General features: G+C 45.5%; 1 protein-coding gene across 1 annotated transcript; it reads left to right on the top strand.

Moving 5' to 3' along the window:
* Positions 1–16,581: 16,581 nt before the first annotated feature.
* Positions 16,582–40,599, top strand: CYRIA (CYFIP related Rac1 interactor A; the record flags this gene model as incomplete). The annotated part of the gene is made up of 10 exons (XM_084235635.1): positions 16,582–16,651; positions 30,552–30,673; positions 31,929–32,034; positions 32,170–32,306; positions 33,046–33,123; positions 33,277–33,393; positions 33,492–33,571; positions 35,242–35,368; positions 39,096–39,166; positions 40,436–40,599. 10 exons carry the CDS (start codon positions 16,582–16,584, stop codon positions 40,497–40,499), a joined length of 972 nt encoding a protein of 323 aa, XP_084091761.1. The 3' UTR covers positions 40,500–40,599.
* Positions 40,600–72,089: the final 31,490 nt, after the last annotated feature.

The raw sequence follows: 72,089 nt of genomic DNA, 5'->3' as shown, positions 1-72,089 counted from the left end.
AATGTCATGGCTGGATTTGTGGCCAACTGGTCATGCCCAGTGCTTTCCAAAGGACCTTGAGCAGAGCTTGGGTCCTGGGTTCCGTCAGCGGTGGTCCTGCAGCCCGGGCGTGAACACGCACTCTCCCCGAGGAGTAACAGCTTGGTGACTGTTCAGAGGTTGAAACGGATAGCTCTGCTTTATTCTTTTTACAGACTTGGCTTTTGTGCTAAGTTCCTGTCCTGCTGGGGCTGGCAGTTTTAATGTGAGGTGATCGCGCCTCTTAGTGGACAAAATTCTTAACTGCAGGCTTTTGCATTTGCTGAAAGAAAAGCTCTCAGAGGTTTAGCAGAAACACGTCCTTTTGTAACTTTCTTTAAAAAAAAAATTGTGTTTATTAATTTATTTTTTCGAAGTAATGTTATAGTCGAATATAGGCTTCAGGTGTGCATGAACATCAAACTGTGCCCACATTATGCTCGTGGGCTTTGCCCCCAGCTACCCACCCCTGTCCCCTTTCCACTTTTCTGGTAAACACTAATTGATTTTCTAGTCCAAAAGTTTATTTTTGTTTTATTTTGTTTGTCCATTTGTTTGGCTTCTTAAATAACTCTTTAAACTACTGACCTACTTTATTGTGAGAATTAAATGAGCTAATTAGTGTGCAGCACTTAAAATAGCGCTGAGCACTGGGCAGCTGGTGCTAGTTGTCTGGTGAGCAGGATTTCACTTCCATACACTTCCCTGAAGTCCTGAGGATTTGGGTCTCAGGGCCCTCTGTGTCAGCTCTGACAGGACCTCGCCACCGGCCCACCTGCTGGACAAAGGCCGTGAGTAGCACGTTTGAAAGTGCACTCAGGTCTCAGCCCTGTGCCTTCTCCTTGGGCAGGAGTTTTGGTTTAAAGATGGGTCCACAGGTGTGAATCCATAATGGGGAGGCATTGTATGAATTGCATGTCTTTGACAGGTATGTGTACTGGATGTACAGGCTATTTATTCACACATATAGATCGACATATACATGTATGCTGTGTATTTATATATACTCTACATACAGAATATAAAGAGATATAGAAAGATACATAGATCCACATATCAATCTATCTTACATAGGAAGGGAGAGGTGAGTTCTAACCTGTGAGTGAATGGCAGGGTGAAGTGGGATATGGCTTTGGTGGATCCACTAAATTAAACTTCATACAAAGTGAAACAGAGGTACGAAGGTCACCCAGCAGAGCCTTTAGAGTTTTGCCAATTTAATAGAATCTTAGGGCATACTTGTCATTTCTAGAAATTTTGAAAGTGTTTATTACTTATTCTAATTAAGTGTGTCCATGCCACCACTTGGGACACTGTGAATGGACTTCTCCAGTCTTAGGGTCTGTGTTCACGCTGTGTCATCATCTCAGAGAATGGTTCGAAAGCAAATGGACTTAGTTTCATTGTTTGCAAAACTACCCCAACCTGGTGGCTTCATGTTGCAATTTAACTATGACCATCCTTGCGATGAGACCTGATTTAGCAACTAGGGCTGGGGCAGTGGCGGGTCCTCAGTTGCACCTTGAATTCCAAAGGAAGGGTCTGAATTAGAGAATGTCACATTAGCACTTTGAATACACATGATAGATTAAGCCTGGCCGACCAAGCATTGCCTAAACTAGGTATTTGGGGGCCCACTTAACTGAATATCTGAAAATTATTTGTAATTAGAATATCTGTGCATTTCATGATGTTGACACTTCAAAATGGTAACAAGAGCTTGAGAACGATTTATTTTTATTACTCCAAGCCTTTCACCTGATCTCTGAATCACTGCTTTTCCACATCAGTAATCTCTAAACACTCCTGATTGCAGCAGTACCCAATTTTGATATAACATGAGGCACTTGAAAATGCTAGGACTCTGCCATCAACCTCTTTCCAAATAACTTGAAATCCAAAGGAATTCAAGGAACAAGACCAGGGAAATTCTGGGCTTCCGTTTCTTCAACGGAAGTCACACCCCATTTCTAATTAACGCGTCTCATGGTTTGGCCTTAGGATGCCTCCATACACATTTGGAATTTATTTGCATTGCAGTAACACAGTATCATGACATATAAGTTTCAGGTGCGCTTTGCTGAGAATCAACACGTGCATATACTACGTTACGTTTTCTGTTAAACATCCAGTTCTGTGTTCTTATTGTTCAAAATGCTGGGGCTGTAGAACAGGGAGGAGTGTCTCCAGATCATCCAGCCAGACCTGGGGGACAGGGTGGGGGTGGGGGGGTCACAGATGATAAGAATGAGCAGAGGAACGGCTCAGAGCAGAGGAACGGCTTTCCCCGAGTCCACAGCCAACAAGTGGCAGAACTGAGACTGGGACACAGAGACCTGAAGGCCTCGTGCCCTCGGTGGCATCACACTCCCTGTGTCACCCCGTCCTTGGGCCCAGGGCCAGCAGTGACCATCTGGCCCCCCTGGGGTGCCACACTCCCTCTCCGCTCGGGAATGGCCCTGCCCCTGCTTTCTGGCTTCAGAATTCCTGTGTCATCGGCCATCCCTAATTATCCTGACCTTCTCTTCCTCTCCTCCCCCCAGCACACTTTCTAGTCTGCCATTTCATGCTGTCCCTCATGATGGCTGTTTTCACTGATGAAGCCGCTACCCACTCCTACTTCTCCCTGTACTTTTTTTTTTATGGAAGCACTGGGCACAGTCAGAAGTGCGGGAGGGTGAGAGGACTCACCAGAGCCAGAGCAGGGAACAGAACAGACAGACCGACGAAATACACTGCTGAGGGGAACAGCGGGCAGCAGGAGAGGTCCGTGAGCCATGTGGGACCCTCGCCGGCGGCCGGGGATCGAACCAGCGCTGCAGAGGCCGCAGGCAGCCCCACAGCCCAGCGCTCAACCGCTGCGCCACTGGGGAGGCCCCTGTACTTTTTTTTTTTTTTTTTAAGATTTATTTATGTATTTACACAAGAACCAGGATACAGGCTAGATGCGTGGGAGGGTGAGAGGATTCACCAGAGACAGAGCGGGGAACAGAACAGACAGACTGACGAAATACATTACAGAGGGGAGCAGTGAGGAGACAGGAGAGGTCTGCTGCACCATGGGGGTAGCTCCCTGGCCGGGGATCAAACTCAGGTCTTCATGGTGGTAGTGCTGAGACTTAACCCCTAGGCCACCAAGGAGGCCTCTTCTCCCCTGTTCTTATTCAAATAAGAGAGTGTGTGCAGCATGCCAGATGACCTAAGAGCTTCTCTGCCCAGGGAATGCAGAAGAAGAAACTTGTGTTTGTTGAAAGAAGCTCTAGGGGCCAAGGGAGTTGCATTCCTGAACAAATGACTTCATGTATCCCAGGTGTATGTGGCCCTCCTACTGTGTCGGCCTTGGTATAATATTTGGGGGTATATATGTTAATATAATCAGGGTTAAAAAGAAAAACAGACAGTGACTGGGAGGTGGGACAAAGGGCCATTTTGGATATGGTAGTTCGATCAGGTTCTGCTAAAAAGTAAATTCTAAATAAAGATCTAAAGAAAAACGTTGCAGTATTGGGCTTCTGGAAAATATTCTAGGCAGAAGGACCAACAGATGCAAATGTCCTGTGGTAGAAATATATATGATAAGTTCCAGAAAGAAAAAGGAGGCCAGGGCAGTGGCCAGTGAAGGAAGGGGAGCTGGGGAAGATGAACTACCTCAGACAATGTGACTCTGTAATGAAGATATTCTGTTTCATTCTAAGTGAAACAGGAGGTCTCTGAGGGGATTTAAATAAAGAGGAGCTATAAAACGACCTTTCAGGCCTAACTCTCACTGTAGCATAGAGAATTGGCTGAGTGGTTATTGGTGGGTAAGAAGAGAACTGGATGATCTGTTTAAGGAGCTAAGTGTGATACTCTGGGCAAGAGGTGATGTTGGCTGGGCGCTTGGTCTAGTGCCCTGGTGATGGAGGGTGTGAGAAGTGATTGAATTTAAGATAAACCCTAAAAGTGGAGCTGAGATTTGTTATCTCAGTGACGGAGTATGAGAAGAAGAAAGATGTCAAGCTTAGCACCAGTGTTTTTGAGCTGAGCATCTGAAAGCATCAATTGCCATTTGCTGAGATCAGGAAGACTTGGGGAGGAACAGCTTTTGTAGGGAGAGCCCAGGCTTTACCCTTGGATGCATTAAGTGTGAGATCTCTGTAGTCGTCAAGTGGCCTATAGGACATAGGCGTCTGAAGTTGTACCGAAGGATCAAGGAGATGGTTATAAATTGGAAATTCACCGGCAAACGTCCTCTAAAATGATAGTAATAGAGATGATTTCCACGACCATGTATGCATTTGACTCCTTATTTCTAAAATCCATCCTTGAAGAGGTTGCTGTAACCCTGTCTTCCTCATCATGAAGCTGAGACTCGGGAAGGCCGAGTGAGTGTTATAAATGCATTGATTAAGACTCATCACCAGTGTGGAGTGGTAGATACAGTTGCCGAGGTGAGAAACCGTGTATCTACAACCTGTCCATTCTTGTGAAGAATGACTGTCACCTCAAAAACAAAAAGACTCCCAGTTAATAATCGGCTGACCTGGCCTTCAAAACCAAGTTCATGTTCTTGAACCCCAGGAACCAGCTCCCAGCTGAGTTGAAGAAGTGGCCTTGCTTTCATCTTCGAGAAATGCAGCTTAGCTGGGGATTTCTTCCAGCTCACCCCTCATCTTCAAGGTGAACCAGTTCATGGGGACTTCAGATGCCAGGTGAAGGGCTGATGGTGCCACGGTGCCAAGACACACCGTGCAGTGCAGAGCAGGGGCGAGCAATGAGCAACACCGAGCTAGGGCCATGAGGCTCCGGAGGATAAGGTGACCTTTCTACTCTGCCTGCTGCCTGCAGCTTAGCCAAATTGCCAAGAGGCTCTTATTGATTTTCTCCCTTACCCCCACAGGTCAGAGCACAGTTCCCACCCCACTGGAGATGGTGAGAGAAGAGGGTGCAGGTGTTCCCTCCACAGTGGCAACCCTGCCCTGTGTCTAATCTCCTTCAACCTTGCTGCAGGCTCCACCTCGAAAAGGAAGAGCTGGAGGGTGGGATGCCCTGTGCAGGGTCCTGGAGCTCATCTGTATTACAGTTGAGATCGAGTTAGCCTTTCCAGACCACAGTGCTCGTGCCTTGTGCACTGCACCCCTGAAGAAGGAAAAGGAAAGAAAAGGTGGGGGGTCCTCAGAGCACCTGGGGTGCTCTATCATCCCAGTATGCCAGGACTGCAGTTCCAGAGCTGGCCAGCAGAGGGGACCGCGCACCCAGGTTTCCCAGCCTGCTGCCTGAAGCCATGTTGAATGAGCAAATGTCTGCAGCAGACTGTGAGATCTGCATGTCTCCCAGGCAGGAAATCCGCGAGGAGCACTGCAGGGTTGTGCAAACAGCCGTACAATGTCCGCTTGTGTGTGTGCACTCGGCTTCGCCTGCATCGTCCACAATGCCCTGTTTTTTTTTGGATAATGGGGCTCTGTGGACCCTGAGGCCTTGTCATGCAAAGGGAGTGACCTGTGTTTGTCATAAATGGGCTCTTATATGATTAATAGCCATGCACGTGAGCCCACAGCAGCTGCTCAGCGCCCGGCTTCCCCTCTTCACCGAGGCGGTGGTCTGGGTCTGCTTTCTTTCCTGGGCTGCCGAGCAGCGGTGCAGAATGGACTGCTGAAAGGAAAATGACTTGTTTGCCTTGCGGTTGCAGTTTTTTACGTGCAAGACAGGAGGCGCAGAAAACTTGTATTTGCTGTCATCAGAGGGAGACCGATTGCATGGCAGGTAATGTACTTGACCTGCGTTATCTTAAACATTCAAAAACGACACACCAAAGGAAGGATGATTTCCCTGCTACAGCTCAGGAGAACCACTTGCCCACGGTCTGAAGGCCTCCACAGCCTGAGCTGACCCCCTTCCTTTCCAGGGTGTCCGTGGTCCACACACTGGAAACATCCTCCTCATCCTGCCTGTCTGTTCCTGCACTGAAATTGGTGCATCATTAAGTTAACGAGGGGCCTCCAGCCTCAGCTTCTATGTGTTTATTGGCCCTCCTGGAATCCTATGCAAAACTCTGGATCTGGCACGTGTACATTTGTCTTAGAAGGCTGCTTTTCAGCAGATTCGCAAAGTCATCTAGGCCAATAAAGCAAGCATAGTACACCCCAAATATCTCTATTTTGAGAAATGCTTTTTCCCTCCCACCTGCCCTCCTCCCCAGGGACTGGTCCCCCCCCACCCAGGGACTGGTTGAGGTGACACCCTGCTATTCTGTGCAAGGCCTATTCATTTCACACTTGACATCCACAGCAGCGGACATGGATGAGGTGCTGCATGTGGCATCCGCAAGGTATGCAGGTGACGGGGAGGATGTAGAGGAGGCTGATGTGGGCAATGTGCTGAAAATGGTGCCCTTCTTAGGAAGGAAGGTTGTTAATTCAGTCTGGGGGTCGCGTAGGTTTCTGGGAGAAAATGCTGTTTGATTTGGCTCTCGGAAGAGAGATGGGACCTCTGCAGATAGAGGGGAGGGAAGGGCTTGCCAGCCAGGGGGGGCAGGTTTTAAGATCTGGAAGAGCATGTGGGAGACTGTACCGGCATGAGACGTCTTACTTTATGTTAGTTTGGCTTGCAGTGGAGTGTGCCAACCTCCCTTGGCCTCTAAGTCTTCTGGTTAGTATGTGATTTGACTTTTGTTGGTCTTTTATAATCTTTGACATCTCATGCCCCTTCCCCCAAATAAATCTGCCTTGGGAAGAAACTCCCTTAATGTTTTGACATGTGTATCTCGGAGCTTCCTTGGATACACAGGTGGGTCCCAGTTTAAGAAAACTTGGCACCTGGAAACCTGGGCTTATGATCAAGTGTATCTCCCTCTGGGGTCGGGGAGACCCCACGGAGCTTTTGCTTCCAAAAGAGCTCCTCCTGGAACCTCTCCTCCCCGGACCTTGACCTGCTGGGTCGTATCTCACCACCTGACAGCAAGCTATGAGGCAAAGAAATTTCAAAGACAGGTGTGTGATGTAGCTGCTTAGAATATGAGAGCCTGGCAGAGACGGGGAGGTCTCCTCCATACCCCGTAAAGTTCTATCGTAAGATAGCACAAGTGGGAGGGATCTCACTCAAGCCTCCATTCTACATGTGCTATTTTGTGCTCTGAGACCCATGGTTGAGGAATTAGTTGGGGGAGAGCGAGATGCAGGCAGAGTGGAGGGGGTGAACGGCGATGAAAATTGGAGACTCTCACCTGGGAGGCGGAGAGAAACTGGCATCTGCTCATTCTAAACCACAATAGCCCAAGCTTCTGGTAACTTCTCTGTGTTCCCTTCACTTTCTAGACTGGAATTGAGGCAGCCAGAGAAAGGGAATAAAGGACTTTCCCCACACTGCTCAGAAAGGCATATCCAGGATGGCTGGCTCAGAGAGCGTCTCCTTCCCTTCGATGTCAAGCAGAACTGACCTGGGCGCTGAGAGATCTGTCCTCCTTGGTGGAGGGCAACCTGATTAAGCATGCCTCATTGCCATCTTGTTACTTTCACCAGTAGTAGCAGTAAATGCATTAATGACTCCCCAAGTGTCGGCCAGTCCGTAGGACCCCCCCTTTGGCTTAATCGGTCTTCTTGGTACTTAAATAACTTTTGACACCCCGTACCCCTACCTCTTGACTGCCATATTCACTAGCATTGGAAATCGGGGCCAGACTGGCTGCCATTCCCTAGAAAAGAATCCAATTGTGCTCTCATTTCTTGGAGACTTTTTGCTGCTCTGATATTGATGTTTGGGGAGGAAACTAGCTCCGATGAGCTAATAGTCTATTTTAGAAAACTGAACTCAGATATTGAAAGGACTATTTTAAACCTGCACTTGATCGCTCCGTTCCATCAGGGTCTCTCGGCGTTTTTGTGAGAATTCCCATGGATTGCCTCAGAGTTGGACTCTGGCTGCTTGTATTCCGTGGGGGTTGCCAGGCCCTTTGGAGGGACACCACGGTATTAATGATCGATGAGAATATTCAAGGCGTTTTCCCATTTGAGTGCCATTACTTGTAGTGTTAAAGCGTTTTGAAAACACATTTTAGCCATTAACTCATTTTTATTGTCAGATGAAAGTGCTTAATAGACTCACTCCACTTCAGTTTTCCTCCTTGATCTTGGAATGAAATCATCTGCTGGACTTGGGGACGTTCAGCAACAGAGCAGAAACCTCATGACTTCATCGCAGAAGTGGCAGGTGGGGAAGGGGCGTCCAGCCCAGCCCAGCTACCCGCACCCCTCACCTGGGCTGGCAACCTGGTCAGGCTTCCAGGATTGATAACCAGAGCCCGTTCATTCCCTGAGTGTGTCTTGCCCAAGGAAAACAGGTTTTTATATCATTTAAGAAATAGACCTGGACATTACTTGAGAAGTGTACTTTAGGGCACCTGTTTTGTGATATAGTCTGATGGTTACAGGTTTTGCTTGTAGTTGAAAATAAGCCAGTCATGTCAATATCACACAGGGAGCTCCAGGAGGAAGGGTCTTTGAATTGCATGAATAGCAGACCTATCAGGCTGTGACTTTTCCTCCGGGAAGCCTTCCTGGATGCCGCTGATAGTTCCCAGGACACAAGCCAGAGGGGTTGCTGTCTTGGGGGGTGGGGGTGGAGCGTCTGTAAGGCTCTGGTGTCACTGGCAGCAGCTGTCATCTGACTACTGCCATGATCTCTCCCACTCTGACCCTTTGACCCTTGCTGAACAGGTGGAAAGGAAGATGGTCTTAATAGCCCCCCTGAAGTCATAGTCGGCCCCTCCAAACATTCCTAAGGATGCCCTGGACTGCTTTCCTCTCCATTCCACTGGGGAAACATCAGGCCCTGTTGTTGTCAGGAGTCTGACTGGAGTCAGACTGTGGTGAACCTGGCCAGGCAGGTAGCAAGATGGAGCAGGCACCCTGGCTGAGGGCAGACACAGGACCCCAGAACTCTGCCCCACGTCCGGACTGGCCGCTGACCAGCTTAGCAGCTCCTGAAACTTTGAGTTTTATAAACTAATTAAATTTCCAAATAAACTTGGGGATTTACGTTGAAACTATCATCGTTTTGTAAGATAAAAACACTAACATAAAAAAGTATTTCCATAACTGTACTTTTTTTAAAAAAAGATTTATTTATTTATGGATACAAGAGCTGGGGTACAGGCCAGAGGTGTGGGGGGTGAGAGGATTCACCAGAGACAGAGTGGGGAGCAGAACAGGCAGATCTACTGAAATACAGTGCTGAGGGGAGCAGCGGGGAGAGGAGAGGTCTGCTGCACCATGTGGGTAGCTCCCTGGCCAGCTGGGGGATTGAACTTGTGCAGCAGAGACTGTGGATAGCTTGACAGTGCTGAGACTTAACTCTTTGCCCCACCAGGGAGGCCCCATGATCTTCCTTTATGAGTGACCTGGGGAACGCATGTCGTTGCTCTCCATGCCGGCAGGCATAGGACACGGTAATCAAAGTATGTTAGGGGGCAGTGAGGAGCAGAGCTCCTTAAAGGAAGTGTGTTTTGTTTTGTTGGAGGTGGGTTAAAGGGTAAAGAGGACTCAGGAGATTCCTCCCCAAGGCCCCGATTCCCAAACTCATACCTGGAAGGGCATGCTGGGGTGGGGAGGGGGCGCGGGGGTGGTCAGTGCCAGGAGCAGTGCTTAGAGCTCCAGTGGAATTGGATTCCAGACCCTATTCTGCACTGGTGGGCCTGAGCAAGTCTCTAATCTCAAAAATGGTTTCTTTATCTCTAAAATTGGGATCATCACAGTTCTTACGGTTCTTATGGTTCATCACAGTTCTTATGGTTGTGCTGAAAATTAAAAATGAACATCTCGCATCGCTGTGACCTGCAGAGCATTTAAAAATGTAAGCTGTGGCTGGATTCTGAAACAGGAGCAACAAGCACAAGAGAGGGTGGGATGCGGGAGAGCACAGGGCGTGGAGGGGAGCAGGGAGGAGGAGAGGGGGCAGAGGAGCTGAGCTGGCGACGCCTGGCTTTGTGTGCCCAGCGCACACATGATTGCATTTTATCCACCAGGCACTGGGGAGCCACAGACGCACAGGAGACAAGGGAATGACATCATCAGGGGAGTGTGAATGGCAGGGCAGCCAGGCTGCAGCCAAGGAAATGGGCTTGGACGCCATCTGCAGGGTGCAGGCCAGCCCTGTTGCTGGTGGAATAAGGATCCTCAAGGTGGGGACAATGTCAGGAACCCCCAGTGTGGAGGCCCTTGACCCGGAGCTGTGAGCACGCTGCGGTGATGTTCTGGGGAGACCTCCTGACCTGGAACAGGAGCCCACTGGTGGCAGAGGACAGGCGGCTTGTACTTTAAAAAACGGACAGAGCGTGCTTGAGACAGAGACCTCCATTCTGGTCCTCTTCTTCGGCCCTAATGGATTGCTAAGTGCTTTTTTGTAAAATAGGCACTTTGCAGAGACGATGATCCTTGTGTAGAATGTGTTCTGATGACAGTTGGGAACCCAGAGCAGGAAGTCCCGGTGGTGCCAGGTCCCTCATCTCCACACTAGGGCATGTCCGCCCTTGGCCTCCCCGAGCCTGTTCTTTTTGGGGCTACTTTGGTAGAGTCTTCTTCAATCGTGTGTCTGTTTTCCTTGGACTTTTGCTATATGTGTGGCAAGAGCCAAAGACACTTGTCTTTAAAATTGCCATTTTTGTTGATTTCTTGAGCGTTTACAGAATGACCTTGCTCTTCTATTTTCAAAAACATTTTAAACAAAGGCTTGGGGTTTTCGTGTTGAAAACCCCTGTAGTTATCTGAAGCGTCTGACCTCTGATTATCACAAAGTGACATGGATGTTGTCCTTTTAAACATTTAGTTTTATTTCACAAGCATTTATATGCATTTTTCAGTCAGCTTTTATATTGAATTCTGATAAATCTGAGTGCCCTAATCCCTAAAATATGTATCTTCCTCCTAGAAATGTTTTGAATGAAATAAGAGAATGTATCTAGAATACAGGGTTTGGCACATGGAAAGATATCTTGCTGTGCTAGCTATTAATACCTTTAAATATTAATACCTTTAAATATTAATACCTTTTAATATTTATATGAATATAGTTAAAGCAGTTTGCATAAAGAATTATGGATCTTTGGAAACCAAGCCTGAAAGATAAAGAAAAATGCAACATATATGTTCTTGGGGAGGTTACATTTCTTTGTTCCTTGAATATCTTTTTTTTTTAAGTTCTTCTTCATTTTTTTTAACTTCTTTTAAGATTTATTTTATTCATTTATGCACATAAGAACTGGGGTATAGGCCAGAGGTGCAGGGGGAGTGAGAGGATTCACTGGAGACAGAGTGGGGAGCATAACAGGCGAATCGCCTGAAATCCACTGCTGAGGGGAGCAGCGGGAGAGACAGGAAAAGTCTGCTGTGCCATGTGGGTAGCTCCCTGGCTGGGATTGAACTCGTGCTGCAGTGGCTGGCAATAGTTTGATAGTGCTGACACTTAACCCCTGCACCACTAGGGAGGCCAGATTCCTTAAATATCTTAAACCATAAAATGAGTAATAATGTTGAATATAGCTAATATTTGCACATCTTACAGGAAACACAGTGCTTTCACACTCACTTCACACAGTCCTTGCAGAGGATATTATGATGTGCTTGTAGCCCAGATGAGGAACCCCAGACTCAGCTAAAGTGATTTCTTCCAGAATGTTGGGAGAGTTTGGTGGCACAGCGTTTAACCCTCTTCCCTGTGCTCTCACGCGTTCACTCTTACCCTTGAGACATGGCCACATTTTGCTCTCTCTCCTCTGTGCTCCTCAGATTACACCTTAATCTTTATCAGTAAATTCCAGCTTGTAACACAAGAGCAAACGGCCAGCAGATGGCCCAAGCCACCACGCCTGGGCTCCATGGCCCAGATGCCCATCCACCTCCACGCTGGTGGATACGAGGCAGTCCCAGAAAATTCACTGTGGAGGAAGACAGGCGCCTCCAAGATCACATGAATAAAGAGGACCAGCTTCAAGTGTCGTCTTCTGAAGCAGGAAACATCTCAACTAAGAGAATCAGAGAGTGTTTGCAGGGCCCTTTCCTCCCTGGGGACTTCCTGAGGATACCAACTGCTGGACACTGTCCTGTCTGTCCATCTGGCAGCTGAGACCTTGAACCACCTGCAACGCCCCTACCAGACCCTCCTCAAAGGAGTGATCCAGGTCTCGCCGCACTCACACCGTGGCTGTGTCACGAAGATGCCAACGGAGTCCATGTGCACGTGTGTGCATGTGCACGTGTGAGTGTGTGCCTATGTGGTTCGAGCAAGTCTAATCTTGACAATACAGACCACAAGCTGATTTTCAGAGCAAACATGCTCCACATGTTACTGCTTGAGTGTGTTTATACCTGGAGTTCCTCGTATCTTCCTCCTGTGTGACTTGTGTGTCTAGTATCTTAGCGCTTTTGCACACACGTTTCTTTACTTTTCTCCTTCCAGTTGGCTCCTCTCCCTCCTTTATTACTGGGAGACCTTTCTTCTCCCTTGACCTTACTTAAGCACCTTCTTTACCTGTAGAAATTGCCAAGAATCATGGCAGGGCCACCGCCAAACCTTAATGACCTCCTTAAGATTTTCCCAGGGGCTTCTGGGCTCCTGCTGGGCACCACGAGACGGGGGAAAGTGGAAAACATCCCTGGCCTCCCTTGGGACGCGTGCTTTAGGCTGTGGCCATGGAACACGAATGAAACCTGGACGCCAGCGCCCCAGGTGGCCCAGTGCAGGCCTCGGCGGCCCGCGGCTTCCAGAGGCCCAGCGGGCTGTGAGGCAGGCTGTGCCCACGTCTCAGACACTCAGTACTGGCTCGGCTGGACTTTCTCCATCTCTCCTCCCTCCACCTGTCCTCTCTGAGGCCGGAAGGGCTTTGTCTTTTGGTCTGAGCTCTCTCGTGGTCAAGATGACCCTTTCTTCTCTCTTTTGCATCTAAAACAGCAGCCCTTCTCCAGTGTACCCTGCTTGCTTTTATTTTCTGAACTCCAAATCTTGGCAGAGACCGCTTTCTCTCCTCTGCTTTGGTTGTCAAGTTTAAATTGATACGTCATCTGCAGCCCGTGGGAAAACCCACGTCCTAGATGCTCACTCGGGCCTCCCCCTTCATCTGACTCTCCTGCTGTCACCCTTCCTTCCTGCACTGCTGTTATGTCAGTATTTCCACTTGCTGATGGTGGAGAAAACTTATTCTACATCCTTTTATTGGACAGGAGAGAATATTAGAAACAGTCTTCATGTTAATTACCTGAGTCATCTCCCTATCAGCGAGGGGCCTTCCCAAATGGAATCCTGGGTGCTTTCAAAAACAACCCTGGTGTGTGAGATGGTAATGCGCTCTGCAGACCTGAAGGCAGTCATCAGGCCTGTGAATTTTTTTTTTAAAGATTTATTTATTCATGCATACAAGAACTGGGGTATCGGCCAGAGGCGCGAGAGGGTGAGAGGATTCATCAGAGACAGAGCGGGGAGCAGAACAGGTGGGTTTACCGAAGTACACTGCTGAGGGGAGCAGCGGGTGAGACAGGAGTGGTCTGCCGCACCATGTGGGTTGCTCCCTGGCCGGAGATTGAACTCATGCTACAGAGGCTGCAGATTGCTTCATAGTGCTGTGCTTAACCTGTTGTGCCACCAGGGAGGCCCAGGTCTGTGAATTCTTTTTTTTTTTTTTTAAGATTTATTTATTTGTGCATACAAGAGCTGGGGTACAGGCCAGAGATGGGGCGTGAGAGGAGTCACAGAGACAGAGTGGGGAACATAACAGGCAGACTGACTGAATCACTGCTGAGGGAAGCAGTGGGTGAGGTAGGAGAGGTCTGCTCATGCTGCAGAGGCTTCGGATTGCTTCATAGTGCGGTGCTGAACCCCTTGCGCCACCAGGAAGGCCCTGTGAATTCTTTTTGATCTTGCATGGAAGCCATCGAGCATCAAATATTTTCACCATAAATCGTTCTGCCCTTTTTTAAGGGGCTTGTGTGGAATCACAAGGCTTCCAGGTCCCATGGGACTAGACCTAACCCTGAAAACTACATAATGCCCAAGTATGGTTTCAGACAGTCTTTGTCTGGGATGGAAGCACCTAGAACACCAGCTCATTGGCCTTGGGGGTTGTTAGAGTCATGTTTCCAAAAATTTGACCAGATCAATCAACGAGCTTAAATAACCTCTTGAACAGATAGAATTCGACTACTGGCTCAGTATTTGCTATATTTCCACGTTTGTTCCAGTCTGTTACTAATTTTAAGGACTTGACATATTTCCCACCCAGGCTGTCTGACAGTGAAATCATGCATGAGGCAGGGGTTTAGGAGAAAGCTAAATCCATCCAGGTCTCTTGTGACACGTTAATAGCATGAAAGGAGAGAAATCACAAATACTTGACTTCTATGAAGGCATTTTCTATGAAAGTTTGGGCTCCTTCTAAACAGTGGATTCATCTTCCTGCAAGAAACGCCTGCAGATCTGAACTGGAACTGTTCATTAACCAGAAGCAGATTCTTTCTACTCTTGGTGGGTCTAAGAGCTTTGCCCAGGGGCAGTCTTGGGCTTGAAGTCCCAAGCTTTAATTTGGTAGCACCTCCATCATATTAGGCTCTGCTCAAAAATATATTAAAAAGAAATATGTATAAAGGCAAGAGAAGAATGGCAGAAGAACAGGGAAGAGTCTTTTGAAGAGAGAAGTGTGAGTTTGCCTCCCATTGTGTGTGTGTGTGTGTGTGTGTGTGTGCTTAAATACTTGTGTGTACACAGGTATAACCCAACAATCATTTCCTCAAGACAGGAGAGTTTTGAGAAGTACCTAGTCCAATCTCTGCCCACACATAACTCATTTTTTCAATATTTTTAAGGTCGGATATGGCACATTTCCATTGAAACACCACCAGTGACAGGGAGCTCACTATTTCACAACCCCCATCATTCAATATTCAGACAACCGTTTTCCTGACATTGAACGAAGACCTTCTTTGTTATTTCCTCATTAATCCTTGTTTTCTTCCTGCTAGCTGCATGCCAACTATCTGTTCCACAGGATAACCCTAAATAAGTATTTGAAGCCTGTCCTGGTAGTCACAGGGACGGTTTGGTTAATTACCTTCCTCGCCATGGATAGTGCTGTGCTAATCATCCTCCTTGTTTGTACCATTATTCTTCATGACTTGAAGAAATAGATGTTTTTTGAAAAATCATTTTACATACAAAGGAACTGAGGTTTAGGAGGTGGAAAAGCATGCCCTGGATGAGGGAGCTAACAAGAAACCTCTAGAACACTTGGGCTCCCTAAATGGTATCCTCTGTAGTCGCCTTGGGAACCGTAGCTCCATGACACCTGCAAGAGTGTGTGCTTCTCAAGACGGGATTATGGAGAGCAGGCGACGCCATCTCTGCTGCCCAGGGACTGCTTGTTGCTTCCATAGACAGAGTCATCCTTTGAGTGTTACCTTCTTTCTCTCACCATGTCGTTCTCATAGTGGCTTGTTTTTAAAAAGCCCTGTCTCAGCATAAACATGGTGGGAAGGCCACACAAAGAAAACTGCAGTCCTGCAGCTCCCTCTAACTGATCCACTGATTTTTCAAATGCATCCTTTGCATGCTGAGGCATCTGAGTCCCGAGCTAGAAGGAGGCCTTCCCAAGAGCGTCACTCCATCGCGGCTCCGTGAAGTTGCAACCCGTGAATGATGCATGAGTGGCGCCCTGAAGACTGTTCAGTGTCTAGACTAGAGATTTTGCTTTAAGTCATACCTGTGTTTTCCCTATTATTTTTAGGTTGTGTTTGCAGATATGTAACAAATTTGTATTTCTCTGCATATTTGATTCACCTTTGCAAATAGGCTGTAATTTCTTTGAGGAAACTTTCTGGAGACAAGACCTTTTCATTTTGACACTTCCTGGAGTACTCAATCTCATCTTCATTGCAATCTCAAATTACAGGAGCTGCTGATTGACTAGGAGTTAGACCTCCGGGAAGTGTCACCATCTGTGCTGTCCAAGAAGGGCCTCTGGGACTGGGAATCTGGGTTCTCTTAACTCTTTTCCTCTTCATCACGCCCTCGCTCCTGTGCCTTTCATTGACATGGTGTGTTCTCATGTCGATGGAAAGGAACTAAAGCAAAGCTGAAATATTAATTGTAAGGGTTTACCCCTAAACCCTTCTCGTGGAACAGAAAAGGATATGCATTGTAGGAATATACCTAAATCCTGCCTCCTATAACTAAAATACCTGATTCTTCCAATAGAACATTCTTTGGCTAATTTCCTTTACAGGGAATGAGATACAAGAGGCAAGTGAACTCTCCAGAGGGAGCTTACAACACCTTTCTCATTGTCATATTATGTATGGTTTAGGCCAGAAGTGCCCAATGTAGAGACCCAGCTCCACGCCGAGGCGTGCCTACTGGTTCAGGGACATTGTTGCTAAGTTATTGCTCACCTCTGGCTACGGAAATGCTCTCTGGCTGGTCCTCAGAGGTGCCAACAGGGAGCCTGGTGGTGTTTGCTCCAGTTAGTCACTGCGCCAGCCCCTTAGGATGTCTATTTATTTACACTGCTAATGGCATGTGGTTTGTGTCGCCCCTCCTAGGTTTGCTGGCATGGGAAACCTGCTCAAAGTCCTAACCAGAGAAATTGAAAACTATCCACACTTTTTCCTGGATTTTGAAAGTAAGTTCCAAAAATGAAAAGATAATTGTGGAAGTTTTTCACTTTGTTATAACTTGTTGATGGGGAAATTAATAGCATAAAGATTTTATAGGATACTAAAACTAAATCCAAATGTTACCATGCATTTCTTTCTGAATCTTTCAACAATCATGATTCCTTCTTTCTTTTCCTATTTTTAAAGAAATGCAATATGTATATGTATTGATCTTTGTTGTTATTGTTAAAATGAATTTTTATAATAATGTCAAAGAATGTTTCAAAGTAAGTTTTCTATTATCCTGTAACCTTATTTACTGTAAACGTGCATTTTTTTAAGATTTATTTTATTTATTTATGCATACAAGAGCTGGGGTGCAGGCCAGAGATATGGAAGGGTAAGAGGATTCACCCGATACAGAGTGGGGAGCATAACAGGCTGATCTACTGAAATACACTGCTGAGGGGCGCAGTGGGGAGACAGGAAAGGTCTGCTGCGCCATGTGGGTCAGCTCCCTGGCTGGGGATTGAAGTCGTGCTGCAGTGGCTGCCCCTAGCTTCATAATGCTGAGACTTAACCCCCTGTGCCACCAGGGAGGCCCTACTACTGCATTTTTAATTGGTCCCTTCCACTTCTTGTCACATACATCATCCCGCTCAGCATATACGAAGGCCCAAACACAATTAAGTACCCTGCTCTCTCACCTCTGCAGGGACATGTAACCACCAGGGAATTGCATGTCTGCTCTTCATTGGAAAACCCCAACTCCACATGCACCTCCCTGCTGTCCACAAATGTCTGCCAGGCAGGCATGGTGGCCTTGTTGCCTGTGTGGCTGTTCTTGGATTCTTGACTTTCTGTGCTTCCACAAAGAACAGTGTTGAGTTCTTTGCAAAGTCTAATTTTAAAAGCCTGTAAGGTGGTGAAAGTAAAATGTGCAGGGATATAAAGCAGTGGTTTTCAGGCGTCTGCAGCACCAGATGGCCGAGGCTGTAGCTTAGGGGGCCCCTTGCCCCCCAACACTGAGGTAGAGTGGTCGCTCCCCCTTTCTCTTAGAGCCTGAATATTTTTGTCTGCTTGTCTTGCACTTTGGATACTCTTTAAAGAAAGGTTAGGACAGCTAAAGAGAACATTGAAAAATCTTGAATTCTTCTGATGACTTATGATTGTATTGGTCTCAGAGAATGCACCTGTGTGTATGTAAATACAATAGGTCCGTATGTAGAATATAATTTCCTTAAGAGGAGTAGTGTGGACAGGACCCTCTTGTCTAGTTGCTTATGACTAAGACTAGAACAATAATGTTTATTGAAGATAGTATGAAAATCCTATGGATTTCCCCACCCATCTCAAGGAAAAGATTAAAGTTTCTTTACTGAAACTGAGAAGGTAGATACCTGGACTGAAGTCACCCAGGGAGTGGTAGGGAGCTGAGGTGGGAAGACAGGTCTTTGTGGCTTTTCTCCTACTTGCTTCCTGGAAGTGCTCCTCACGCCTAGCTTTCTAGATGCGCCCTCACCTGAGAGGGACATATGAGATGTCTGCAAAATAAGAAATCTCATAGAAAAAAATAATTTGTTTCTTGATTCTGAAAATCACATTTCCTAAAGTTGGTTTTCCGGAAAGAATGATGATAGACTAGAAGGCTGTGGTTATGATTTCCCCTTGAGTCTGTAGCTTCATGCTCAAGACCGAAACGGTATATTGAGTGTGGTTATGAGCATCTGTGTAAGCCAGACAACACCAGGGAGACAGCACTAACAAGAGCAATCACTATTAACAATTCGGCCTAGTGCGGAGGGCAGGAAAAGCACACAGCTCAAGACCAAGTAAAACAAGACTCTTTAGAGGGGTATGGCACAGATTAAATACTGAGAGACAGTGTGCATCTAATTTCTGGGAATGGAAGGCTATAGAAGGAATGGAAATCTTTTAGTAAGAGGTGGCATTTGCAATGAGTATGAAAAAATGAGTGGTCTTTTTACACATATAGGTGAGGAGATGATTTCTCCAACAGGTGGAAATTGAGAGGTAGGATTAGGAAGGGCATGTTTGAAAAATGGAAAGTGGTACAACTTAGAGAGTGTGCTGAATACTGTTAGAAAGGGAATGGTGCTAAAATGGAAGGCTGACTTGTGTTAGACCACAGCAGGTGCAGAAGCTCAGGACTGGAGGTCCATTATCAGGGCTCATCTCCAAAGAGAAGATGAAATTCCAGAGGGGAAGCTAGAAAGCAAGAAAGAGCTGAGCAGTTGGGAACTTGAGGTGTGCTTATGCTTACAGAAAAATGAGTAGTTAGAGGATCCAGGAGGGAAAATACCTTGCAGAGGGAAGAGGACATCTAACTGAATGAGATTCCTCATGGCAGGGCCTGGGCTCGGCTCGGGTTTGTAAACCATCCCTTAGCCTTGTGTGGGGCATGATGTACTGGGCACTGGACAAGCCTTGGTAAAAGACACTGGCCATGTAAAGGAGCAGAATAGAACAGACTAGATCCAGACATTCGGCATAGTGGAGACTTTCAAGAAGGAGCAAATGCAAATGGATTGAAATCCTTCAGGATGGTCATGTGTAAGACTTGAAAAGGGGATGACAGATGGGGCGGCTCCTGGGAGTCACTGGGTGAATGGATTCAAGAACTATTGTTGTGAGTATCAAGGCTGGGTTGCAAAGAGTTAAGGAGTAAACAGTGGCGGGAGGAAGGCAGGCTGAACAGCATGTATCAAGAGCTTAAATGAATTTGGCACCTCTACTTGGAGGATTGAATATTCTTTTTGAAGTTGGTGATGGCATATAATTGAACTGGGTCAACTAGATATAATTAAGTTGGGTCAAAATATAATACAAAATTAAACACATCTGTCCGTAGGTTTTCTCGTTGCACAGATCGGATTTAAATTCTCATGTGACCTTTGCAGTGAGGTCGACACTTCATGCTCACATTTCTGCATAACTACTTAACATCTCTTTCACTGTTATTTTTTCATACCACTACTCTTTTTGATTTCTCTCTCTCCACCCCTTGTCATGTCTCCATTTCCTCTTTAAAGGCTGGGAGACACAGGGGAAGAAAGAGCAACCAAATCTTGAGCTTTGATTTTGGGGACAGTGTACGGAAGATGTAAGTCAGAGGGTCTGCTGGTGAGGGTTCAGTCAGACGCACACATGGCACCCAGGTGGCAGCAGACATCAGCCTCCCAAGGAAGTCATTCCAGAAATGATACTGAGAAACATCCAGTGAATTTTCCTTTTAGATAGTGGCCTGTGCTCACCCCCAAATTCCAATTCAGTAGTCTAATTCTCAAAATCGACTTCTGCAGCCAAGTAAGGTTGGAGCTTTACCCATGTTTGGGACAGGACCACTAACCAAGCAACCTTTTATTTTTTAATTTTTTTTAAATTTATTTTTGTGTAGAAGAACTAGGGCGAAGGCCAGAGATGCAAGGCGGGGGTAGGGGAATGAGAACATTCACCAGAGGCAGAATAGGCAGATTTACTGAAATACACTGCTGAGGGGAGCAGTAGGTGAGACAGGAGAGGTCTGCTGCGCCATGTGGGTCAGCTCCCTAGCCAGGGATCGAACTCAGGCAGTAGCAGTGATAGTGCTGAGACTTAACCCCTAGGCCACTAGGGAGGCCCCCAAGCAACATTTGAATTCCAAGATCCAGAGCTGAGGTCTCCAGAATTGGTCAGAGCAGGCCCCTTTTAGTTCTTCTTTCCCCATTGTCCCTCACCAAATAGGAAGTGCAGAGCAAGCTGTAAGTCAGAGCATGATAATTGAGTGACACACTTTCCCAGGCCTTCACAGTGTCTGTCTTAAAGTGGAAGATCTCCAAGACAGGTAGAAGTTTAAGTAGGTTAAAATGTGTGCAAGAGCACCATGCTTCAATGAAATTATTTCAGCAAACAACTGGATTTATTAAAAGATTCCTTGGGATTCTGAGTACTACTTCTCCAGAAAAGATAAACAAATTGCCAATAAGCACATGAAAAGATGTTCCCTATCTTTAGCCGGCAGGGAAATGCAAATCAAAACCACAGAGAGTTAATAAGAGGTGTGGTGTGGATAGGACGAACACTCATAGACTGCTGGTGGAAATGTAAAACAGTTCAGATGCTTTAGAAAACAACCTGGCAGTTCCCCAAAAGGTTAATCATAGTTACTATATAATCCAATGATTGCACTTCTAGGCATATACCTAAGAGAAAGGAAAATAGATGTCTACACAGATATATGTACTCAAATTTCAAAGCAGCATTATTCAAAGTTGTCCCCAAAGTAGAAACAACCTAAATGTGCATCCACTCATGAACGGACAAGTAAAATATGGCTTGTCCAGTCAATGGAATATTATTGAGCTATAAAAAGAAAAGAAAGATAACTTGAAATCATGCTAAGTAAAAGAAGCCAGTCCAAAAAACCAGATATTGTATGATTCTATTTCTATGAAATATCTAGATGATGCAAATCTATATAAAGTTGGTTAGTGGCTGTCTAACCAGGGGTGGGGGAGGGAGATATGGGGAGCAATTGCTAATGGGTACAAAGATTTTTGAGGGACAAATAGATGTTCTAAAACTGATTTTGTTGGTGGTTGCACAACAATGGCATGATAGTAAGTCTTTGAAATGTACACCTTCAATGGATGAATTATGTGGCATACTCACTCTCGTGAGTTATATCATAATAAAACTGTTACAAGAAAAGATGCTTTTAGAAAATCTGGTTTCCTGCTTCTGGTTAATTCTGACATCATTCCATCAACCCAGAATAGGCAACCTCTCTTCTTGCCTGATTCTGCCACTTTTAAAATTTATTTTTAATCACAGCATAATTTGCAGGCTTTGAAATGCACAGATCTTATATGTACCTTTCAATCAATTTTGACAAATGCCACATCTTTCCAGACATAGAACATTTCCATTGCTCCAGAAAGTTCTAACATGCCCCTTCCCAGTCAGTCCATTCCTCCCTCCTAAATCCCACAGAAACATCATCTACAGATGAGATCTGATTTCTGTATCAAAAAAGTAATTTAGCTCATCTATTTTATTACACCTAATATAAATGGAATCACCCAGTTCTATCTGTTGGGTGGTCAGTTTTTGAGATTTTTGAGATTGTAAGTGTCAGTGGTTTATTCCTCCTTTTACCTTTTGCTGATTACTCTTTTGTTCTCTAGCAAGTGTCTAGGAACAGTTGTTGATGATCATGACTAAATCTACTATGAATATTCTCATAGAATTTTTTACCATCATTTCTCTTAGAGAAGTCACTAAGAATAGAAGTGCTAGGTCATAGGCGAGTAAGAGATAACTTTTCAAGACACTGTCAAAGTTTTCCCAATGGGATGAACTATCTGCCAGTCCTACTAACAATGTAGTTAGCACCAGTTGTCCCACATCTTCTCTGACACTTAGTATTGCCAATCTTTGCTCTTCTAGCTATCCTAGTGGCTGTGGGATGCTGTCTCATTGTGATTTTAATTTGCATTTCTGTGATAACTGATGATATTGAATACTTGTCATGTGCTTATTGGATATTTTCTTATCATTTGTAGGAGATGTTGGCTGAACAAATCTTTTGTCCATTGTTAATTAAGTTGTTATTTTCTTTGTATTTCTGAAATATTGGGGTCCCTTACCGTGTTCTGGAAACCTGAGAGATACACTTCAAATATTTTTACTAAGTCAGTGGTTTGCCTATTTATTTTCTTGATGTTTCCTCATGAACAGAAATTTTAAATTTTGATGAAGTGCCATTATTTTCTGATTCATGAAGGACATAATTGTAATATATAATATACCCTTCTTAAGAAACCATAGCCTGTCCCAAGGTCATAAAAATCTATTATTGTGGGAGGTTAGAATTTTCAACTTTACATTTTGGTCAATGACCCATCCTCAACTAACTGCATATTGTGACAAAGGAGTTAGGTTGAGTTTCCCCTCTGTCATATAAAACTGCTCCAGCACAGGTAGATTGCTTTAATGTTCTTAGAAATCAAGTAACTGCAAAATGGTGGGAGCACTTCTTAACCTTTTGTTCTCTCCTGTTTCTTTCTGATTGCTTTATAGATCCTTTTCACCAAATAACACCAAAGTATAACAAATAAGTCTCAAAGTCAGGAAGAGTAAGTCCTTTAACTTTCCTGTTCACATTCACAATCATATTGACTATTCTAGCTCCTTTACTTTTCTAAATAAATTTTATAATCAGCTTTCAATTTCAACAAGAAAAATTTTCTGGGATATTACTTATAATTACATCAAATCTATACATGAATTTGGGGCACAATTGTCTTCTGTATAATATTGATTTTTTCTTATCTATGAATATGGTCTGCCATTCCATTTATTTAGATATTCTTTAATTTTGCTTAGCAAGGTTTTATAGTTTTTAGAGGCCCTGTATACCTTTTGTTAAATATAGCCCTAGGCATTTCCTATTTTGACCATAACAGCTTTTTTTTTAAAGCTTAGAAATTGCACAGTCTATGTCTCCTCAGCTGTCATTGCTTTTATCTTCGCAGTGTGTTTCTTATAAACAACACATACTTGGCCCTAGCTTTATCGGCCACACTGATAATATCTACCTTTCAGTTGGAGCGGTTAGTCCATTTACATTTAATTGTCATATGTGTGTTTAATTGATGTTTGTATTTGAGTCTATCTTGGAGTTGATTTATATTTGCCATATTTGCTCTTTATTTCTCTTGAAATGTTTTCCTACCCTTTTGATTAAATCAAATAATTATTAGTATTCTCTTTTTTCTTTCCTGTTGACTTTTTTGTTATGCTTCTAATGCTTATTTTAGAGATTACAATAAACATCTTTAACTTATTGCGGTCTATCTTTGAAATCATAATCATGGCCTGCTTCAGAGTCGCAGTCTTCTGTATTTCTAAAACTCCCAGAAGACTATGACTCTGGAGCAGACCATGATTATGATTTTTTAGAATTTTCAGCTTTACATTTCAGTCGGTGATCCACCCTGAAGTAATAATTGGATTGTTTCATGAAGAATTTAAGAACCTCATTACAGAATCCTTCCAGTCATGAGCCTTCCCTACCTAGTGCTTTTGTCATTGTGTGCTGCATCTTTATCTATAATCTTCTCATTGCAATTTTTAAAAAATTCTTAGTAATGTTTTAAAGGGGTTCGTGTGACTTTTGATAGGTCTTTTACATTTACTGATTTGTTTGTTTGGTCTGAGGCTCTCCATTCCTTCTTACATAACTTGGTCTCTTTGGTATCACCTCTTTAGCCAGAAGAGCTTCCCGAGGAGAGGGCTTGAGTGGCATTTTATGCTTCTGTTGCTATGTGTCTTATGTCTTATCCAGTACCAGCATAGAGCTGGGCAGAAAGTCTAAGTTTAACGACTTTGATTTTGATTGATTCTCACCCAGTAATTATATATAGAGCATCTTTTGCATCCTCGCACCAGACGCACCTGCAGAATGGGGGTGGGGTGGGGACTCGGTGTGGCAGGGAAGTATGGAGGGACAACATAGAGAACATTAGAAGAGCACGACCTTTTCTTCAAGGAGTATGTGATTTTACTGGGGACATGTGATGCAAGCACATGTTAAAGATGTAACAGTACAGGTAGCTGAAAAGAAGCCTAATAGTTAGAACAGAGAGTGAGTGCAGGGCTACCCAGAAGAAGTACAGGTTCTGTGCAAAGCTGAAAAAATGGTTCTTGAAAGAGAGTAACTGAGAAATGATTTTCTTATGCAAAAACCTGTCTTTGTAAGCAGAAGAAGACCATGACGAACAATAATGATGGTGGGTTTTTTTTTTTTTAAGATTTATTTTTATTTATACAAGAACCACGGTACAGGCCAGATGCGTGGGAGGGTGAGAGGATTCACCAGAGACAGAACAGGGAACAGAACAGGCAGACTGACGAAATACATTGCTGAGGGGAGCAGCGGGCGAGACAGGAGAGGTCTGCTCGCCATGTGGGTTGCTCCGAGGCCGGCGGGGATAAAACCCACGCTGCAGAGCCTGCAGACAGCTTCACAGTGCTGTGCTCAACCACCTGTGCCACCAGGGAGGCCCCGATGGTGGGGGTTGTTAAGAAGGAAACCATAAAGCCCCAAAGCATGGTCTCTCAGAAAAATTCTGAATATTCTGACCTATTAGTACTCCAGTCCACTGCTGTTCACAGCAAGGGGGTTATCAGTAACTGGCCAATGGATTGTTTATTTGGCTGACACAGACCACTCCTGGCCTCTATTCATTTGACCTTCTCTGGTGTCCTCACATCTATAAGATGATTCAAAGGGAGCTAGATAATCTTGGGCGAGGAAAGAATGGTATATAAGGGACACTTTTTGGTCACTTTACAAATGAAATGAACAAACCAACAACAGACTAGAGAAGAACTGGGAATCCTTTTATTGATGCCAGTTCATTCACAGTGAACCATTAAGAGTGACTTCTCAAATGTCTCACATTTTCATTTGTTAAGTGCTTTTCAACAACATCTTCATTATGACCCCACAGGTCCTACTCCCTATAGGACCATGAGAGCAGGAGACGGGGCCCTTGTTAGTGTCCCTCCCTTTATCAGGAATTAATTTGAGGCCCAGAGTGGTGACTTGTTTGCACTGAGGTCTAATATTTAGTGAGTAGCAAAACAGGTAGTGGGACCACGTTTCAAAGAGCTCCATCCTTGGGGCTCCCCCGCCTCATAATATCCCAAGGATCCCATCCATGTGCATGAAACAAGGCCTAAAGTGCCTTACCCCTTCCTGTGCTTTGTAATTCCTTGTCTGATCCCTGGGGAAGGGCTCTGGAGCCTCGGGGTTGGGGGAAGGATGAACATTCCTCTACAAACCGACATGTCCCCCAGTCACACTTACATCTCCCATCAGACCTTTGAAGTTTTATGTTGTTCTGTAAGCAGTTAGTATTCTGCTGTAAATCATCACCATTTTGTATCCCCAAATGTTAATAATAGATAATTATGTATGTTTCCTTGTTTATCCTGAAGGGGAGAGGGTGGAGGCCTAAGGAAGTGGGTGGGAAAGAAGAGCTATAGATTTAATTTATGGCTTTGGCAAATCCTTTTTGCTGCACCTTTCTTTCCTCCATGTTTATACAGTAGCGGGTGGGGTGCGAGATAGGGATATATCCTATTGATGACATGCCAGGGCTTCCTTCAAAGCCAAAGACATCTCCAAATAAATGGTGTCTTCTACTCACATTATCTTGGGTTAATTTGTCTGATTCTCTGTCAGAGTCACATAGAATCCTAAACAGGTTGTTAGAGAAGGTATGTGTCTTCCTGCTGCTGCTGAAGACAGGGTGAGTCCTTGACTGATTTACAAAGATAAGAACACTTTGATTTGACAGCCCAGCTCTGCTTGGAGCCAGGCCCTGGGGTAGTTCCTGGAAGATGCTCCTTCCTGACAAACAGAGCATGGGACCACCTTCCTCTCCATCCCACAGGGAATGCCAAGCATTCCACTGTCAGCCGAGATCCTGGTTCTCCCCGTGAACTCTTCACCTCACTCCAGTGACATCAAAATGCTGACAGTGAATATCTACTGTCACTCACAAATTGAGCCCAAAGTGGATAAATAGATCCCTTGTAAACAAAATTAACGCTGTTTAGCTATCTTAATTGATAAGCAGAAATTTTTTCATTAAAAAGTCTAAGCACTTGGAATTCAGTGAGTTCTTGACAATAAATCTATGTATTCGAGGTCGTAGTGCACACGATACATTTTCATACTTTCTACAACAGCAAGCCCAGAGCAGGGGTTTAAATCACTGCCCAGGGGATGTTCTGGACAATCTTGTTGCAAGGCTTGGGAGGTGTTGGGCTCTGAAATTGCCTGTGTAAATCACAAGGATTTTTAAACAGCTTCCTTGTTAGGAGCAGCCCAGCTTTATGGAAACATTCACCTCAATTTTGATGAAATAATTGGGATGATTAGAAATTGAGAATGCATCTTAGAAAAACTATCAGCAAAGAATTCACCCATAACAACGCAGAAAGGAGCCATTTCCATCAGTAATGTTATTGGTGGGTGTATGTGTGTGTCTGTACCTTTGACTAAAGGTCAGTCTTTGTGTTAAAAATAGAAAAATAAAGCCCATAATTCATGGTTCCTGTTCACTCAGCAAATGCGTTAGGAGGTTGCTGATAGGTTAAATATTGTAACCTTTTCAATCAGTAATCCTTTGAGATCTCTTTCAAGAGGTTTTCCCTTGACATCTGAAGGCATGATAAATTTAAAAAACATGTTTGCCCAGTGAATCTGAATATGGAGAATGTCAAAAGTAGAGACCCAAAGTCTCTCATCGAATATTCCAGAAAGCAAATTGGTAATAGTTTTAGGATTAGAAGAGTAAACAAAAGTGCAGTTTTTCACTCAACAAATATCTTGTTAGTGTGTTCACCACACTGAGGGGACATTGAGGCCATAAGAAAATGATCGATGAGTTAAAAATGCGAGTGTGGATGAAGGTGTGAATAGCCTATTGGATTGTAGGTAAATAAATCCACCTTAGTATCACAGTGACAGATATAATATAATGAAAGCTATTGGGGGAAGTGACAGAGGAGAGGATCTAGAAGTAATAAGATCTTCATCCTTTCACTGCTTCTCTCTCTGCCACTTGGTCAATTTCCTTACTTGTCCAGTGATTCCTGATATGTTTAATGAGTGTCTCCAAAGTTTAGGGCACCTGGGGGCACTGAAGACAAGAGTACAGATTGTGTTTCCAAAGATCTCAGGACTCAAAGACCCATGGAAAAGCCATCACAAAATAGAGTGTGAAAAGTACATTTCTATCATGTATTCAACTACTTATTCAGCAATTTTTTTTCTTGAGCATCTACTATTTGCCAGGCCATGTGCCAGGTCCTAGAGATATCATGTCAAATGAAGAAAACAAAATCAGAGCCCTGCAGTCTAATGGACCAGATTCTCATTCATTAATCCTGACCACCTGATGGTTTAACCGAGACATCAAAGTAGAATGAATCATGGCCTTGCACAGCAGTGAGCCAAGACCAAATGTTACTTAGGGTTACTCAGTCCTATTTCCATTTGAAAAGACAAACAGGCAGGCCAAAGATTAGAGCTTCTCCCAGTCATTACTCTGCACATTGGAGGTTGACATCACTTGCAATTTGAGTTCCCTGAGAATCTTATCTTACCCACACCCCAGCATCTAAGTCCCGATCCTTTTTAGCTGGAAAACTGACTTCAGTTTCATGAGCGGAGAAAGAGGGAAAAATAAGGCATCTAATAAGACCCACACATTAGGGAAGAAAGTGAGCCGGCACCTTTCTGAGTAGGGAGAGAAGAAATGATGGATTGGATTTCTCCCACCTCACCCCCACTAAACCAGACCACACGAGAAACATTTCTAACAAGACCCCAGGATGCCTGCCAAGAGAAACACTTCCCAGAGAGGGAGGCTGAGACTGAGGCTCCTGTTTCACCCATCGCTCCGGCTGCCTGGAGAGCATGCTGGAGGAGGGATGGTATGAACTACAGCACCCCACCTCTGACACCTTGGGGAGAGAAGCGACACCGCCCTCAGGTGTCTCACCCAGCGCTGTGGTCACATAAATGACAGGGTTGATTTGTATTAGAAAGTGTCACTTCTCCCGGGATGGAGAGAGAAGAAACCAGCAGCTCTCCAAGTCACTCTATCAGAAACTGTCTTGTTTTTGGAGCACTTAAGAAAGACTTCTACTTTTTTTTTTTTAAGATTTATTTATTTATGCATACAAGAACTGGAGTACAGGCCAGAGATCTATGGGGTTGTGGGTGAGAGGATTCACCAGAGACAGAGTGGGGAACAGAACAGGCAGACTGACTGAAATACACTGCTGAGGGGAGCAGCAGGGAGACAAGAGAGGTGTGCTGTACCATGTGGGTAGCTCCCTGGCCGGGGATTGAACTCGTGCTGCAGTGGCTGCCGACAGCTTCATAGATTGCGTCTTAACCCCTTGCGCCACAGGGAGGCCCCAATGTAATGATTTTATTTTTTTTTAAGATTTATTTATTTATGCATACAAGAACCGGGGCACAGGCCAGAGGTGCAGGAGGGTGAGAGGATTCAGCAGAGCCAGAGCGGGGAACAGAGCAGGCAGACTGACGAAGTACACTGCTGAGGGGAGCAGTGGGCGCAGCAGGAGAGGTCTGCGCGCCATGTGGGACCCTCGCAGGCAGCCGGGGATTGAACGACGCTGCAGAGGCTGCGGGCAGCTTCGCAGCCCAGCACTCAACCACTGTGCCACTGGGGAGGCCCAAGAGAATTTGTTTTAATGGGTGATTTTGATTTGTTTTATTCTAAGATTTTTGCCTTGAATTTTTGTATATGTTCTATCTGCTCACTTTTTCTTCTTACTGGAAATTTCCAGCACTACCCTAGAATTCTTTACTTTCTTTGGTTACAGGGTCCTGGCTTGTAGGTTTTGGTTTCTATTCAAGACACCCATATCTGGGGAAGTGTTTGCGAGAGTAGGAAAAAAAGATCAAATATAAAGTGGTGCTTATGTGAACAGCATTGTACCTGAGAAACTTACCCAGTGTCTGGGGGAAATGGTGAAAGTCAGAAGAGACGAAGGAATTACAAGTGTCATTCCCCCTTTTGCCTCCCAGCTAGTTTCTGGACTCCGACCTGGGGTATACTCCCCTTTTAGGGCCAGCCTTGCCCTCACCTGCTGCCAATCTCTTCTCATTCTCTTTGTGGGTATGTTTCCCTTAGGGTGTGGATTTTTGAAAATGGACTTTGGGGGAGGAGCTATCTCTCCCTTTCTCCATTAGCAGTGCTTTTTTTTTTTTTTTTAAAAGATTTATTTATTTATTTAGACAAGCACTGGGTACAGTCAGAAGTGTGGGAGGGTGAGAGGATTCACCAGAGCCAGAGCAGGGAGCAGAGCAGGCAGAAGGACCAAAGTACACTGCTGAAGGGAGCAGCGGGCGGCAGGAGAGGTCTGCGCGCCATGTGGGACCCTCCTCCGGTGGCCGGGGAGCAGCCGGGGATTGAATCGGCGCTGCAGAGGCTGCGGGCAGCTTCGCAACCCAGCGCTCAACTGCTGCGCCACCAGGGAGGCCCTAGCAGTGCTTTTGTTGTAGATAATGGAGATTAATTTTCTTACACACTCAAGCAAGTGACCTATTTTACAGTGATTGTGGGATTTAGAAAACCCAGACTTTGCCACCACTCAGCTTTCCATCCACCACCCCCCACAAAAGATTCCTGGGAACAAGAACATATATTGGCTCCAAAATGTTATCAACTGGGAATTCATGGAGGAGCTAAGGGGATGGCTCTCTTCATTGATGTGATCTTGAACATTCACTCATTTTTGTGGATAACAGGTCAAGACAAAGGTGAGCTGTACAGGTGTCTTTAAAATGAAGCCCCTGAGCTTCCTGAGTTCATGTTCAAAGAGGAGTCCCAATGCTTCCAACACAGCATAGTATTCTGGAAAGGTCCATCTCTGACATGGATCTCAAGGATTCATTATCTAATATTTTAAGTTTATTTTGCATCTAGAACTATGAGGAGGATTGTTTTCCCCATCTAGTCTCAGATTCACAAATCATCAATCATAACAGAATTATTGAATTAATTCTATTAAAAATAGATACCATCCCCCATTTATTCCTCCTGTCTCTCAGTATACCACTGGGCATATTGTAGGTATGCACAAAATGTGTTCTACACAAATAATTGTGTCTACAGTGATTTCAACTCACTGGACTTAATGTGTGCAAAAAGATGGATGATTCTTTTGAATTGAGAAACGGGCAGAAGTTGTTTGTTTCCCCTTCCTTATGTTATAAAGTGGGATTGTCCGGCAGGTGGAACTGAATGGCGATCCTCTCTCAAACTCTTGTAAACATAACACTTCTGTGCCTTCTGTTTCCCTTCTGCTCAGATGCCCAGCCCACGGAGGGAGAGCGGGAGATATGGAACCAGATCAGCGCTGTCCTCCAGGACTCCGAGAGCATCCTTGCAGACCTGCAGGCTTACAAGGGCGCGGGGCCAGAGATCCGAGATGTACGCCATGATAACGCGAGCTGACAACACCCTTGCAGAAGGCAAACCCACACACGCGCACACACACAGCAGGATTAAGTAACCGCCCTAGCATTTCCTATGCCCCAGGAAAACAAGGAGGGTAATCTGTGTCCTAAACGATGAATGAATGGTCCTTTTTATTCTTGTCTGTTACTCTGCGCATGCACATGGCGCTGTGGCCCATGTAAAATAGCAGCCATTCGCTTCTTAGACATCTGACACGGGGCTCACATTTAAACTGATCTGTCCGTCTATCATTTCATTTAAGGGAAATGTGCATCTGCCATCTCTGAACAACCGTTGAAATACGAGTCCCGAAGGTCTGGGTTTATGTGAACTTTCCCACATTTTGTAATAGTTTTGGCAGGTGCCACTGAATCCCAGACAACAGCCACACACGATGTCGCTTTGAGTAGCCTGCAGGTTTGTCATCTTGCTGTGACTTAGGAGATTAAAAAATAAACACATGAAAAATGACACAAAAAAAGAATATTGTCAGTGTGGCTTTTGAGACTTCCTAATGCCTTGAAGGCAAGAAACTTCACACTCCTTTTATTTGAAATAATTAGTTTTTGTGGAAGTATCAGCCTGCACACACACACATACACACACACACACTCACAACCCTTACTGCCACCATCACCATCCTACTGATAAAAAAAGCAAACAACCACTAACTGATGCCAGTGACCAAATGCTGAAACCCAGACAAAACAGCCTTTCTGAGAAAGTACCAGCCTGCTAAGAGGGGGTGTCTCTACTTAGGGGTCACCATTTAATCTGGGTAATTAGGTACATCACACTGGCAGGGATATAACACACATTATAAAGAAAGGAAAATATCTACAGACTCTGCACTTCATAATGAGCACTGACTCCCCATTAGGAGAACCCAGCGGTAATGGAGGAGGCTGAATTGCTTCCAATTAGATGTGCAGGGTTTTTTGTTTGTTTGTTTGTTTGTTTGTTTGTTTGTTTGTTTTTGCATTTAAGAGGAACAAGTCCAATGACATGGGATCTAATGGAATGGGCCATTTGTGTTATATTCAAGTGCAAAATCTCCATTCTAGCAGGACAGATGGCTGCTAAACTGATGTCAGCTTAAGAAGCACACATTAACAGAGTGCATCAGGAATGGGATTATTTGAAGCTAAATCCTTTATCCATCATAGGTCATTTTGATGTGAAGCATGTCACTTCATTTTAAACAGGCAATTCTGTCGTCTTTTCATAGGCAATTCAAAATCCCAATGACATTCAGCTTCAAGAAAAAGCTTGGAATGCAGTATGTCCTCTAGTCGTGAGGCTAAAGAGATTTTATGAGTTTTCCATAAGGCTAGGTGAGTATGTGTTTATAGTTTCCATGTCCCACATGTGAAGTTCTCTTATGGCATTTGAAAAAAACAGCAAGAGCTGTGCTTCTTGAAAGACCTATGTGGGCACCTGCAATATATATTTATCCCTTTGACTTTCAGAAAAAGCTCTTCAGAGTTTACTAGAATCTTTAACCTGTCCACCCTACACACCAACCCAACACCTGGAACGGGAGCAGGCCCTGGCAAAGGAGTTTGCAGAAATTCTGCATTTTACCCTTCGATTTGACGAACTGAAGGTTAGGCCATGGATGCTGAGACAATCTAATAGCTTGTACTGAGCACCTACTGTGTGCAGTTCTGTGGGGTGAAGACACTAGACAGATAAGAAAGATGAAATGTCTTCGCTACAGAGAGACATAATGTGGGGGAAAATTACATTCCATCTGGTCAGTGAAATACGATAGGGGTCTATATGAGAAATTTCAAAATCTGCCAAATGTAGTGAGAGGAAACCTTTCCAAGTGTCTGTTCCTCGTTGAGGACAAATATACTTTCCCTGAAATCCAGCCTACAGTGGCAGCAGTACAGGTTTACAATAAGGCTATGAGTATTGATTTTATTTTATTTTTTTAAGATTTATTTATTTATGCATACAAGAACTGAAGTACAGACCAGAGGTGTGGGGGTGAGGATTCACCAGAGACAGAGTGGGGAACAGAACAGGCAGACTGACTGAAGTACACTGCTGAGGGGAGCAGTGGGCGAGACAGGAGAGGTCTGCCGCACCATGTGGGTTGCTCCCTGGCCAGCCAGGGATCAAACTCGTGCTGCCATGGCTACAGATAACTTCACCGCGCTGTGCTTAATCCCTTGTGCCGCCAGGGAGGCCCTGAGTATTGATTATAAACCAAAAGCTGCTTTGACTCTGGTGTAATGAAGAGAAGTCCCAGAGTATTAAGTCTAGTGTCTGGACTCTGATGCCTCTCCCCATCTGCTGCTGAGGGTTGACCTTCTTTCCTCTTTTTTGAAACCCAGATGAGGAACCCAGCCATTCAGAATGACTTCAGCTACTACCGGAGGACCATAAGTCGCAACCGCATCAACAACATGCACGTAAGTTCCTGGGCTCTGGGTCCTCACCTGTGGATCTTTCAGTGTCTGCATCATTGGCACAAGGAGCAGGGAATTCTCTATAATTCAGTTTCTGTAGGATGTTGTTTTGAGGTTTTGATCATCTCTTTATCAATTGCATCTTCTCTTCATCAGCTAGACATTGAGAATGAAGTCAATAACGAGATGGCCAATAGAATGTCCCTCTTCTATGCAGAAGCCACACCAATGCTGAAAACCCTAAGCAATGCCACAATGCACTTTGTCTCTGAAGTAAGTCAAGTCGAACCATGAAGTGTCTTTCTTTTTTCTTAATTGCACATAAAACTGCCAGCAAGGCAAACCTATCTTCGTGTCTGTCTCCCATTTAGAATAAAACCCTGCCAATAGAGAACACCACAGACTGCCTCAGCACAATGACGAGTGTTTGTAAAGTCATGCTGGAAACTCCGTAAGTCAGATCAGAGGTTATTTGTGGTGGGGAGTTCACCTAGATGGGGTGTTTAGGATGGTGATGATGACAGCGGTGGTGGTGGTGGCGGTGGTGGTGATGGTGGTAGGAGTAGAGATGATGATGGTGGTGATTATCATAGTAGTGATGATGATGGTGATGATGGTGGTGGTGATGATGGTTGTGGTGATAATTGTGAAAGTGGTGATGATGGTGATGTTGATGGTGGTGATGATGATAGTGTTGGTGGTGATGGTGGTGGTGGTAATGATGGCAGTGATGGTGATGGTGATGGATGGTGTTGATGATGATATTTCACATTAAAATGTATGCCTATACCATTTATGTTAATTTCATGAAGGGTTATAGTTGTCGTTGGCCCCATTTTATAACTAAAGAAGCCAAGTTTGTGTAAGTTGTTATGGCAGAACTAACAAATCAAAGATGCAATATGCAAGGATCGAGTGAAGGATTGGGTTTAAATAACTGGGATATATATATATAGATAGATAGATATAAAATAGTATTGTGTATATTAGAATATATATATATATATATTTCTCATACATATTTACACATGTGGGAAAAAAAGTTTAGGAGAACATGTACAACCAAGAATAGATGTGGCAAGATTGAAGAGAGAATGATGATGGAGATGGAATCTCCATCTCTTCCTTTCTTATGTGTGCTCTCTCTCTCTCTCTCTCTCTCTCTCTCTCTCTCTCTCTCTCTCTCTCTCTCTCTTTCTCGGCACTTTCTTTGTGTATAAAGTAGTCTCAAGGTTTGAAAATTAGTTGAGGCTTCATTGCGATGAAGGATTATGCACTCCAAAGCCAGGGTCCCACTTATTTCTCCAGCCCCGTCTCCATCCATGGACATGTGTTCAGACATCCCTGGGTCTTGGTCCTTTCTCTGATGAGGCACCCATAATGTTATCCACTTTGGGGAGTGTTTTAGGAGGACCAAAGATGTCCAAAAATGATGTTTTGTTCAATTGTAAAATAGCATTAATTTCAAATATTTCATCAAACTGAAGATTTATTCCATGACAGAATTAATAATCCTCTTCCTTGTGGGGCCAATTCATAATAAAATAGATGCTAAGTAAACTTCTAGCATTGACTCAAATTATCTCAATCACTGGGGACCATGTTAAGGTAAGTGAACAAAATTCAAGCTCCACATATTCTCAGCCCAGTGAATGGTCCATAATTTCTTGTCAGTGTCTTCCCGAGTCCAGTTCAGTCTGCAGCCTGTTTCTTAACAAAGAAAGTTGGCCTGACTAGAGACACGATAGCTGCTCTGTAGAAATGAGCCTGATTCTTTTCCTTCATAATGAAGCCATTACTCTCTATAATCTTGGACAGCCAGAGGGACCTGCTATAAAATATTCAAGATTGATGGGTGGGGGAGTGATGTGTGTGATGAGCTGGCTCGCTGAAGGGCAGGAGAGAGGAGATTTACTGCCCTCTAATTTAGCTTATTTTCACACTGAATTGCTGGTTGGATAGATTCAAGGAGAATTATCATCACGGGTTTCTTTAAGAGCATATTAACCTGGTCGTGGCAGGTCTGGGATTGTTCTCAGGAGAGGATTGGAGGAATCTAAAGTAGCGAGTTGCAGAGCCAGAAACAAGCGAAGTAACACGACTGCCTCTTCTCTCTTCCAGGGAGTACAGGAGTCGGTTTACGAGCGAAGAAACGCTCATGTTCTGCATGAGGGTGATGGTGGGGGTCATCATCCTGTACGACCACGTCCACCCTGTGGGAGCTTTCTGCAAGACATCCAAGATCGATGTAAGAACAGTCGTGTGATGTGCTTTCTAAGGAATGGTGTGTGATGTTGCCAAACCGACCTCCTTTCTCTCCCTGCCCCTCCCCGTTGGGTCTCAGCTCTCTGCAGTACCAGCCCCATGGCGACTCTTTGTCGTGTCCTGCCAATGAGGCAGCCAACTCCCAACGCCCAGCAGGAGCATGGAGTTGTGGTCCTGATCCCCTCCGTCTTTATGCTTCCTGACCCAACAAACTGCAGCTTCCTGGGGAGCTGTCCCCTCAGTTTCTCCAGTGTGGCTCACAAAACAGACATGAGAAGTGGGGTTCCAAAACACCAGGCACTTCCCCACTTCTCCTGCCATCCACTCCCAGTTCCTCCACCCATGCCTTGTCTTTTCACTGGAACATGTTTGAGCCCCTTCCTGCTCAGCACACACTTCCTCTTCTCTGCTGGTGGATTCCTTTAAGACACTCCTCAGATATCAGCTCAGCTAGAAGCCCTGTGCCCTGTGTGGGTGGGTCAGGGTCTCCCTTCCCTCTGACCCCCGAAGCACTTGACTATTTCAGATTTCTGACTCCCTCACACACTCTGAGTTTGTTGGCAAAGGCAGAGACCCTGATCTCAAACCTGATGTCTGCTCTTTGCCTGGCGCGGTCCCTGGCATGGAGTGTGGCACTGAATAGAGGCTCCGTGGGGTTTTTGCTGAAAATGTGCGATTGTGGTGGTGTGCAAGTGATTTCCTATTTCCTATTTCCTCCTTTCAGCCCAGCATTTGCTTGCTGCATCACCCAGCAGTGTGTCCCAAGCATCAATTTAAAGCCCTTTAAATACAGAATAAGACCTCTTGGTCTGACTTATTCTCACATGGTTGAGTTGGGCAGCTCACTCTCTCTTCATCCATCTGCCCAGAGCAGCATATTTAATGCTCTTGCGCGGTAGACATACAAAATCTGCATGCCCAGAGGGTCCATGAGTCTGAAAAATGAAGGGAAATTTATCAATTAAAACTGCAACTCAGATGAGTCATTTGGAGGTTCTGACTTCCTAGCACAGTTAGGGCTTTCTTTTTAATGTAATGATTTCTGTTTATTAAAACAAGTTAATAGTATAAAAGGCTGTGGAAAGCACAAGAAATAAAAATGCAGACAATTAAATGTATCTTTTGTAGCTTCCCCACAGACGGTCACTGTCAATGTGTGTCTCTCCCTTTTATGTAGATGTTACTGTGTGCACTTAGATGAGCTCCCTGCTCACCTTGCTATTTGCAGACACATTTAATTTGCACAGCATAATATTATGGACTTTTTTTCATATCAATATATATTTTACTATATTCTTTGTGAAGCTTTAACACTTATATATTATAGATTGAGTGTAAAACAACTCTATTAGTAAATCCATGAATATCATTTGAATGTGGATTGAGCTCATTCTCTGCTTGAAGGCAGAGAAGAGGGTAGTTTGGACTTTGAAGGGATGAGATTTCAAGTGTCCCAAATGGACAGAGGGAAGGCTGAATACCCCAGGAGAAGGGAAGCATCATGGAGAGCCACAGGGGAACTAGGGGGGCATGCTTTCTTTAGAGACTAGACACTTCTTGGGAGCAGGAACAGGCCAACTGCAGTGCATTTTTCAACTGATTTCTTAGAATGTATGGAATGAGCCATTACGAAATCACTCCTTAACCCCAGTGACCACCCAATCCTCACCCCAAATTCCAGACCCCTCCGCCTCTGGACCTGAAACATGGCCAGCCACAAATCAAGGAGAATTGTTTTCCCTACAAACCTGTGCTTCCTCCTAGATCCCTGTCTGAGACATTTCCCCATCCTGCAGCCCAGAGTCTCTAAGTCAGCAGCCTGGCGGAGTTGTCCCTCAAATCCTGGGAACTGCCAAACTCCCTGTTCTTCGCCTTGGCATCTGTCAGTCTCCCAGGCCCCTTTCATCTCTCCTGAGTCTCCTCGGCCATTGCCACAGCCATGCTCTACCTGCAGGGTCTCTGCTCTGTCTCCACCTTGCATCCATCTGCTTTCCCCACCTCAGGCTGTTTAACACCTACCAAGGGTGTTTCTACAGGTCACGGCTCCCAGCTGCCTCGTGTGCTGTGAAACCCACACTGGTTAAGACCCTGACCACATCCTCGCCCACTTGTGATTCACACCCAAGGCTTTAATCAACCTGAAAATAGGTCTAGGATTTCCCAAAGAGTACACTGCCTCTCTACCTCTTTTTAAATCTATGTTCCTAATATGCCTTCCTTAGGCATTTTTCACAAGAACAGTTACCATGGATAGTAGTGAGCTGTTTGTCTCTCTTATGGGGAGGGGCCAAATCTCTGCATCCCTGTGCTTGATCCTTACTGTGAGGCCAGTAGGCCCAGGATAGCACATCCTGGGGTTCCAGAGCCTCTCCCCACCCTGCACCCATGACAGGCATCTCGGACTGACCCCTGCGGTCTGTCTTCATGGGCTGTACGTGACCCAGCTGATTCTCACCCCTGTGCTTCTGGCTGCCTCTGTCTCTCAGAGCCTGTCAGACCTTTAAGGTAGAACTTTTGACAGCCAGCCATGTGCCCACAGGAAATGTGTCTAAGCAGCCGCTCTAGGAGGCCCGTCAGATGCCACATACAAAGCGTGAACATCTGTATTTAGCACGAGTGGTCTGTTTGTTGCAGAAACGTTGGTCCTGCCCAAGAAACATTCCAGAAAATGCACGCTATAATGTGATCTCCAGAAATTTACTTTTCACATCTTCCCAAGTGAATAATTCTATTTCCAATATTAAAAAAAAAACCCTAAAATTTTGTTTTCATCCATCACAAGTCAGCGTAGATACTGGCAGCAGCCACAAGGGAACCCGGGCATTCTGCTTCCCAGGAGGCATACTCACTGTTCCCCTCCAGCGCTGCCCCCTCCTGGTGAGGGAGAAACAGTCACCTGGGCACAGAAATCTCCGTGCTCTCTGGTAAATGCCCACGGACTGCTGGGAATCCAAAGCTGTGTTGGTTACTTCTTGGAGTTAGCATCAAGGTCGAGGTCAGGAGAGGCTTCCTGCAGGTGTGATGTTCAGCTGAATCCTAAAGTCTTTGTTAAGACTCTGCCAGGCAGACAGCTGGAGGAAGAGAATCATGCTGACAGAGGGATTGCGTAGTTACCAGGTTGTGATTCCTGCAGATCATCCCAACTTAGGACTCATGGAAGAAATCCTGCCCTTGGCTCTGGCGTACAAGATAGAATAAAAATCTTAAGTTTTTGGGCCTCCCTGGTGGCACAGGGGTTAAAGTCTCAGCGCCATCAAGCTATCTGCTGCCACTGCAGCATGAGTTTGATTCTCTGGCCAAGGAGCTACCCACATGGCGCAGCAGACCTCTCCTGTCTCCCCACTGCTCCCCTCAGCAGTGTATTTAGTAGATCTGCCTGTTCTGCTCCCCACTCTGTCTCTGGTAGATCCTTTCACCCCCTCACCTCTGGCCTAGCCCTCAGTTCTTGTATGCATAAATAAATAAATCTTTCAAAAAATCTTAAGTCTTTGTCCCCAAATTCCAGACGTGTGAAATACCCCATTGCAGTATAATAGGCAAAGTGGTAGGAGCCCGACCAGTAACTGTGTACCTAAGGGAACAGAACAAGCCGTCGATCACTGCTGTGTTTGATTTCTCGGGGCAGCAATAATGTGAGATTATTGCAAACAGATGTTATTATGAGCAGAATTACTGGGATACTAACAAAACGTTGTGTTTTCTTCTCCTAGATGAAAGGCTGCATAAAGGTTTTGAAGGAACAGGCCCCAGACAGTGTGGAGGGGCTGCTGAATGCCCTCAGGTGAGCTTCAGCCCCGGGGAAGCCCCCACAGGCCGTGCTCTGCAGCGAGGCTGCTCATGAGGTGCTGTGAGGGACCCTGGCTGGTGCCCAGGCTGAGCCCCCGGCTATCTCAGTGTAGTTCATCTTCCCAACAACCCACGGAGGCCAGAACTTTCCAGTTTTATCATCTCCTTTTTTGCAGATGAAAGAAACCGAAATTTAGAGAAGTCAGATTACTTGCCAGAAGTCACAGAGCAGATGGCCGGCCGAGCAAGGACCTAAGCGGGTCTCTGTGACCCCAGTGGGCACCTCCTTCCCCACCACGCTGCTCTGGTTATTTGTCCTGGTCTGAGCAGCAGCTCCCTGGCTCCCGCTTCCCTCTCCTCTAGCGGTTCCCACACATGGCTGTGGCTGCGCTGGGGAACTAAGTGCGGAGCTGACTTTCTAGAGATGGTGGTGGCCTTGAGCCGTCCGGCTTTCCCACGCAGTGTCAGGCAGGGCTTAGAGAGCAGCCCCTGTGCTGCCATGAACCCCAGAGGGTTGGCCTTCTGGTTCCGTGCGTGGTGTGAGGCGGGGAGAGAACGAGGCTTTCCAGGCAGCCACACCTGCATTCAGAGCAGAACTAAGCAGCGTTTCTGGCACACGTCAGCAGATTGGTGACCTGACCTGGTCCTGGGCCTCCCTGAACCTCAGTTTTCTCATCTGTCAAGTGGAGGCGTCACTCCTCCAGAGGTAGTGTGGGTGAAGAGGAAGCGTCCCCAGAGTGCCTGGGTGATTACCTGGGCTGGCCCTCGCCTTCCTGCCTTCTCAGCCTTTTGCACACCAGGGTGGTGGAAGACTCAGCTGCCCCATTGTCTAGGTTTGTTAGCTGCAGGCGCAGCCCCATATGGTAACAATGCAGATCAGCGTTACCTGAAGGCCCAAACCCGGGAACCTTTAAGGGCTCAGTTGCATCCCTCTGCAAATCCATAGCTTGAAACCTGAGACCTCGCAGGGGTAGGCTAGATGCTCTGGAGTTGGCCTCCCTGAAAGCGAGATTGCTTAGCGGTGCACCTGTGCAATTATTTTATTAGGTAGAAGATCTTCTTGTTTGATTATCATAAGGCAAAATTCCTTTGGAATAAAGAATCTGATATTAAATCAGCCTAAGAGTACTCTAGGCATCCAAGGGCGGCTCTATCTAAATTTGATTTACCAATTGTCTCCCAAGGTAGAGCAGGGCTGGGGAGGCACCCGGAAGCCTCCCAGAACCCAGTTTGCACACTGACCTCCCTCTGTCTTCCCCTGCAGGTTCACTACAAAGCACTTGAATGATGAGTCGACTTCCAAACAGATTCGAGCAATGCTCCAGTAGAGCTCAAAAAGAGGATCTATGTACTGACCTCAGAAGATGTATATGTTTACATAATTTAATACAGATTGATGTTAATACTTGTGTATTTACATAACTGTTTCCTTCTTGTCACTGAGATATACCGACCTTAAATTGTATCCCGATTGACTCAACCCAGCAGAGCAGACATTGACGTGAGAGCCTCACCTTTGATGTCTAAAACAGAGCCCCCTTCTCCAAAGGCAAACTTTGGAGACTTTGACTCTTGCTACTTGGGGTCCTTTAGCTACACCTGTAACATTCTGAAATTTCTAATAGTCTGTGGTAGTGCTTTAATTCTAGGTGTGTAATCTCTCTGGGCAGTAGAGTTATAAAACACAAAGTATTTGATTTCCTGTATCAGCTCAGCTACAAGAAATGCAGCTATTATTCTGACAGAGGGAGAGAGGAATCCGAGAAAAGCAAAATGCATGTGAAAACACAAACTCTATGGTTTGGAATTCAGCCGCCCCCCCTCTCCTTCCTCAGACTGCAAACTACACCTGCAGCTTTTCTGTTTGCACACACGTTCTTTTCCAGCACAGCCCCCTTCTCTCCAAATTTATATCCCTCTAATGTTCCCTTCTGGTTTTTCAAGAAGAAAATCACTTGTGTTGGCCGCAGTTCAGGGCAGAGAGGTGAGAATTACTGCTGCGCTGCTGTGGCTGGGCTGATGGAGGTGGTTGTCTTGGAAGTGGGGGCTCAGTTGGGAGGCGGAGCGCCAGGCGACCGGACCTTCATCTCTTGGTTTCCATCCTCTGTCTGGAGTGACAGGGAACTGGAGCTCTGGCTTTGAAGCTCTGAGCAGCTTGCAGATGTTCTAGTTGTCTGTGAGCTGAGTGCACAGCCCCCCTTTCAGAACCCCAACTTTGGTTCCATTCATGTGGTAACAATTTAAGGTCTAGGGCACTTCATTAGTTACCAGAAGCCAGAGAGATTTGGCAGAGGGGAAAAACAGTCCATATTTTCTGGTTACCTGGTATTTAAAAGGCAGCTCCTGCTGACCTACTGCTGACATTTGCCATGTGTCAAACTCTGGTCTGAGGACATTTATTCAGTCCTAACCCTATGAATGATTCACAGCATGATCTTGGGAAAAACACGTAAGCTCCCTGTGTCTCACCACCTATAAAGTGGATAGTGAAAACCAGACCATCTCCAAGACCCCTCAAAGACCAAGAGATGATAAAATGGCCACTTGCACACGCGTCCTTCGGCAGTAGCATCCGTCCTCACCCACCTCGTTTTGACGATTGTTGATATGACAGGCCTAGAATCACTCTGTCTGCTGATGAGAGCTTAGACGGAATCTCCAAAGTCTCCTGTTCTGGTCCCTAGTGGGAAAGTGAAACAACATGAAGTCCAGCAGGATCACCCTGATGTAAGACTGGAACCCAAGATGCCTCTTTCCCGACTCCCTGCTTTCTTTTACACCATGTGGCCTACGACAACTGCTATGGGATGGGACTGGATTCTCTTAAATAAATCCTCAGTCTGGCCTATGTCATCATTTGCCTATTTCTGATGAAATGAAAAAGTTGCCCGGTGAATGATAATTCTGGAAGTTGAATCCGGGCACACCAGGGTTTGGTGCCTTTCACGACGTCCCAGGAATGAGCTGTCAGACACCACGGCTCTCCAGACTCCAGCAGCCAGCTGGCATTCCCTCGAGTCCTCCAAGAAAAGGAGGGGCATGCTTTTGCTTTATTTTTAACAAAGAAATCCAGTCAAGTGACAGAACAGATTCCCCAGCCTATCTCTAAATGTCAGTCAGCAGAGACAGGAAAGACCCTTTTCCTTAGAGTTTTCCAAGCTGAACAGGCACAGCTGCTTGGGCAGGGGGAGAGGGGAGGAGTCTCTCATCAGAAATGCACTAACGGCCTTCCAGACTTTTTCCAACCTAAGGGTCCCAAGACCCCCTAAGCCAGAGAATGTGGCACCACCGGGTGAGCAAATTCATTAAATATTCAGCGTAAGAATTGTTCTCTCTGGTGACCACATGTCCTTACAACTGTCAAGATAAGAAAATGGTGCCGGACCCCTCCACATGTCATCATGAGCCTCTTCCTCCTTCATCAGGGGACGGGATAAGTCTTGGAGAAAAGAAAGGACTTTCAGTAAATAGTTGAACACCTTTATAACATTTAACTAGACTTTCCATCAATGGGACCAAACATAGGGGAGGGGCTGCGGGTCTGCCCCAATCTAGCCAGGCCACCTTGTTCCAAAGCCAAGACTCACCATTAATGGACTCCCCAAAGTCCAGGCCCTGAATGGTTGCCTCTGGTCATCAGGAGGACAGGTTAACTGAATGTCTGTGATCACTAACAGGTGATGGGCCTTGAGTCCACTCCAGAGCTATTGTGGGAGACAGTCTTTTAACACACTGTCCTCTGGACATCGAGAGTCCTCGAGCAATCATGCTTTTGTGTGTGTGCTGCATGCACAGGCGTCTAAGACCCTTGGTGGTTTAGGGGGACGTGTTAGCAACAGTATCCATGTCAATGTTAACTAGATTTCATATTTGATGTCTCCTAGGTTTTAATAAAGTGTTTTCCATTACTCAGATATTTATTTTCAGGCGAGCAACATGGCGAAAATTACATTTCTTAAATGCACTGCTACTTTGGCATTATAACTTTGTTCTCAGTAACCATTCATGTGCCGCTAGGAATTAGTGATAAGAAAACAAGTGGCAATGAATATTTTGAATTGTGGTGACCCATTAAGGCCAAAGTATTAATTAACAATCAGAAAGAAAGTCTTGGATACCATCTTTTAATTATTAGTTGATGTCATGCCCCATCAACATTTGCTCCTTGTCATCACCATTGTACCAAGACCTGAATGGCTAACCAAGTTTTCTTATACATCATCCCATTTAAGAAAAAGTAATTTCATGCCTCCTTAAAAAAAAAACAAAAACAAAAACGGGGCCTATTCAATCTTAGTATCTTTTTGTGCAGTAGATTCAGAGACTTCCTATTCAACTTTGTAACCTAGACAGCTATGGATTTTTCTAGATATTAATAATAAATATTGGAATTTTATCTTAATGAGACCAAATCTTTGGAGCCCAATCTCTCACTACATCCATAAAGGCTGTTGCATATACAAAGCTGTTTCAAATTGTCATATGTTGTTTGCTGAAGTCACTGTAATTTTTTGCCTGCTTTGCCTCTTTTTGTACAGAAGTTTTGAGTGTGAAATGAAAATTAAAGTTTGGTACATATATTTAAAAATATATCTCTCTTTCATATGATGTTTAAGGTTGAGTGGGTGATAAGCACATGACCATAGATAATTGTTAAATATTAATATGTGCATAACACCTGCTGTGGGGATCAAGAAATCATCACTTGTCTTTCACCTCTAGAAGCCTCAGTTTTTTCATATACAACATGAAGTACCCAAAATTTACTTATTTTGGTACTGGCTATAATTAATTAATTTTAGAGAAGACCTTTCATTATAAAAGACATAAAATAAACAGATACGATTGATACCTAGAGATACATGAGAAATACTTGTTCAAGGATGCTAAGAAACCCAAGCAAATTTCCTTGAATTCTATCTTTTGAGTGCAGTGGCACTTTATAGATTTGGCAAAATCAACAGATAACCTGTTCCATGTAAGTAAACTTTCATGGAACTCCATCTCCAAGGCAATCCCTTAAACTAATGAACTCTGAGGCTGTTTTAGAGCATCATTCTAATCCCTGCACCTTTCGGATGGATCACCTGAGACTTAACTGCGTGTGCACTGGGTCAGAGTCCCCAAGAAAGACCTTCCATAATAACTCATACAAAAGACAAAGGCACAATAATGATAACTATTTGGGGCTCAAAGGGAAATGAATAGATAAGGGAATTTTTATGTAAATTGACACAGTAACAAATCATAATGGACAAAGAGGGAAGGAGAGAAGGAAAAAGGACATGTGGTGGGGGAGAGAAAGAAAGAGACAGAAAGGACAGGGAGAGAGAGAGGGAATGAGAATAAATGTGTGTCTACAATGAGACTGAGAGTGAAGGACATGGGGGGGAAATGAGTCAAGTATATATGTGATTAACAAGAGGAATAAGGCCTCCCTGGTGGTGCAAGGGGTTAAGATGCAACCTATGAAGCTATCCGCAGCCTCTACGGCATGAGTTCAATCCCCAGCCAGCCAGGGAGCAACCCACATGGCACAGCAGACCTCTCCTGACTCGCCCGCTGCTCCCCTCAGCAGTGCTTTTGGTCGATCTGCCTCTTCTGTTCCCCACTCTGTCTCTGGTGAATCTTCTCACCCACCCACACCTCTGGATTGTACCCCAGCTCTTATATGCGTAAATAAATAAATCTTAAAAATAAAAAACAACAACAAGAGGACTACAGCTACTGAAGAACTGAGTGACCTTCACACCACCAGAAAGATTGGTGGTGGTTCATCAAAGTTCTCCTGGAAGGAAGGAGATGAGTTGTTCAGGTGGCCAAATTCATGAAACCTGGTGAGTATTTGCAGTCTGTATTTATACTTGATTTCATTCTTTGATTTGTCAATGAGTAAGTGTTTTAGGTGTTCCCTGTTCGAAAGGTCTGTAGGATGTTTAGTCCTCACATCTAGGTGATGGATCAAATCATATTAAGTCATATTGGTTGATTAATTTATATTATTCAAAAATCCTCATCTCTGGGGCCTCCCGGGTGGCGCAGCGGTTGAGCGCTGGGTTGCGAAGCTGCCCGCAGCCTCTGCAGCGCCGGTTTGATCCCCGGTCACCGGTCACCGGGCAAGGGTCCCACATGGCGCGCAGACCTCTCCTGCTGCCCGCTGCTCCCCTCAGCAGTGTACTTCGTCAGGCTGCCTGTTCTTTCCGCTCTGGCTCTGGTGAATTCTCTCACCCTCCTGCACCTCTGACTGTACCCAATGCTTGTATAAATAAATAAATAATTAATTTAAAAAAATCCTCATCTCTGCTAGTAAAATCTCCCCACTGATCACATCCACGTGGTACCTCTTATACATTAAATGAAGAAAGACCTTAGCCATTCTGTCTGTTTCCACTCAAAAGCCAAACTCCAAAGAAGGGAGATTTTCTGCCTGGCCAGCCACTTCCTAGGAGTGCATTTTTGCTCTTCTAGTTCTTTCCATGTCTATTTTCTCTTACAGTAAATTCTAGAATTTATGGTGTGTTGGAGCTGGAGGTTCTGAAAATGCCTTCTTCTAGACGTCTCCCTGGAAATATCCTTTGAAATTGTGTTTGGAAGGATTTTAGAAAGCTCCTAGAATTTACTTTATGATTAGTCTTCTAGGCTTGAAGTGCCGTTGAACTCATTTGAGAACGTCTTTTGTCTGTGAAACCTCCCAGTTTTCCTTATCAAATCACACATTTCAAGAATTCTCCTCTTCTCGCCTGCATTCCCTGCTTATTTTTGCACTGTCCTTATTTGCACCATGGCAAGCTTTGTTTCAAGTCAGAAACTATATTTTAATAGCCATTCTTAAGACACCTAATAACTCTTCAAAGTCGTAAGTTGAGGGCCAGTCATTTTAAAGGACCCCTTATACCTTAAAGAGGCATGTTTATATTTATATTTAAAGCAGGTGAAATTATTTTCTTCTAAGTGTCATTATATTTGAAAGGATTTTCTTTCTTTTGCTGTGACAACTAATGCAATCGCTGTTGGGAGGAGTAGAAAGAGGCTGTTATATGAATGTGGGTGAGATGGAGGGAGAGGTAGGGAACTCTAGACTAAATTATTTACTATCTTCAAGAGACTGAATTTCTACTGGACATTCCAATAAATATTTCTACTCCAATGATGCTTTCATTAATACACACCTGTCTACCTGGACATCATGGTTCAGGTTATTCCTCACCTCCTCCACAAAGCCTCCCTTAACTACTCCAGTCCAGGCCAATCCTCTCTCTTCTTGGCTCCTAATGCATTTAATATACTTACAACAAAATATAGGTCACTATGCGGTACTTTAAATTATGCATTTGCTTTGCCACTAGATTTTCAGTTACTGAGGTCAGAGACTTTGTGCCTTAGATGGTCAAGATCTACACAGACCAGTGGCCAGTAGAAGCTGCCTGCAAGAGGAAAATTCCCAGGTCCTGAATCCTGGGTGTGCTGAAATAATACATGAGAATAATTTCTACAGCTCACAGCCATTCAAAATGACACATTATTTGCTCCCTTGGATGGTCAATTTCGTTTCTGGAGGAAATATTTACCTACCTGTCAAGTATTTTTAACCTCTATTTACATAGAAAACATGCATCTTGCACTTGATCTGTCGGTTAAGCTGACAAGTCAGTCTGTTGTCTTGAGCAAACCTCAGAATCAGCTACGCCTCTCAAGGGCAGGCATGGCTAGTCATATGAAATCTGGCTTCGTCTGGGACAAACTCCCACTTTGTCAGAAAGCTAAGCTTGAGGCAGTCAGAGGCAGAGCACAACAGAAGCAAGACATTTCTAATACCAGGCAAATCAATTCAGCACCTTGGATAGCAATCGGGAGGTGGTGTCTTCCAAGTCCATGGAAATTTATTCTGGAATCCATAAACCATATTATTTGGCTCAACTTTGTGTCTATAACTCATATTATTAAATATAATATGTGCACTCTGAAAATAAGGGTGTAGGCTTTTGGAAAAATATTTTCTCTTTGTTCTAGGACTTCTGAATATCACATAATATGGACAAATAGTGTTGGAAAAGCCTAGATATTATCCTGGATTTTCATATTCACAATGTTTTTGGACTCAACCCAAACACATAAGAATGTCTCTTTCTTCTTATTTACCACCTACTCCTCCAGATAATCACTAGGACCTAACAAATATCCCTTCTAAAAAAAACTCTCACAATCTATTAATTTCTCACCTGCTCATTTTTAAAATTTGCGCCATGTTCCTTCATCTCATCCCTAGAAGATCACCCAGCCCTTACTTCCCCCCCCCAATGCATTCTCTATACAGCAAACATTTGTCTTTTTGTGACATGTATCTGATCATGTCTGTGGCTTACTTTCTTCTGCCACATTTTCTGAAATATGACCTGGGAGATTCAAATTGATATTCTTGATTTTTTTAATTTTCAAGTATTTGTGATGCAATATTAAACAAATTATTTTATTTGTTTACTTTTTTGCTACCAAAAAAATGTAAATTTTTATTTTGCAAATATTCACAAGAGAGTTGAGCTTATGATAGATGGCAATTCTGAATTTTTTTTACAAATCTCTTTTATATTTCACAAAATATATTATTTCTCATGAATACTAGCATTCTGCAGACATACGAAGTCAAACCCAATAGCTGAGATAAAGGCTTTCCATGAGATAAACTGTTCTTAATTTTACCATCTAAGTCACTGTCTATTAAATATGTGTTGCACTTTTCCATGCTGCAAAATCATTCAGTTTTCTGACATACCATCATTTTTTTTCACATTTATATAAAATTTATATGCTCTTTTCCACCTAAAATTCTATTTCTAGTCATCTGCCTTATGAAATTGTAGTCATCCATTAAGGCATTGCCCAAAAGTCTACTTCTTTGAAGTAGCCCTACCCATGTGGAGTTACTCTTTCCCTCCATGTTTCCATCTCCCTCTCTTCCCTTCTCTTGTATTAGGATATCCATCATAAAATTTTACATTTGTGTGTCTATATACCTCTTTGTCACTGGACAGTGGATATTTTGAAGCAACATGTGTACCTAATTTAGCTCTCCATTCACATCATCAGGGAAATGCACTCAGTATGTGGCAAGGGCATATTTAAATGAATTTCCTCATCTCACCCAGGGCTGAAACCCATATCATCCACCAATCAAGCAGGGTGGCCTTGTGTGTTTTGCACAAAATCATCTCTACCTGATCGTCTCCCTCCCCTGGGGTTTCACTTGGCCAGGAACTCTGATCCAGGCCTCTATGTCCAGTTTGGCACTATTCCTCATGGCCATTGCAATGAGTGCTTTTGTCTAATCATTACTCTACTCTCCAAGCCATGATCCCAGATTGGAATGTGTCAGTCTAGAAAAAAAAAAAGGAGCATATTTTTATATTGTCATAATAGCAAGTATGAACACAGCAAAGAAGTCATTGGACCTCAGTCACTCCCACTAGTGTATAGTAATTTCTCACTTAACATCATTGATAGGTTCCTGAAAGCTGTGATTTTTTTTAAATTTTATTTTTATATTCCCCATACAATTACAACCCCTTTATTTTGACCCCAAGCTCTCCTTTCCCTGAGCCCCATCCCCCATAGAGTGTCTCTGGTTCATAGTTGTTTGCTGATTTTGATATTTTCTTCCTTTTAGTTATTCTTTTTCCTGGTCCCTTATTTAAGTTTTCTAGATTCCTGCTATGAGTGAGACCATCCGGTATTTTTCTTTTTCTTTCTGGCTTATTTCGGTGAGCAAGATCCCTTCCAGCTCCATCCATGTTGCTGCAAATTGCATGTGTTTATCTTTTTTGAATGCTGAGTAATATTCCACGGTGTATGTGTACCACATCTTCTTGATCCAGTCATCTATTTTTGGGCATTTAGGTTGTTTCCAAAGCTTAGCTATTGTAAATAGTGCTGCTATAAACATAGGGGTGCAGGTGCTCTTTGGAATTGATGTTTCTGTGTCCTTTGGGAAGCTGTGATTTTAGGAAAAACAACGTATAATAAAAGTAGGTCCTCAAATAATGTCATTACTTCGTTCACCATTGGTATATGCGAACATATTTTTCCTCATCAATGTTACAATGAAACATTGTTGAACAAAACAACATTCTTAGAGAACCTGGTGCATTTGGTTTTCCTTAACTCTGCTGTTCTCCAAGATTCTCAAGCTAAATCAGGTCTTAGATACAGGTTATAATTCAAAGACATATTTGGGCAGGAGAAAAAAATGACACCTAAGCACAACTGTTCATTACTAATCACTTTGGTACTATCCAAAACCCTCACAAACCCTCAAGTGTCACAGCACCCCAGGCCAATGCAATGGTTGTATGGACCCAGAGAATTGACAAGCTTGTTGGTCTAAGATGGTTGAGGTTGTCCTCAACGTGGAGAGAACATGCAGGCACACAAGATCTGCTTTCTCCATGGAAAATGCATTGATTTGGAGAACAATTGTCTTGCTGGCATGTGAAACCCAGCTGTCTGCCAAGTTCCAGAGTCTACAATAACTAGTGCACCTAAAATGATAATGGAAGGTTGACCATTTGGCCAGGGAAGTTATAACTAAAGGCATTTTCAAGGACTTATCTCATTCCACTGACTTGGTATATGTAGTTTTTAGTTTTACAAAAGAAGCATATAGAAGATTTTTTAAAGAAATCACTGCTTCACATAAGCCACCACTTAAACTTTCAATATTTTAAAGTTCATTGCTTTTGTTGTCTACATAGATTTTATTTTTATGAAAATGGACTCAGAGTACGTATAATTTTATAACATAGTTTTTTCACTTTAATTACATATAATTAATATCTTTCCAGGATAGTATCAAAGTGGATAAGTACAGGAGAGCATGGGACATGGGTGTGCATATATGCACACAAACATATAATATATAGAACTTGTTTTGTCTGTGTTATTCATCCAGTTTGATTTAATTTATATTTAACAGCTCTGTTGAGGTTTAATTCATACAGCCAACTAAAGCTATTTAAAGTATGCAATTTCTTTATTATATATAAATATATTCATCACCCCTGAGTTACGTCTCTTAACAATCCATCCCTCCCACGCCTGCCCCTGCATTCTTTCAGCAACTCTGACATGTGTGTTTCATCCTAAATTAGTATTTCCTAGATTATTTGTAGAGTTGAATCACTTATATTCATGTCACTTTCTTTCACTCATCATAATACTTTGAAATTCATCTGTATTAACACATAGCCATGGATTGTTACTTTTTATTTTTGAGTAGATTTCTATTATACGCATATAACACACTTTGTTTATCCATTCATCAACATTTGGTTTGTTCGGCTATCACAGATAAAGCTGTTAAGAACCTCCATTCACAAGTTTTTGTAAGGACATATGGTTTCACTTACCTAGAAGTAGCATAGCTGGATCATGTGGCAGGTGTAATTTAGCATTTTAAGAAACTATCAAACTGTTTTCCAAAGTGATTGTACTATTTCCAATTCTCACCAACAGTGTATGAGTTCCATTTGCCTGTAAATCTTGACTTGGTACAATCAGTCTTTTTGAATTTAGTCATTCTAATTGATAGAAGTGGTATTTCATTATGGTTTAATTTGCATTTCCCTGGAGACCACTGATGCTGAAAATATCTTCATGTACTTTATTTGTGCTTTATTTGTAACCCATATTTCTTGCTTGGGGAAGGATCTATTCATAGCTTTTGCTTTTTTTCATTGTGTTGATTTTTTCCTGTTGCTGGGTTTTGAGAATTGTTTATGTGTTAAGGATAGAAAATATTTATCAGATATGAAGTTTTAAAATGTTTTCTCATCCTGGGGTTGTGATTTTATTATCTCTACAACATCCTTAGGAAGGTAGTAGTTCATTTTAATAAAATCCAATTTACCATTTTATTCTTTTAAAGATTACACTTTTGGTATTATGTCTAAGATGTTTTGTCTAAACCAAAGTCACAGAATCCTCCTAGAGTTAAAACTTTGAAAGTTTTAATATTTTGCTTTTATGCTTATTTATGAGCTCGAGTTAGTGCCTGTATGTGGTGTCAGGTATGATTTTAATTTTGTTATTTGCATGTGGATTCCAATAGTTCCTATATAACTACTGAAAAGATTATCTTTTTTTCTACTGAATTTACCTCATGTCTCTGTTAAATATAAATTGATCACATATATATGGATATAATTCCAGATTTTATTCAAGTTCATTGACCCACTTCTCTTAATAGCTTCAGTGCCTTATTGTCTTGATTTTTGTAGCTTTATACTGAATTGTGAAGTCAGCTAATACAAGTCCCATAATTTTGTTCTTTTTCTTTTTTTTAAGATTTATTTCTTTGCTTGTTTGTTTATTAATTAATTAATTTATTTATTTATACATGCACTGGGTAGAGTCAGAAGTGCGGGAGGGTGAGAGGATTCACCAGAGCCAGAGCAGGTTGCAGAACAGGCAGACTGACGAAATACACTGCTGAGGGGAGCAGCGGGCGGCAGGAGAGGTCTGCGCGCCATGCTGGACCCTCCTCCGGTGGCCGGGGAGCAGCTGGGGATCGAACTGGCACTGAGGAGGCTGCGGGCAGCTTCGCAACCCAGCGCTCAACCGCTGTGCCACGGGGGAGGCCAATTTTGAGCTTTTTCAAATTAGTTTTGGTTATCCCAGTATTTACATATGAATTTTAGAGTCAAACTGTCCATCTCTACCCCTTCTCCACTAAAAAAGAAAAACAAACAAACAAAAAAAAAAAACAGCCTACTGGGATTTCCTTGGAACTACATATTAATTTGAGAAAAATGCACATATTAACATGACAGAGTCTTCTGATCCATGAGTAGGGTAAATCTCCCCATCTGTTATAGTCTTCTTTGATTTCATAAGATGTTTTAAATAGCCCATGTATGAATACAGACAGTTTTAACTTTTCTTTCTCAATCTGAATTCTTCTTTCTTATTTTTTTGCCTATATTACTAAATAAAATCTCCAGCACAATGTTGAATCAATCTAGTCTTTGATCATTAAGAGTGATTGATAGTCATTACAGGTTTTATGCAGGTATCCAGGATCAGACTGAAAAATCTCTTTTATTTTGCTAAGGGTTTTTATCAGGAATGCATATTAGATTTTGTCAAGTGTTTTTCCCTAAATCTATTAAGGCAATCATATCATTTTTTCTTCATAGTCTACTATATAATGAGTTATATTGGTAATTTTTAAATGTTGAAACAAACTTGCATTGCTCAAATAAACCCCATTTTATTCAGGATTTATTGTCCATTTTTACAGGTTTTTGTATTTGACTTTTTAAAAGATTGTCAAGAATTTTTGCATCCATATTCATGAGGGATATTGATCTTTAGTTAATTCTTTTGTAAAGACTGCCCAATAGTGACATCAGAATAATTTTGACTTCATAGAATGTATTCAGAAGTTTTCCCTCCTCTTCAATCTTCTGGAAGAGTTTGGGTAGAATTCACTGTTTATAAAACTCATTGAATTAACTAATTCCTTCACAATTTTCTTGTATCTCTTATTTTTTTAAAGATTTATTTATTTATGCATACAAGAACTGGGGTACAGGCCAGAGGTGTGTGAGGGTGAGAGGATTCACCAGAGACAGAGTGGGGTGGGGAGCAGAACAGGCCGATTGACTGAAACACACTGCTGAGGGGAGCAGCGGGGAGACAGAAGAGGTCTGCTGCGACCTGTGGGTCAGCTCCCTGGCCCGGGATTGAACTCATTGTGCAGTGGCCGCAGATAGCTTCACAGCACTGTGTGCTTAAGCCCTTGTGCCACCAGGGAGGTCCGGTTTTCTTATAGCTCTTAAATATCACTTTCTTACAAAGCCCCATCTTGCATCCTTGGATGTTTACATTTTCCCAAGGTACATGTTGCCATGACTCAAGGATTTCCCCTTTCATTACACATATCACACTTGGAATTGCTTTGCTATTATTAATTTTCTTGGCCAGACTACAAGCTGTATAAAGTCAGAGTCCTCCATTTTGTTCACCATTCTACTATTATACTAAAAAAATCCGACCAGGGCCTCCCCTGGTGGCACAGCGGTTGAGCCATGGGCTGCAAAGCTGCCCACAGCTCCGCAGCACCGGTTTGATCCCCAGCCGCCGCCGGCGAGGGTCCCACATGGCGCACAGACCTCTCCTGCTGCCCGCTGCTCCCCTCAGCAATGTCCTCTGTCTGCCTGTTCTGCTCCCTGCTCTGACTCTGGTGAATTCTCCCACCCTCCCTCGCTTCCGACTGTACCCAGTGCTTGTATAAATAAATAAATCTTTAAAAAAAAAAAATCCAACCCATGGAAGATTTGGGCAGTTTCCTTATTTAGTAAGTTGATTTTTTAAAATTAAATGTCCTTCTAAGTATATAATAGGAAGATGATACTTCTTCTCCTGTGAGATAAAATGTTTTCAAGAAAAATATCGATAAATTTCTTAGTATTATAACCATTCATATATATTGGGGTAAAATCTACATTGTCATAATGTTGAAATTTTTGTAGTAGAGGAGTAATATACTGTTCATATCTGGCTTAGTTTTACTTGGTATTTTTCTCACTATTAATAGTGATATAATCTGCTGTGTGGTTGAAAATATGCAGGAATATGATCTTTGTTGTAGCATTTATGCTAGTTTCTTTTAAAGAATCACAGAGATTTATACCTTCTTTCTATCAACTCTAGAGTTGTAACAAAAACTGTAAGAATTCTATTTATGAATATATGATAGTATCACCACTCCAAAGGAAACAGATACAGTTCTATACCATCTAATTTAATAAATGTTAAATTATTTTGTGTTTAGTTGACTAACAGTTTATGTAAAGCTAAAACTTGAAGAGTAAATAACACTCTAATGTTAAGAATATATACAAAAGATGTATTCTGAAATAATTAGCATTACTAATTTCCCACAAATGTATTGTTTTTCTTACGACTTCAAATAATAGCACACATCTTATAGAGAAGCTTCTTATTGAGGAAAAATAATAACTTTGAGAAATTATATTTGTAATATTATGTGATGAGAGAGGAAAACTTAATTGCCTCTCTTTAATTAAAAAGGCTTGTAATTTTTTCTTTGATTTCACTATTAAGTGTTATTAGACCCTATCTTATTTCTGAAAAATTATTCCCAACAGATTTTGTCTAGTCTCAGTCTCATGATATGATAAAGTCAGCATGAAATTAATTGTGGCAAGCAAAGAACATACACTTATAAAAGCAGAAAGGGGAACAAAATAGAGAAATCTAAAAATATTTAGGACAGATGATGGATTAACATGGCTACTGGTAATTGGGGTTCTTATGTAACATAAGATGTTACAGATGGTAGGAATTATGGATCTGAAAGGTCTCACTTTGACAGGTTTTCCACTGTTTTTAATAAATGTCCATTCTAACCTTAGACAGAGTTGGGTGTTTGAGAAGCCGTATATGTCATGTTGACTTAAAACCACCTGTTATTAGCTCATTTTGTAGCCTCCGTATAGGCTAATTATACCTATGGAACTAGAGTTTCCACTTATTGTTTTTCGAAGTGGTCAAATTAGCATCTCTGGATTCCTGTGATGATAAGTAAAGATCATTGATCCAGAGATAAAGGGAGGAAGTTCTCCAAAACTCAGCCACTTTTTTAGGTCAGTTTTCAGGGACTGTTATTTATGATGAGTAGAACATCATGTGCTAATTACCAAAAATAATGTTGTGAGCATCAGGGAATCCACAGCCTAGTGGGAGAGAGGCACAGGATAGGATCCATTTGATAAAGATTTTAATGAAATTATTTTTATTGTGGTAACACTGGTTTACAACAGGTGTATGTTATAAGCATACAGGTCCACGCCTCCTCAAATGGCCATTCTCACGCCATGTCCACCCAGAGCACCTATCACCCTCCACCACAATCCATTCCCTATGAGATAGAAATAAACACAACGTCATGTGATAAAACAGATGGAAAACGCACCCCGAGTCAGACAGAGGGGAGCTCAAGTCGGTCGCCCTGGTGATGACAGCCGAGCTGAGCTTTGAAGACTAGAGGGAGGTTATTTCAGATAAAAAGGCTGCGCGTGTGCAAAGGCAAGAGGGACCTCCAGGCCACTGTATGACTGGAGCCTGTGTTTTGTTTGTTTTGATATTGGAGTTATCATAAAAGCAGGGAACCCAGTAAGAGGTAAGGCCGGACAAGTTGAAAAGATATGAGGGAGATAGGAATAGAAAGGAAGATTTTAAACTGTGACATCACCCACCCAAATGCATGTCCTCCAGGTTATTCCTATTGCTGGGTGCAAGGCTGACTTGGGAAATATGGACTGAAAAAAGGAAACCAGCCCTTAGATGTAAGGGTGCAAATAGTATCAACTTACATACCACATGCCAGGAGCTGAGCCCAGTAAGCAAATTATGCATATTAACCTCTCTACATGATCTTGACTACTTAGCAAATCCCAGGAGAAAGTCGAGGCACAAGATGTTAGGTGAACACTTCAAGTACTCAGGCTGTCAGAGGCAAGTCTGGGACTCTCGAGCAGGCATCTGAGCGCCAGAGATCATACTTTCAATCACTGCGGTAGAGAATTTTTTGACTGTTAACCGGCGTTGCTATGTGTAGACAGGGTGTTAAATGCTCAGAATAATTTATGCCACTTATTCTTCATAGCCAGGCGGGAGGTGGGTAATGGCATTATCTCCATCTTACAGATGAGGAAAATGGCGCACAGAGAGGTCGGACATGTTTCCCAAGGGCACACAGTTAATAAGGGCATAGACTCACTCCAGAGCTTATGCTTTTAAACCCTGCGGTACTCCCCATTAGCAGGCAATGGTTGTAATTCCACAGTGACTCCTATAGAAGCAGAAACTTACCTGATAAAAAGCCATCTCAGAGATTAGAAATTGAAGGATCCCGAATGAATTAAATGAGTCTGTTTGTCCAGATCAGAATCTCTTTACTTGCCTTGAATGTGACTGGACTTGATGATTTCTTTGGCTAGAATCTCTCTAAATTCAGTTTTCTATTTTGTGTAGAAGAACTGGGGCATAGGCCAGAGGTGTGGGGGGTAGTGGTAAGAGGATTCACCAGAGACAGAGTGGGGAGCAGAACAGGTGGATCTACTGAAATACACTGCCAAGGAGAGCAGCGGGGTGACAGGAGAGGTCTGCTGCGCCATGTGGGATTGAACTCAAGCCGTTGCAGTGATGGTGCTGAGACTTAACCCCTAGGCCCCCAGGGAGGCCCTGCACCTATAGATATCTTTTCCAAAACACTGGATAAGCCCTTTGTTTTAGAGATTTTTGCCTAGAAACCCAATTGTTCAATCAAAGCTGCCCTAATGTAGGGTAAGGTAAAAGTATCAGGCTTTTCTGCCCTCCTGCCATCAGGATAGATGGCAGACACCTGGAGTAGGGGGTGGGCCTGTGGAGATGGGATTCACCTGGGCTGAGACTGGGCTGTTAAGGGCGGTGTCACGTGGACGCCAGCAGAAGCAGGAGAGCAGAGAAGCAGAGAGAAGGCCGGAGAGCCCAGAAAGAGTGAAGACTTGCTGGGGGCTGGAAGGCCTGCCAGCCTCCCGGCCCCCCTACCTGCCGTGTACCCGGTAAATCTCAATAAAAGCCTGCAAAAGCCACCAAGGACTCCAGGACTCTCTAGGACCCTCCTCCTTCACCCGTCTGCTGGAATCATAGAAAACCTGTTCCGTGTCCTTCCTGCCCTTTACACCTGGAATCCCAGCAGGTGAAACAAAGAGTAGCAGAGATGGTTGAAGTGGGGGAGTTGAGGGGGCATGATGGGTCTGGGACCACCCCCTCTATCCCCTTACTGCCCAGTGTCGGGGAACGCCACAAGGCCAAGTGCATTGAGTGGGGGTTTTCCCACCTGTCAGTCAGGTTGATGCTCCGATTGTGTACAGTTATCATCAGTCTTTCCCTCGGGGGGTTGTCTTTGCTTTACAACAGTTTTGCTGGGGGGGGGGAGGTATTTGGAGGAGGGGAGCAGTTGCCTTCACTCTGCCGCCATCTTGCTGGTTTGCACAACCATCTCTCCATCACAGCACAGGTGTGCATGAGAAGGACCAGAGAATCCTTTAGCGAGGGGATCTAGGGGTACATACTGACTGGTTAACACTGCACCCACCCCAAGGTCAGAATCCAATCTCAAGGTTAGAATCCAGTCCTGCATTGCTTAATATTTTGGTCAGTGATAGATACAAATATGGCGGTGGCCTCAGTAGCCTGTAATTAGCCTGGGTGTGTTGGAGGCTGGACCGGCCAGGTTTGTGTAATTACACTCGATGACATTTGTTGTGAGAAGATATTTCAGGGTGATACCAGAGGGATGGGGTGTAAAAGAATTCACCAGAGACAGTGGAGAACAGAAAAGGGGGATTTATTGAAATGCACCGCTAAGTGAAGCAGCAGTTGAGATGGGAAAAGGTCTGCATGTGAAGGATTCTGGGCTCCCTTTTTTTTAATATTTATTTGTTCTTATGCAACAGTTGGGGTACAGGCCAGAGGCGCGGGAGGGTGAGAAGATTCACCAGAGACAGAGCGGGGAGCAGAACAGGCAGACGGACCAAAATACACTGCTGAGGGGAGCAGCGGGCAAGACAGGAGAGGTCTGTGACACTATGTGGGAATCTCCCTGGCCAGCCGGGAATCAAAATATGCTGCAGAAGCTGCGGACAGCTTCACAGTGCTGCGCTCAACCCACTGCGCCACCGGAGAGGCCCTGGGCTCCCTTTTGTAACCTGTTTTGATGGCTTTTCATGAGGGGGGAGTTGGCCTCTATCTGCTGCTATCTGCTGGACATCAAGTTCCGGTGGGCCTTGCACACAGAAGGTGTCCTGCTGGGTTCTGCTTCCCTGGAGTTCTGGATCTCCCTCTATGGGTCAGGTGGACCTGTGGCCAGGTTCCCATGGCAACTCTATCGGTTTCCCTTTCTTATCAATTGTGTGTCTCCTGGCATTGTTTAGCTGAGCAAAGTGTGGAGACTAAGTTTTAATTCTATTGATATGATAGCCTGACAATGTGCCCATCACAAATAGCTTAATGATGCACATCTCCAAACGTGCCCATGGGGATAAGCCACGCACACCTGGACTCCTCCAGGGTTCCTGAGGTTGTCCCAGGTGCCTACAGGAGCTGATGCTATTGCATCCACCTGCAGCAAGCCCCGCGACTGTTAACTTCGGCTAAGGACATTCTAAGGGCCCTTTCCACTGGTGGGGATTGGTTGCCAAGCAGCAGCGGAAGAGACAAGCAGCCAATTGTCCTCATTCTTTCAGCCCAGCTCAACCTAACGTGGCCATTGGCATCTACACTGAACATCTCCTCCAGCGTTGCCGGAATAATGTCTGTCATTCCAGTATTCTAGCAACAGCCTTGTCAATGATGCCTCAGCCTCAGTAAGCTGTAAGTACCTTTGGCACCAGTGGTTTCTTCCCTTTAGTTACCATGGTTGAACCCTGGAGGAAAGCATGGTCTATGTACGGGGGTCTCCCCAGGGTCCTGCCGCCTTTCAGCTCTGACATCTGACAGGAGGCCTGTCACCATAAACTACCAGGAGGTGCTGAGCGAGTGCACAAAACCAAGAAGAGAACATTCTTCTTTTGAATTATTTTTATGTTCAGCATCTCATTTGTAAATTATAGGGCATTCTATATTTATTTAACAATCTACCAGAATGACACTGACTTCATTAAATTAAGAAATTTTAATTAGCTAATGAAGCTTTCATTGTCTGGTCTTTTTATGTTCATATCAGGGTGGACCCTTTTATGACAACTTTTATAGCAGTAATGAAGTATTTCTAATAGATTGAGTTAAAATTTTCAAACAAGGCATATTTCATCTCCATTTTATTATTCGTGATATATCCAATTTGTGGGGTGTTCACCCAGCTTTCTGCTTCTTCCCCTAATTCTTTTCGCAACTCTGTGCTTTCCTTAAGAAAACAGCAGAGGCACTGCCATATCAGGGCCCCGAAGGCCATGAGTTCAGCCTCTGCCTTGACGTGCGGAGCAAGGCAGCCCACGTGAGAGCCACGCCCTCCTCTCACAGCTTAATCACGTAAATCCCGGCAGTGGCAGCTCAGCTGGTGTTGCCCAGGCTCTACACAACCCAGAGACATCTCTCATGACAGCCTCAGGAGAGGGTTACCCTGACAGCATCTGCAAAGCCCAGAGCTGGGAGCAGACGCCTCGACTATTTACTTGCTTCATATTTGGCTAAAATGTGTCTTATTTATACTCACATGATTCTAGATCTACTTTTTGGACCCGCTCGTCATTTATTCAAACACGTATTTGATAGATTCCACTGGACTGGATGGAATAGACATGAACTGAATCAAACCAGCACGTTGACCCTGATCCTGGAGGCGTGAGGACAGCGCCTGAGCCCTTTCCATGGCCCTCTTCCTCCCCTGACTTCTCAGCCCACTGCCACACAGCCTGCTGGCCAGCCGGTCACCACCCTGGTCTTTTCCTACAGTTTGAGACCTTTGAAAGGCCAGAGGCCCGCCTGTTTTCTGTGCTCTCCATCCAACATGCCTTGCTCTAAAAGTAAAAAGAAAAAAACAACTTAGTTTCCAAGGCAAGAATAAAGAGAGAATCTCCTAGTGGGAGAAACCAGCAAAGCTTTCAGCCCTGGCCCAGCCCCACTGGTCACTCTCCGGTGGAATCCCTTTGGCAGTCTCCAGAGGGGTAGCAGCCCACTTGCCTGCAAGGACCCAGCATCAGACCATCCGCAGCAAATCTGAAAGCACCCAATGAGGATACAGATTCCACACGCACCCTCTTCCTTTTCAAACCCACAGCCTGGGACAGCTGTCGTCCTTTCATTAGCGTTTTTGACCAATCAGCTGACGGACACTCAGAAGCCGGAAGGAAGCAACACTCTGGACAGCAGCGTCAAAGCAGAGTCCACTGACCTTTCTTGTCCTTATGCTGCTGTGCAGGTGCCTCTCCAGAGAACTTGCCGCTCCTCCACCATCACTGATTCCCAGACCTCCGAAAGGGCCTTGTTATGAGTTGAGCTTTAAAGAACATAAGAACTAAACTCCCCAGTTCTCAGAGTTAGGGGGGCCCTGCGCAGATGCCCGTGCAAGGGCCCCATCCGCTAGGCAGGAAGACCAGCTCATCGGGAGCCGTCAGCCCAATGCTGAGCTGTGTTCCTTGACCAGAACTCCTGGCCAACAGCCAGCATCCTGTCAGAGTGCTACTCCGTGATTGTGAGCCATGGAGGTGGGGGGTCAGCCATTCCCCTCTGGTGGGGGCAGCCTTCTCCTGACAGGGGCAGACACCCCCTTCTTGGAGCCCACAGGAACGAGGTCCATTCCTCAGACAAGACACTGGCAGCTCCCAGGAACTGTGATTTGCCCTCTCTCTCTGGATTCAGGCACTAATGAGGGTCAATGCCCAGAGGCATGGGCACCTGGGAGAAAAGTGCAAAGGTCACGCTCAGCACCTGGCAGGGTCTGGAAAGGGGACGCAACAGCCCAGGGCTCAGTCCAAAGACACTGAGGTCCGAGGTCATGACTACACCATGGGAGGCAATGCCAGGCGGCACCTTGAGTTGCCTTAAGCATCTCAGGGACATTTGTCAACCTCCCCAGATTCCACTACCCGTCTGTAGCCAGGCTCCCCCTCTTCATCTAAAGCCTGCCTTTCCCTTTCATCTACCCCGCTCCACGGCCTGGTCTCCTCAAGCGAGGCCTCCACCCTGCTCCAACCAAAGTCCTTCCCTTCCCAGGAGCAGACTGGGCATTTCTCTCCCTGGGCCACACTTCTAGCTGCAAGAGCTGCATATTCTCCCACTCTGAGGATTGTGTTTATTATTATTTTTTTGTTTTTTATTTTTTTAAGAAGTGGGGTACAGGCCAGAGTCATGGGGGTGGGGGGTGAGAAGATTCACCAGAGAGAGTGGGGAACAGAACAGGCAGATGTACCAAAACACTGCTGAGGGGAGCAGCAGGCGAGGCAGCAGAGGTCCACTGCACCATGTGGGTTTCTCCCTGGCAGGCTGGGGATCGAACTCTTGCTGCAAAAGGCAGTGGACAGCCCCACAGCACTACGCTCAACCCCCTGCGCCACCAGGGAGGCCCTGAGGGTTGTGTTTAGACTCACTTTGCACATGTCTTTTTCTCTCCAACAGAGGTGTGGTCTTTGGGAGGGCAGACAAGGGACCTGAGAGGCTCTATACCCGCTACTGCCCAGAGCCTGCCCCCCCGCTGCCGGCCCGTGGCTACCAGGTCCCGCTACCTCTAGCTGCGTGAGCTGGCTCCTGTCCAGGATGTCTAGTCATGCCTATGAATTTGAGCCAATCCACCGCCCTAGTCTATCACCCTTGGTGTAACACCCATAAAATCCACTCATGTTCCCTCTGGGGGGCGCTTTCAATCTGCTTCGCTGTGAGCTGCCTCCACGTGGGTGTTAGTGTGGGCCTATGTCTCTGTCCTTGTAGAGATGTGACCCCAACTGTGAGGCCACAGGGAGCGGTTATGGTGGATTTTGCAGAGACTAATCATTTACTATGAAGACCTGCACCCCAGGTAAGGCTGTGATGAGTTTTTCAGGTAACGGAGAGCAGGTTCAGGACAAGCTAACTCCAGCTGTAAAGGAAACCCAGTGTGGCCTGAGACTCAGGACGGCCAGTTTTCTCTGAGTCCAAACAGACATTCTCGTTCCACGTTTTTATATCCTAATATTTTCCAATAAATATCCTAGATTTTACATGAGAAACTTGGTAAGACTCTGAATGACTTCAGCCATCATTGTAAATCAGCAGTTTGCAGAATAAATTCTTTGTTGTTTTTCACAGTATCTGCCTTGAGGCTATAAGAAATAAACATATTTGGAGGTCATCGTAGAAGCGCTCTGATCCTCAGTCTGTGACAGGATTGCCAGTCAAAGCGTAACAGCGTGATAGTCACAGAAAGGGGCGTTTCCAGGGCCTCTGCCCCACCAGGGAAGTGTGGAGCTGAGCAGCGAGGTGGAGCCAGACAAGACTGGGAGAAGGAGGGCAGGCAGGCGATCAAGAAGAAGACCTGGAGGAAGCACCTGGCGCAGAAAGGCAGGTGAAAGAGAAGCTGCACTTGCTGCACTCGCTTCCTGACCAAGACAGAGACGCTGGTGAGAGACCACAGGGAGGCTGAAATGGCAGCTTCATCTTGACTTGGATTTTCCTTTTGCCCTTTTCTTTCCTGACTTGCCCGGCCCCTCCTTTAGGTGGGGCCCCCTCCTTTAGGTCCCACCAGAAAGTGCCTTAAGCTTGTGGCAGGCTTTTTGGCCTCAGAGGCCCTGCTTTGGGCCAACCCTGTTTGGCTGGGCACTTGCCCACGAGGGGACGGGTGACTTTGGGTGCTTCATTTGGAAATTATTAGAAACTACATTCTTTTTCTTATCTCTATTGCACACTAATTATTTTATTGCACACTTGCAGGGTGAATGGTTTTCAGGCTTTTCTGCCCTCCCACTATTAGGATTGCCCTGCCTGTTGGGGCAGCTGCAGTTGTTACATTGTTGTAAGCTGTCTTGTTTACTTCTGTGGGCCATGGGGGGAGTATTGTGAGAGTCATGAAAAAAGCAGGAGAGAGGCAGGAGAGCGAAGGAGAGGAAGAAGCTAGAGAAGCTCAGAGGGAAGACTTGCCTGGGGCTTGGAGGCTGCCCGGCGTCCTGCCCCCCCCCCCACCTCTGCCTGCCGTGTACCTGGTTGCTGCATTGCATGTAAACTCAATAAAAGCTTGAGAAAGCCACCGAGGGCTCCAGGACTCTCCTTTACCGGTCTGCTGGATCAGAAAACCTGCTCTGTGCCTATCCTGCCACTGCAACATTAATTGTATTAGTTTTTTTTTTTAAAGATTTATTTGTTTATTTATTTATACAAGCACTGGGTACAGTCAGAAGTGCGGGAGGGCGAGAGAATTCACCAGAGTCAGAGCGGGGAGCAGAGCAGGCAGAAGGACCGAAGTACACTGCTGAGGGGAGCAGGGGGCGGCAGGAGAGGTCTGCGCCATGTGGGACCCTCCTCTGGTGGCCGGGGAGCAGCCGGGGATCGAACCGGTGCTGCAGAGGCTGCGGGCAGCTTCACAACCCAGCGCTCAACCACTGCGCCACCAGGGAGACCCAAAGTTATTTTCTATTCAAGGCCTTACACACTAGAGTATGTTGTGTCTTTATGTGGTGGATGGCAGAACCTATTTAGAGCAGGCAGGTTTGGGGGTCCAGAGCTACCCCTCGCCTTGTCTGGAAACAAAGGGGCTAGAGTTTGTCACTGACTTACTGAATTGCTCAAATGCATCAGAAACCCCCGCCGCACCATGGTCCCCGATGGCTACGTGCAGGAGACGCCTCCTGAGACATCTCCAGGTGGTTCTTCATCACCTTCAGGCACAGGCATAGCTTGAACAACTGATGCTGCCTCTACCACGGGTTACTGGCATCCCACTTCCTGTTGGCAAAAAGCAGTTCTGCACTTAAGGTCAAAGACACAGCCACACCTGCTGCTGAACCCCATCTTCTGCCTGTCTCCGGGGATTATGTCCTGTAACAATTCTGGATCCGCCAGAGTCCAGTAAGGAGACAATGCATGGATTTATTTGAACAGAGAAAAAATGTAATATAAGGAATTCATGTAGCAGATACACTTAATCAATGAAAGAGGAAAGAGAGAAGAATCCCCCAAGATTGATGAAGAGCATGCAGGAAGAAGGAAGCTTGAGCTCTGGGCACCTTGGTGGCGGGTGTGGGTGATGAGCACATCTGGATAGGGGTGATCCTGTGCCTCTCAGTCATCTACAATGTTGTAAACCGATGTTACCTCAATAAAAATAGTATATAATAAAGTATTTAAAGATTTAAAAATAATAAGATGTATTATCAATTAAAAAAATTAAACTGTAAGGCAGGGACCACTCCAAGGATGGGATTTACCTCCTTAGAGAAAATACAGTTTGGACTTTGGCACCCAGAGTTCAGGTTCATTTCCTCCTCACACACTCTCCATCCATCTTAGGAGATGCTTTACTCCTCCGGAGACTAAGTGCATCTGCTGTAGCAATTCCTTGTTCATTCCCAGACTGAGGCTGATGGGCAGGAAGCTACCAATGATAGTGGCAAGCAGAGCCCCCCAGGAACATGCAGGCTGAGACCACCGGCAGGGACCCACCACCAGAACTAAAAAGCAGGACGTGCCCCTCTGGTGCTTGTGGGCCAAAGCTGGAGGGCAGGGACCCCTCACGACTGGCAAGCTGGACGCCCACCGCGGTACAGGCGAGGCTGGGCAGTTGACCACCGGAGTGGGACTCTTATTTTTCTTTTTTTAAGATTTATTTATTTGTTTTATAAGAGCTGGGGTACAGGCCAGAGGTGTAGGGGGTGAGAGGATTCACCCGAGACAGAGTGGGGAACAGAATAGGCGGATTGAATGAAATCCACTGCTGAGGGGAGCAGTGGGCGAGACAGGAGAGGTCTGCCACGCCATGTGGGTTGCTCCCTGGCTGGCCGGGGATTGAACTCGTGCTGCAGAGGCTGCGGATTGCTTCATAGTGCTGTGCTTAACCCCTTGCACTACCAGGGAGGCCCCTGGAGTGGGCCTTTTACAGCCAAAGGGTAGTTGTGCACAGAGTGGCCCGAAACTTCACGGAGGAGAGCCCAGGGGTGTCCTGCAAAGTTTGGGAGCCCAGAGCAGCAGCTGAACCAAGAAACCCCTTCCTCCTGACGCACCTCTCTAGCGCCCTCTACTGAGAAAATAAAACTGCGAGAAGCAAATGCAGGTGAGGAACTGACAGACAAGTGGAATTTGCTGCAGCTGTATCGGTTATTGTGATAATCACCTTTGTAAACAGTCTTCACATGTTGTCAAATCACCTTTATATTTACTATTTCATTTCATCCTTCCAGTTATTAAGATGAGGAAATTGAAGTCCAAAGACATTGTCTTATTTTATATTTTTATATTTTTATTTTAAATATTATTTATATTTAAATATTATTATATAAATATTTAAATATTTAATATTTAAATATTATTTTATATTTTTATTTTAAATATTTTCTATTTTTATATTTGTCTTATTTTATATTTTTATGTTTTGGGGGGGAAGGCCAGAGGTGGGGGGCTGAGAGGTGTCACCAGAGACAGGGTGGGGAGCAGAACAGGCAGATCTACTGAAGTACACTGTGGAGGGGAGCAGCGGGGAGACAGAAGAGGTCTGCCGCACCATGTGGGCAGCTCCCTGGCCGGGATCACACTCAGGGCCATAGCAGTGATAGCGCTGAGAACCCTGAGATCACCAGGGAGGCCCCAAGACATTGTCTTATCTAGAGTCACAGAGAGTAAGCAGCAGAGTGAGAGTTCAACAGAGAGTTTGGGCTGCAACATAAATTCTTCTTACCAAACTGTCTGTCTTCCCTGGGGTGACTTGGCAGAAGGGGGAATTCCCTGATTTCTTTTCCCGTAGACCAATGCTGAAGGCCCCCTACACGCAGGCTGAGCCAGATGCTGGGGGAGCAGATGACACAGGCGTCTCTGCTCTCATAGAGCTTCCATTCCAGAGTAGGCTTAGCTCACTGTATCTCAGAAGACCACTATAAATATTCCAGGTTTTGCAGGAGCTAAAGCGAGGGCATTATGTAGGTGTTTATATAACCATTTACAATGTAAAAGTCATTTTTCACTCGCAGGCTGTGTGGACTGTAGTAAAATAGTTTATTACAGTAATAAATAGTTTGTTGACCCCTGGTCTAGATAAAGAGACAGATAAGAAAATAAACATGTGTGCATGCAAGTGCTCGGCGAGCGCAAAGGAAATGAAGCGACTGTGAGAGAAGGAAGCGGATGTGGGAGGGACTAATGAAAACTGAGGATCAGGAAGGCTGCTTGGACCAGCCTGAAGGGTGAGCTGAGGAGGTCAGAGAGGATGGAGGAACATTCTGGACAGAGGATCAGCCCTTGGCTGGGGCAGGAAGACCTTGATGCATTCAAGTAGTCAAAACGTGCTCTTGCTCTCTCTCTCTCTCTTGCGCTCTCTCTCTCACACACACACACACACACACACACACACACACACACACACATACACACACACACAGCAGTGGGGCTGAAGCACAGAGGACAAACAGGAGAAGAACGTGGAGATTAAAGAGGAAGGTGGGGCAGGTCATTAGATCACCGGGGCCTGTGAGGAGGCCAGCCAGGAGGCAGGCACGCCTGGGAACAATCAGAAATGGGAGGAAAGCGGGCAGCTGGGGGAGAGCAAACGCAAGGGCAGAAGCCGGCGCAGCAACGACGGGAGACCTCACAGCCTCACAGCCAGGCCCGTGAAATGCTGTTATGCGTGTCAACCTTCGGGGAGGGCCCGCCTCTCGAACCCTCAGCCCTCCCCAGTGCACATGCCTTTCAGGTCTGGACTTTGATGCATTCAAAGAGAATTCAAACCATCTTTCCATTTCATAATTTAATCGGTGCTCCGGGCCTGACAGAAAGGGCAGGGAAGCAGCCTCACTGTCTCCCCTCCAGAAATTGGGGCCGTTCAGGGTCCTGGAAAAGGATGCAGGAGTCAGGAGCCCTGGGTCTCTGTTCTGGCTCAGCCCGGATGTCACCTTTTACCCTCACATCTGGGCTCTGATTTAATTGGCCACAGAGCCCCCATCCCGCCCTGTGACGTGCGCAGGCGGTGGCACGGGGCACTCGCGGTTCAAAGCCAGCCTCTACCATCCAGCCCACCAAGCCGGGGATCATCGCTGCGGTAACAGGCAGGGCCACTGTGAGGGGGGCTGTGTGAAGGCTTAGACCAAGGGTACAGAGAAAGTTGTTTCTTCGTCAGGTACTTCAAGACCTGTCAGTGGAGGCGGGGCAGGAATGGGGACCATAGGTTGGTGGCACAACATCAAGTCTCACATGGCAGAGACCCCACACTCAGCCTTCCCGGCTCCAGTCTGAGCCCACCTTTTTGCTGTCTCACTGCAGCCATGTTGGACAAGTCGCTGCAGACTGTGGGCCTGTGGGCCTCAGTCTACCCAAGATGAGACCACAGGGACAGAGGGATGGGGTTCCCTTCAGAGGCCTATATTCCCAGGGAACTTGGCCTCTGAGCAGCCCAGTTACTGTGCTTTTGGGGGTCCCCCAGTGGGGGGCGCTGCGTGAGGGTGGGCTGGCCTGCGAGCTCAGCCTTCCTCCCTGGGAGCAAGCTGGGCCTGTGTCGGCAACCCGCCCCCGCTCCGTGCTGCGAAAGTTCCCTTGTCACATAAAATTCTCCTCCTGACACTGTTTCCCTTCAGAAAGAAAGTAAATCATAACTTTTCACTTAAGCATTTCTGCTTCGAGTCAGACCTGCTTTGGCCTGAAGTTGAAAAAGAGTATATTTGGTTGGATCACATTTCAACTCTGTCTAATAGATATTTGCTTAAGGGGGAAAAAGGTTGAAGAAAAAAGGGAAATGTCAAAACGGAATAATAAAATGGTCTATAAACAGAAGCAGGTTTTCTGCGATACGTTACCCCGATAAACCCGATAATGGTTCCCAAATGCACTGTCCTGGGTGGATGCCAGGCGGGGCGGCGGGGGGTTCTGGGTTATTTTTAATTTTACTGTAGCCAAACCATGACCTCATCCCGAAGGAATTCTCTCCCACCAAAGAGCTGTATCGAGTTATTTGTCGGCCGAAATTCATTTGAATGTGGATTCATCTGAAACATGTGTGGCCACAGAAGCAGCCGAGAGGGAAATCTGGGGGAGGGAAAAAAATGGGATTTTCAAGGAAACCCTTCCCTTTGTTTTAATGAAACAAGCGGGTCCTTGCGGAGGCCTGGGCCTCCCGCCCCCTGTGACCGCTCTGTGCCCTCAGCAGCCCCAGAGCGAAATGACCCCCGGCCCCGCGGGACAGGCAGCCTTCACCCATCACCTACTGGGCAGGCCCTGGGGTGGGCTTGGACTCCAGTCTCAGAATGCAGGAAACCTGGCCCATACCACATACCTGCCGGACCTTGCGTCAGGTGGGCGGGGAGCATAACAAAACCTGCCCCTTACCAGACACCCGCTGTGGGCGTTGCTGAAGCGCTTTGCAGGCCTCTCCTGTCCTTCTCACCACAAGTGTGCGAGGGCTGATTCCTCCCCATTGCCTGGATAAAAACACTGAGACTTGGAAAAGTTAACCTCCCAAGAGCCCTTGGGGACTGAGTGGCTTAAACAAATGTCAAGCCCAAGCCGATTGTATATCAAGTTTCTACTCTGGCAGTAACATCTACAAACAGAAGCCTCCCAGGGATTTGGGGGGAAAGGAAGCTGCCTGTCGGCTAGAAGATCGGGGAAGACTTCCTGGAGGAAGTTGGCTTTTGTGCCGAATGTGCAGGGCAGATGCTGGGAGGTAAGGGAGCATTTGGATGAAGGGAGGTAAGCTCAGGAGGACTGAACCCCGTTTGACTTGCAGAGAAGAGCAGAACATGAGCTGGAGATGTCGCCTGCGTCAGGAGCACCTGATTATCTGAGGCTCAGGCAGGTTTGGCGAAGAAGATGGCCGATCACAGACAGGTTTTAAAAGTAAAGTGTCGTGAGTTATCATCTGGGAAGGGATGGCAGGGGACACACCTACGAGGTGATAGTCCTTTCTTCTCTCTCCCGCATCCCAGCACCCAGGGGCCTCTGCCCCTTCTCCAAACACCCCAGAAGGTGTCGGGGAAGGCACTATTCTGAAAAGTGTCCAAGAGAGACACCTGCATACGGGCAGAGCTCACAGGATGGGACAGGGAGAGCAAAAGATAATCCAGAGAATGTAGTGTTGTCATGGGGTGAGGAGGAGCAAAGTAACAAGCCAGGCTACGTCCCAGGACTGGTGGGGGCAGGATCATTCGCAGAAATGGGAGTATGTTTGTAGGCAAACAAGTGAATCTTGGTTTTTAATATGTTCAGCCCGAGTTACAGTATTTCTGTCACCCCAGCTCCCGCGTGGACAGACTCAGTCATGTTCCTGTGTTTGCCCCAGACCCCCAGCCTGAGCCGCAGCGCACACATCCCCTGCATGCACTCCGGTGACAGCGCTGAACTGACAGGCGGGGGCGTCTCTCATTGCTCATGGCCTAACATTCCTGACCCAGAAACAGAGCTGGATTTGGCCACCCACAGCATCCAGATTGGACAGCTCCTTAGACATGCCACACCCACAGCTAAAACCAGTTCAAAATCCGGACAGAACCAGGGGTAGCTTCCTGAGATTGTTACAGGGCAGCCTTTTGGGTGGGAAGAGGCCTGGCATCAGCACAGAAGCCTGCCTGTTGCTGTAGCCAGCCTAGAAATGAACCCCTACCAACAAGCCATCACGGCCAATGATTTCAAAGGACCAGGATGGAAAAAGCCTGCTCAGAACAGATGGGAGGTAGAGTCAGCTGTTTTGATTTTTCAATCAAGCTCTTTTTCCTGTGCAAAATAGCCTTGGGGGAAATTGATTATTCTGTTGCCTTTTCAGAAATGGAGACTCCAATATTGGGAAGAATGATCTGTTTGACCAAAGAACAAGGGTCTCTAAGCGTGGGGCTATTATTCTAGTGTCTAGAATAATGTGTCTAGTGTCTAGTATCTTCTTAACAATCATCACTCATAGTGCCTGTATCACAGGAGGCCTGGAAAACAAAGGACAGAGCTGGACACGAGGCTCCTCACCCATGTGGCTTCCTGTGTCCATCGGCAGAAGGGGATGCTGTTTGGGACACTTGATCCCCCAGAGCTCGGCTAGAGAGACAGCCCTAGGGGGTCTTCACTTCTGAGAAAGCTATGCTCCATTTTGAAGGTGGGAGTCTCTGTTTCAGAGAAGACGCAATTAGAAATTAGAAGCCCCGGGCATGGGATTTTCCAAACATTTGGTAAAGGGGGGAATAAGATGACGCTCTAGGCACCTGTCATTCGGCTTCCAAACTAACAACATTGCCCTGTTCTTGCCACCGCTCTAACTCTGCATGCGCTTTCAAGTGGGAGACTTCTCCCCAGTTGTGGCTGGACTTCGCCAAGCAGTCTGCTGCGGCAGAATCCCCAAAGAATCTCAGTACCCCTCCTGCTGCTGGGTCACGAGAACTTGGCACAGAAGCGGGTGTATCCAGGGCTCGCCCGGGACGCGGTGTGCAGCTGGCACCAAACAACAGGGTGATGGCCCCTTCCTAGACGGCCGCTTTCAGAAACACCCCTCATCTCTCCAATCTTGTATTTCTCACCTGAAGGCAGGAGCAAGGAAGTCCGCGAACAGAGCATGCTACGCGGAGGCCCGGGGCCCAGGCTGAGCCCACTGCAGCTCAGTGGTGCAGGTTCCTGCTTCCTGCTCATCCTCAGCGGTAGGAGCCAGACTTCCTAAGACGCAGGGAAAGAGTGGGTTGGTGGAAACAAAAGGGGGAGAAAAGCAGAGTGAAGTGTAGGGGAGAAAGAAGCCCTTGAAAGGTAAAGCAGAAAGCAATATGGAGTTGCTAAAAGGGGCGCTCCTAGTGCCCCCCCCATTAGTGCCCTGAGACCCAGCGCCATGTCACACCTACTCATGGTGGAGCACAGCAGGGTGCACGACAGGGTATGGCCTCTTGTGTCCCCTGAGTCCCTGCTGAGAAAAGTCAAAGGGTTTGTCAGCATTTGCCCCCTGCCATGGCCCTCTCTTCCCCAACCCCTTCTCGGCCACCAGGGTCCTGATGCTCCTTTCCTCAGAGCCTTCTGGGCTCGCCTCTCGAGTGTCCGGAGAAGGCGCCATGCCAGAGGGTGAAGGTTGGGGAGCTCCGCAGGCCCGAGGGCCAGGGCACACGATCCCTTCCGTCGGTCTGTGCCAGGCCCTGCACACAGACAAGAACAAGGTGCGGGGGCCAAACTGTGGCAACGTTAAGCCTGGCGAGGGTGACCATGGGCGGACATCCGAGATAGAAACAGCTGACAGACTCACAGTCAGAAGACTCCTCCAGGAGGCTGGCGGCACCCCAGCTGCGTCCCAAGTATGAGTAAATGCTTATCCAGTAAAGAGAGCGTGGAAGGATCTATTTTCCAAAGAGGTAAAATGCCCTGGGTTAGACAGTCACCAAAATATGCCATTTTTTAAAAATCCACATCCCCATTTTGCTGACAGTGCCCCTGCCCTGTGGACCCTGAATTCTTTTCCTCACTGTCCCCCCAACTTTGGACAACCTGGCAATGCTCCCTCCATTCTACAGATGAACAACTGAGCCCCACACTCGGACTCGCTGCCTTGACAAGGCACCAGTTCACTCTTGTCTGTGACTGGGCTGCTGGGAACGCCTCAGGAAGCAGCCTCGGACCTGGATCTGGAAACTTCCAAGGGCACGTTTCCCCATCGGTAGCGTGGCCTGTGTTGTCCCGCGTTCTTCTAGCCTGCGAGAGGGAAATCGTTCCTCTCCCTGCCTCCAGCACAGGGGCTGGCGGAGCACTGGCGTGACAAATGCTGCTGAAGTCAAAGGAACTGAGGCCCAGCCTAGTAAAGAGCATGGAACTGTGAGTCCCGGTGGCCTGTGTCCCACTGGCACAGCTTCCCTGCGCGCAACACCCAGATATGGGGTCTGGGGGCTGCCTGCGCCCCCAAGATGTTTGGCCTCCGGTGGAAGCAGCCTAGGAAGCCCCTAATGAATGGACTCATGTTTCTTGACACATTGAGCTGCAGACCTCCCACGGGTGCCTGAGCAGGGGATGCTGCCATCTTAAATGGGCAGCTCCACCCAGGAGCTGGCCTGGGATTGCCAGAGACGGGAGAGGTTGAAGCATGGGGACAGCACGGCCGCCTGGGTGCCTGCTGTGCTGGGGGTGAGCAGCCAGGGCCCTGTGGCCGGAGTGGGTGAGCAGGAGGCCTTAGAACGAGGCTGGTGGGTCCAGACTGGGGAAGCTCCGTGACTTGGTTTTGACTCTGAGGGAAATGCTGAGTCCAGGAG

Source organism: Talpa europaea (assembly GCF_964194135.1).
Source record: "Talpa europaea genome assembly, chromosome: 6".
NCBI classification, from domain to species: domain Eukaryota; kingdom Metazoa; phylum Chordata; class Mammalia; order Eulipotyphla; family Talpidae; genus Talpa; species Talpa europaea.
This window is presented reverse-complemented; position numbering and strand designations above follow the sequence as displayed.